Below are 60,948 nucleotides of genomic sequence, written 5' to 3'. Positions count from 1 at the left end.
AAAAACTAATCAGGTGATCAGCAGGTGTGTATCATTCCTGTCACAAGGTTTCGTTACCATGCACCGCTATCAATTTGCGCTGATATTCGCATAAATTATGCAAATTAGCTATGTTAATTTGCATATTTTCACCGAAAACATACAATTACGGAGCAAACTTGGATACCCTTCCTCCCACCAAGTAGCGCCCCGTGAGGTCTTACGGTTCCCCAGATACAGCTCCGGACAAACATTCGGACATCCCACCCCCACACACAGACGGAAATAGTGATTACTAAGTCCCATCCTGAACAAAGTTCAGAAATGAAATTTTATCAATTTGCGCTGATTTTTGCATAAATTAGCTATGTTAATTTGCATTATTTTTCACCGAAAACATACAATTACGGAGCAAACTTAGATACCCTTCCTCCCACCAAGTAGCGTCCACGTACTGCGTAGGTCTTACAGTTTCCCAGATACAGCTCCAGACGGACACACGGACATCCACACCCCCAGACAGACAGAAATACTGAGGCGAGACAAAAATGAAATTTTATAACAAATTTTTGTGACTTGAGATCATTTGCATTTTTTGTAAACACCAAAACTGTTCTGTCCTGACATGTCTGTTGTGTCATGTGTGTTGAACCGGTCCAACCGAACAATCGTAAGTTCTGTTCGGATCTGGATCTGCCTGGTCTGGATGCTGTACTCCGATTAAGCAGGACTAGCCTACATCACATCAGTGTTTATTTCTGATAGATTTCACTTCATGATTTTTTCTTCAATTTCATCACTTACGAAAGTACAAAAGTAGACGATCTAGTAGTCAGTATAACCTCGGAGCAGTTCGTGTGAGACCTACGTACATGGAATAGTAGTACATGGCTTCCGAATTTGGAACTTCACATGTTCAACTTGTCATGCCGGTCGAGTCCCGCGTTTACAACTAAAATCAAACCACTTCTATATTAAGTCCATCGCTGAATTTTACAAATAACTTAAATAAACATCTTTATATTTAATAAAAAAATATTATGGTATGCTCGTAAATGCTTCGGAATGACATTTACCAGAAGCTCATGAGCTCAGAATGGTAAACAAACTAGCGTATTTTCACCTCGATTATGCACCGTAGCTCTCTGTGGTTGAGTTTGCAAGGTCAGTGGGTCAGTGAACTTAGTCTCCTATGCAGCCAGTTTGGTTACGCTCCCTCCACAAAAATGTTTGTGTGGAAGGGGCGGAACCAAACTGGCTGCTGTGGAGACTACTGCAAGAATCGATCAATCACACAAAACTGTTTGCTGATTGGTTCAGAAATGGTGATGTCATCAATCAAGAAAAACTAATCGATTTATTGGTTCAAAATAGCCTCATAGAAAAGTACGAAGTTTGTTGAGCATCGCAGCTTATCGGTAAAAACGTGACCTTTAACAAAAAAATCGGCACAGTGCTTTCGTACTGCACTTGCGCAAGCCAAATAGTCCCTCCAGAAAAGTCATTTGTTCAGATTTATTCGGGGATTTATTCAAGATTCAGACATGTTCTTGACTATTTTTTTACATTCCTTACCTATCTCTTTATTTAAATTATAAAGAAATAGTGAAGAAAAGTTAAGAAGTAGTCAAATAATTTCTGATCTGAACTAAATCTTAAGAAATGTACCTCCATTGGTTTCCGTCTGTATTACGCATCTTAAATTATACAGACCAGAATAATCTCTAGCACACACAGGGAACCAAGATATAACTCGATTATCGTGACTATTTTGGTCTTTTTTACCCAAAAATAATACTTTTATCGCCTGAATTTCAATAAAATCTGGAGTGCAATCGATTCGAAAATAACTTAGCCAAACTTAGAAACGAAACTTAAGTCTTCATATCAGTCATTAAATGATCCTTAGCATAAAAACCAACAGCGTATTGTGGCCTGAAAATGAATGCTAGTTAGTTGCATGACAAAGGCACTGATAAGCTCCGCTCAGAGCCAAAAATTGACATTTTTACCTGAATGTGACCGTAAGAAAGGCTCTCTACCATTGTTTACTATTAAAGCATATCTACACGGATTGTTAATTGTCACTGTACGAATATTTTATCTCGACACGTACGTGACAGTGAGGCACGTTAAAATAGCCCCTGCCTTAAGCCAAACAAATTGTGATTTCAATCATTTCATTATAAAAGGGGGTGCTTTGCATTTATTTCCACAAGTACAAGTTGTGTCAAAATGATGGGTACCCATCAGTTTTCATTGATAATCAAGCAAAATCAGTCGGAACTCGGAAATATTGATTTTGAGATATAGCCAAACAAAGGAAACATTTCCTTTTGTTTCCTGTTGTTTAAGAAACTCTTTAATTGCTCATATCTTTGGAACTGGTTGTTCAATTTCAATGGGGTTTTCTGTAAAATGCAGCTTTGAAATGACAATCTGCTGCCATGTCAAATGATGAATTAACTAATCAAGGGATCACAGACTTTCAGGCCTCTTCTTGGCCGTTCATGTGATTCCTTCACTCTCACTTGTAATATGATTTTATATGTATTCTAGCTTTTTTGCTATTTGATGAGTGAAAATAATAAATGAATGAATGAATGTAAATGCTTTTTACTATCCTATAAGAAACTGAAAATTTAATATTTCTGAGTGCCGACTGATTTTGCTTGATCGCATCACTTATATCAACATCTCATCTTTTGTTTGGTATATCTCTGGTAACCATAGTCATTGTAAAAAATAAAACGGCAACACAAGTAAATCATTTGCTTGTCTCATTTTAATATACAAACACTGGACAAAAAAAGTACAGAACATGGGTGTTCTCATGCATTCTTCAAAAAACAATTTGTTACTATCATTTTTTTAACCATTTTTTTACCATATAAGATTTTTTGTGTAAAATATGTATAAACATGTTAACTAAAACAGTAATGACAGTGGACAGTGCCACTATCATCAACAAATACAAACAGCCACTCTCATCTCAATGTCTCAGTTCTTCCAGTATTATCTTAAAACCTGTATATTATATTAAAGGAGCATTTCATGATCCATAGCCTCATTCCCCATTTTTTACTTTTATATCATCAGAAACCACTGGCTACATGTTTGTATGCAAAAAAGTTCTTGCATATTGCAAAAATATTGTCAAAATTTGTATTTATGTAACTATTAACAGAACAAAATACAACATAGTGTTAATACACATAATCATGCAATGGAATTTTGGAAATAAGCTTTTTTTGTAGATACCTACTGAAACATACCATAAAAAGAGGATGTCAGAATCACAAAATACTCCTTTAATGTGTCTTGTCAGATCTTTGATCTCAAAACATTGCATATGTTCATACAAAATTACAAGTTGAACTGGTTTACATAGCATTCTTATCTGAACAGTGACCTCCAATCGTACACATAATATATTGTAACCTATCTACTTTCTCTTTTTTCAAATTGCAATTTGTATACACAACGTTTTTCATATTATACGATATATAATCTGGATTACTTGTATATATTCAATCTTAACTAAAAATACTACAAATTCTACAGTATCTACATGCTGACCGGAGAAAACAAAGTAAAAACAAAGCATTTCTTGTAGGCAAATGAAATGCATGAAACAAAACAGGCAAGAATTGGAAGTACCAATTTCCGTATAAGTTAACATAAAATGAGCTGAATAATAGTTACTCTTGAATAAACATGGTACACAGATCACAATAAACTAGAAATTCTCAAAGTTTGGAAGGGGTTCTCGCACTTCAAATACATTGATATCATCTGTTTCAACTTTCAACTCCAGTGATGGCTCCTTAATTTCCTTTGACCTTTGGATGTATTTTAAAAGATATTGGCATTTTAGTTTGAAAATCACTTGTGTAGAATATTAATTATCTCACCTCAAGTTATGCCCCTCTGGTGAACATATCCCTGCTTAGGACAATAAGGTGTCACAGAAGCTGGAACAGACAATAATACATGGAAGGCATACAGTGGTATGGGTGACTCCAACAGAGCCATCATGTACAAGCATACAATGTAGTTCACCTCTAATTGTCACTCTCTACTCAATTGTACATGAGCTTAGATGTAAACAGGTCCTGGGACGATTAGATAAGATTTGAGCTGCAGGACCTGTGACGCCTCGTCAAACATAGAAGTTTGGCTGCCAATTGACTTGGTCTAAATAGTATCATACAGAATTCAAACTTATCTTAATACTTGAAATTCCTTGACAATTTGACTATCTTCCTGTTAAACAGATCTTGTATAGTATATTGTGGTTAAGAGCAACTTCCATTGGTTAAGAACACCTACTTAATTCATCTTGTCACAAAGTAAGAGACACAAAGGTGTGGCTAAAGATGGTGCCCAAAAGCCTTAATCTCGTGAAGGGTATGGTTGGAATCCTTGCACTTCGAATACACTTGCTATGGTTTTGTTCATTCAGTATATGCAGGGCTAGAATAAGACTTAATACTTCCTGCTCATTTTCAATTCTGGTATGCACCTGACCTGCTGGGCTTCCGCAGCTTCGTAATATTCCCGAGATGGAAAGTTCAAAACCCAAACTTCCGTTTCAGAAAATATCCACACACCATGTGTTTGCTCTTCTCAACTGACTTATCACTTTTACACAAAATCAATTCAATTGTAAGATAGCCTTCATTGATACTTGGATATCAATTCCCTATTAAATTACCAAACTGAAACTGAAGCGATGAGATTGTGACCTGCTGCAAATGCACTGTATGGTTTAGAACCATTTTATTTGAAAGATTAATAATGGTTTACAAATGTGCCACATTCTTACACAAAATGCCTTCAAAAGGGGTGGCATGAACAAGACTAATTTGGGAAGACACAACTGTATCAAACACAGGTAAAAATAATTGTTGCATCATCTAAGTTAATTAAGATGTCTGGTTTCTTAAAATAACACAAACAGTGAAATACATCTAAAACAACAATATTTGTAACACTAATGTTTCTTATATTAATGATAAAGGCAGGAAATAACTCGCACCAACAGTAACTATCATAATTATGCATTTCTTCACAAGCTTTTACCTTCAAAACTACACACCCAAAAATCTTGTAAAAACAACACACAATAGATTGACTCAAAGAGTGAAAAAACAGTACATGAATAGAAATATTAGACCATTGTGGTCTACTATGAACACTGAACTCTCAACAAGGGGGGTAGAAAATACAAAAACATCAATCTTGTGCGCGACTTTATAAGCTGGGAAGCAAAATAATGGATAATTTTGTTCACCCAGAATGTTGCTCTAAAAAAATACCCTTTCAGTATGTTTAAGGAGTTAGGAGGGTCATGCAAGATCGCTTTTGCATGGAAACTTAACACATATCGTACGCGGGCCACTGTGTGAGTACCATGACACAGTTGCAGTATTTTGTGTTTGGGTGCTGACAACTTGAATGCTGGACCCAATATTGATTGATCAGTGAATGATGTCTGGAAATATAGGGTCACATTCCAAACCCTTGCTGTAAGGAACACAATGAAATCCAACATGTGATTTTGTAAGCCAGTAAGTAACCCAACAGGATATTCTGTAGGAAAACAAGCATATTATCTAGCTGGAAATTGTAATTTACTTGGTCATTTGAATAAACTTGCCCATCCTATATTACAAATATCAAGGCTTCAGCAGCCTAAAAACAAAGGGTACAGGCTCAGATGTGTTGCTATGCCCTACATTTAGGAATCTGATCTATTTCTGAGTTGAATAAAATTTTACAACATCTATAAATACAAATTCACTTACTAAAGGTATTAACCTTGCCTGCCCCAACAGCAAAATCCCAACCCAAAATGACCAAAATGAAGGGCGGACAGGTGGCTACTACAGGAAAATTATTTAATTTGGGTTCATCGTAGAACTTTCCCACCGCGTACATGTGGCGTATACAGCGTAGGATGCAGACATGAACGTGTGTTATTGCACAAACGTGATTAGTCACTTCTAGTATGTTGCAGTTGCGCCATACACTCTCCTGCTGCTACCCGTGAAGTCGCTGGCATACCGAGAGTTCCCATGATGAACACGAAATTACTAATTTTCCTATACATGTAGCTTAGACACTGACACTAAATCAGTTGAACTGCAGTTAAGATTTACATAATATTTGATATAGGTCTTACATCCTACAATGCACATGTATGTCCTTTCATTTGTATGCAACTTACAAGTAAGTTGTCATTACAATTTGGCTTGATAAAATCATATTGCCCATTTAATTGCTGTAATAATGCAATTTGCCCATTTCTTCACAATATGATATCACAGCTGAATCTCAAGTTGCTTGCAACCGAGTAACTGAGAAGTCAAAATATCCTTCGCAGTATAATCAAAGTTCTTAGCAAAATAGTCCAACTTGATCATTATGTGTAACACGATTTGTTGGCCAACATACTACATGTATACTAACAGTTCTCAATCACTCTTAGCTTTTAACTTAAAGAATAAATATTATGACACATAGTTGATCACTTTCTGGGTATAATTTGCATATTACATACCAGTAAGTGTGTGGACTCTATATAGTTGGCCAACGGTGAAAGTTTAACGGTGTGTCACGGGCAAACCGTAACAGGCACACACATTTTTTTTATAAAGACTTCACAAAAATTTTGTAACATTTTCAATAACAAAACATAGGCTATTAAGCCAAGATGTTCACAATATAAAAGAACATAAAACAGTTGGAAAATGTTTTGTTGACACTGAGATGGCAGAGTTCTACATGGTGGTTGATTGGGGTGGTATACAAAACTAGACTTTTGTGACAGGCTTATTTGCCTTGAAACAAGCCTGAAAAAAGTCTGCAACAGAATCCAATACGTTCATTCATCTTTAACAAGCTTACACTGGGTACACCAATCTCCTCAAATTTCCCTCATGTGTCTTTCCATAATTTAAAGTATATCAGCTTGAAGAGAATTTTGAGGTGAAACTGAAGAGATTTTCTCACAAATGAGAAAGTGTTTACTGAGAAAGTGAGATGCATCATATCACATGTCTTAAGGTTCATGACATCATTAACAGATTACAGAAAGATAAACTAAAGTTTGCACCTTTGTGCTTTACAAGATTGTATTTCACACCAAAGTCCAGGATTTACGTCCTTTTGTGACTACACTGCTTGGCATTTGGTAATACTATAATTTTAGCGCAGTGATTTATAGTGCGCTACGCACAGGCACAATGCCTAGACGTTGATCCATAAGCCTCAGCACACTTTACAGTGTAATACATCCTTTCATAGATCTGTTAGGTACATTGACTGATATCATGCATAACCTTTCCTCTTTAACTTGTGAGTTACCGTGTCAAGAAAATGTGGAAACCTGCATAAATCACAATACAAAATCACCATACACATCAGCACCACATGAAAGTAAGAAATTTACAGTTGAATGTTTTCTATTTCAAGTCAAACAGAGCCTACACAAAAATGTTTACAACATTTACATTATTCCTGGATTTACCTCTATTGTAATGTGATTAAAAAGAGTGAGGGATAAACTAATTTTAAATGTACCTTTTTCATTTATAATCAAAATCTTAATATTTGGCATGTCAACATTGCATTACAATAATTGCAACTTGTCATGCACACTACACATGCCTAAAACAAATACTTTCAAAGTACTGCTGTAAATATAGCATTACCTACAAAATAAACATAGAAAAGAAATTTCAGTAATTGTTTTTTGCTTAATTTGATAGATCACTAGGCACAATCTGATAAACTTTGCTGCAGATGTAAAGACAAATGCAAAACAATTTGTGTAGCATGCATTTTTCTACCACAAGTGCCTGTGGGGGATTTCCTTTTCTCATAATAAGATGTTAAAATGGTTAATCTTTCCTCCTGGGTCTTTACTTTTACATCATCCAAAGTTAATCAGATAACAAATTATTGGTGTCAGACGACCTACAATAATTTTGAGATCGCTGTTCTATGCTGTCCAATATCAAGATTTTGATTTTACTAAAGAATTTGGGCTTGGGGTTACTCGCATACAAAATATTGGGGAATATGTCGTTTTTTGAATAGTTGACGAGAGATCTGCTACCCACAAATCATTCTAAATTAACACTCTTCAGTATTGCTACTAATTAAATATACACATCCAATCATCTTGGTTTAAAATTGGATTAAGAGCATAGAACATCACTAACTATGTACATATTGAAGCAATTACAACTGTTCTTTAATGCCATGTTAAGCTCATAGGGTCATTTTACAACACAAATGACTCCAATATTGATGTTTTTGCTCTTAAACTACTCAATTTGACATCAACTGTGCAAGATAACTTAGCCCACACAAACCCAAAACTGTACTATTAAAAGTCCATATGCAGTGCTGATACAAAAGTCAAGATAACTTAGTTACACTAACCCATCTTGTAACATATGGAGTGGATTCATCACTATTTCAGAAAGTGCTATGCTTTACACAGAAGAGATAGTGTAACTAAGTTAAGATCACCATGCTATACGACCTAAGCAAAACTGGTCCACTGAGTTAAGATTGTTCCCTACTTGCCATTCACTTGCTATTACACAACTTACAGAAAATAGTGCCGTGTGAACAGATTCAATCACAAGCTGGTTTAATAAAATGCACTTACTCAATATGGTAAGATCATTAAGTGACTTTATATATATATGAAAATCACAATATGTGACGTGTCATGTCAAAAGGAGACACTTTTGGGCAGGATCGTAAATGGAGAAATAGCCAAAAATCTGCCGGGGTGATTTTTTTCACAATTTGGGTTTGTTGCGAATTTGTGATGTTATTAATATTGTCTGATAGTTTCAGACGAGAATATAACTGGCATCTTGTATATTTTCAGACATTTTTCAAGGTAATTCCTACTCTCAACATTGTCAATATTATTTTTAAAGGCCGATATCTTAATTTCCAATTTTATAATACAATAACTTACGAATTCAATATCTTCGCCTAGGAATGTCCGATTTCATTGGGGAAAATGGTGTTGTGGAACAAAATATCTCTATATTTAAGATATGTAAAAACCTCAAAATTGATATCCTGCCCAAAATTGTCTCCTTTTGACATCATTAATTTTTAAGTAATGCATTGCCAGCTGCAAGGACCTGGATGAAGTAAGACAATTTTACACTCCAAGTACAGTATTCAAACTAATTAGTGCTCCTGTAATGGTTTCTAACTTGGATCCCCTTTCAATGCACTTTGAGCATGAAGAGGTCAAAACGTTGATTGAATTGCAGCAAACAAAATCACCTTGACATGGAGTTGTAACACCAGTGATATGTGTTCTATGGTTATTATTTCAATTTTTATTGAACTAATAAACATTGTTTTGCATGAAAAATGCCCAGTTTGACTTTCAAAATATGGCGATTATCAAGCTCCCATCAGATGATTTACTTGGTTGAATACCGTACTGCTTGTAATTGCTGCTTGTGATCCGGAATAATTATAGCATCATTTATGGACTTTGCATTGCTTGCCACTCAAGTAAGGAACAATCTTTAACTGCATTGTGCATCCCACTGACCACCCCAAACAAAACAATGTAGACATAATAACTCTGCGCTATAATATACCAAACTAACCTCCCACACCCCATACACAATAATCACTGTTTTTGTTTACCTAAAATACATACCTACCTGTAAAAACAAATGTTAATTTAGGCATATGGTAAACTTCTTGGAAGTTATAGCCACATATGTAATGAGCGTACACAACAGCAAAGGACATCAGTGTATACATTCCCTGATTTTGATGATTTGATTTTTTTTCTGGCAAAGTTTTGGGATAGGAGTTAAAAAATGTTCAGACGTAGAGTTAGCCGAATCAATCAAATTGCACATCACAGGAGTATGTAATATATCATTGTAAAGCTTATTTTGAGCAAATTTGCCTGTCCAATATCTCAAAAAGTGAAAATGCTGATGTAACAGCCGATTTATGGTGGGCCATACCAATTTATGTTTGCTGGTAGTGAGTTGGTACTTGTAACTTTCCTTGTCATATTTGAACCCAAAAGCCCTTTAAAGACTAGCAGTCTAACCAAGAGATGCTCTTACTGCACAAGTATTGAAGACCCCATATGATGATGTCTATTCAAGTACTTGTCATTTTCTTACTGAAACAGATCACTAATTGCCCAATTCAGAACTAGTGAGTGGGAAGGGATAATTTATGTGCAATTTGATTAATCACATTTACGTCATCATCACCCATTGGTGCTTGCAACAAATTTGATTTCAACTTTAAAACACTTACGTTTGTTAAAAGTCACATTATGCTGATGATAAAATATGGAACAAAATAGTGTGGCAGTCAATGTATTGACAACACCCCATTATAAGATTAAAAAAATAAAAATAAACAAACTGTTAATTAATTTGGATATTTCGGATAATGATGACAAAATGGGTTCAAAAATACTGATGCATGTGACTTGAAAATCAAGATGAATTTTTTTGCCACAGCAGTGTTTTTCCGTAACCCATGACTGGTCCCTTTTCTTTCAATGAAACACAATGGGTACATTGGGTAACAGCTAAAATCATCAATATCTTTCCAAATTCAGGCTTAAGTTGGTGTGCCTATAATAAAATCATAAGTATTGATATAAATAATTTAAAAAAAACATATAAGCACCAAAGATTAGTTCATAATGGAACTAAATACAATCAAACTTGCTCTTAAAAATGATTTTGGTCTCATTGAACACAATATATGCAAACTGATGAAGTGCTTCCAAATTAACAAAGATTAAAAACAATGAATGTCCTTGACAACCAATGGAAAATGCATTGAAGAAATTCCTAAAATCATTGCACCCAAATGGAAGATATATAGTTTTAGATCCCAGATAGACTTGAAGGTTTGAGTTGAGGTTCCTTTCCTGACAGTTTGGACCTCAAATTTCTTTCATGCAGTGATCGGGTACAAAAATAGGAAAATACTTCTTTACATGAAGAGCACAAACTTGTATCAAATTTTCTTTTCCAAACTATTAAATTTGAGACCGCACTGCTATAATTCATCCCTGTCTAAGATCTATTCCTGCTTCCATAAGGGGCTAGATTTATAGCATTTTGTGTCTTAGAAAAGGTCCCCTGTACCCATCAATTGTCAAGAGAACGAAACAAACAACAGCACAATATTAATATTCCACTGAGTCCCGATACCATGGTGTACACATTACATATGTGGCTACATATCATTAAATACGTCCATTCTGACGATGAGATTGATACTCTCCATAGCCGACGGTTATTTTTTCACTTTGGTACCGGGTCACACGTATAGTTCTACGAAAGTCTGGAGTGATAGGAGCTTTGTAGCCACCCTTGCGTAGAAGAGAATCTATTGTTTGGATTCTATCCCAACCTGGAGAGAAGAGGCAATCAAATGTAAACAAATAATTACAATATTAATATAAAACCTCCCAGCATTGCAAATTTATATGAAGGTGAAATCATTTACTGAATGGAGAATGGCATTGTACTGTGTGGACAAGGACTGGTCAACAAACCAACCACAAATATGCACACAGATATGACAAATAAACAGTTTAATGCATTGAACTCAGTTTAAAATGCAAACCACAGTTATGGACTGACCCTCCATGTTTACAATTGGGCAATTTTCAGTGGATGCATCCTATACCCACATTATCAAGTTGTTTACTCAAATTGAACACATTTTAGGCTATGAAGAGTCTTCTGAGATACGTTTTATGTAGACTGCAGCAATCCAGTCATTGCGGCATGCTCAGGTTTTATGTGCAATTTATCATTATCAGGTGTTATACCAAGGATTGATACATGTTACAATTTGCTGCATTTTATAATGTGTTCACCAGATGCTTCATAATCATTGGTATTGCTACATAAAATGTTCAAAAGCAAATGTGACTAATACTAAGATTTATATTTTTGGTTAGATCATTATCCTCACATGAGATTTGACTTTCAAGGCTCAAATTTACAACTTGACATTCAGACAAGTAATGACAGTGTAACAATTTCCTTGTCTACAACTTGTATGCCAGGCAAGTGCTAAAGCAGTGCTACAAGTGGCCTTATTCATACAAGCATACTGCTGTTTACTTACCCTGTTCAGGAGCTACCTCTGGTAGATAAGTTGCAGTCTTTTTCTGTCCCTTTTCATTGACAAATTCAATACGAATACCATGAACCCCGACCTGTAATAAAATCATCAATAGAAAAAGACATGTTATCACAAGTATGCACATGTGTAACTTTTGTCTAAAGCCATATTGTAACATTTGTGGGACGCCCTCAATATTTTTCAGAATTCTCCTTTTTTTAAAAACACAACTGTACGGTTCTTTATAACTGAAATACCCTGCAAAAATCAAGACTTTAAGTGCTGCAGTTTTGTCAAAATCTAATACTTTGGAACCGTTGTGCAATTATTTAATTTATTTAATTGTCACTCTTCATGGTACATGCATATGTTTATTTAATGGTCATTTTTCATCTGACTAATATAGGTGGCAAATTAGTGTAAACTGACCTCCCTGTGTTAGTTTTGAGTGATGACTGCATACTATGCCATTGTTTGACCTTCGTTAACTTGATGCATAACAAGAAAACAATGTTGAACTTTGTCCCTTTACACCACAATGTGTTTTTGTTAAGCTACAAATGTATGTACCGTACTGACGCGAGTATAGTCCCACCCCGTTTTTGGGTGAACATTTTTCAAAATTGGGGGGTGGGACTATACTCGAATTTAAAAAAAACAAAAACAAACATAGGACATAGACCTAAATGGACATAGACCTAAATGCTAGGGTCATTCATGGTTCTCCTAAAAAAAAAAAAAAAAAAATAATTTCAAGATGTTTTGTATTTTTAATATGAAAATTGATAATTTGTTTTCATGTCATACTCTATTAATGATTTCAAAATGCATTGAATTTGAATGCATTTTGAAATCATTAATAAGTATGACATGAATACAAATTATCAATTTTCATATTAAAAATACAAAACATCTTGATTTGTTTTTTTAGGTCAACCATGAATGATCCTAGCATTTAGGTCTAGGTCCTGGGACACTCGAAAATTTGGGGGTGGGATTTTACTCGAAGGTGGGACTATACTCGCGTCAGTACGGTACTTTTATAATGAGTTGCATTGGCCATTTCTTTTATGATTTCATAATAAGTCAAGTTGGTAGGGTCAATCTATTTTGTAACAAAAGAAGTACATTCAGTATACCAGTTTCTTTGTAAATATATTGCCAATAGGCTGAAGAAAACATTTGATATAGATCTGTCACTGGCTAACATAGGCTCAAGAAAACATCCTACCATGTATACTATGATGAGCTCGTAATAGGCGGGACTCATAACATTGTGGGTTGATATACATGTAGGATGGTCCCACAGCTGAATGCAGCACCTACGCGAACTGCGCTTTACGTGACTAATACACGTTTTTTGGGACTTTATTGACTCGCGCAATAAAAAAACCTGAATAATTCTTGCCTAATACGAGCTGATCATGTTATCAAATTGGCTAACATAAAATCAATGTGGGTGATTAAGTTGGATTGCAAATAGCCAATTTGATTCCACCAATGTATTGTGAAGCCATCATCACCTTTTTATGATCAATGTTCCGGTATTACTGCATCCATGGAAGATTATGGTGACAACTGAGTGTTCAATAATGCACTATTGCAGATATTATTTATGTGTACATTAAATGTACATTTTATACAATACCAGTTATCCAATGTATTATGAATATTAATTACTTGATCAGCAACTTTGTTAAGACAAAAAATATCTGAATTCCCTCACTTACACAACACAAGAGATCCACCTGTCTATAACATAAGATTGCAAATATTGGGTGTTGAAATCATTACTGACACTGGGAATGTCTTTGAAAAGGTTGTGATACAGTGTATGTGCAGATACTAATCCTTCTGAGAAACTCTGTACTACATAGAAAACATCACTCCACTCCACTCCATGATAAAAGATGGTGACTTGATTGACTTGCCACTTCCTTCCATCAAAATTGAGATTTGGGCATCTGGAGGAACTCATATTTTTCTCATAACCCCAATAAAATGTTAGGTCTACTCTTAGATATGTTTCCTTTAGGCTGTGGAAATATAATTCTTTGGTTTAGTGTTCCCTGCCACTCGAAAAGTATGGATGTTTGGTCATAAAATTATTTAATTTTACTGATTTATTTTGCATGGCAACCAATGTATCGCCCACCATCACTGTCTGGGACACGCATAAGTTTGCCATCAAATGATGAAATCACATAATGATTATCTTGCGATGCGATGCGATGCAATGCAATGCGAAATTAAAAAGCGTATAACTCTGCCAAGAAAAAGCTCTAAGCCCTTGTGAAATTAAAAAGCGTATAACTCTGCCTAGAAAAAGCTCTAAGCCCTTCTTCTGAGAAAAGGACGAGCAACATGCGATCCACCAATGATGAATCTATCTATTTCGCTGCAAAAATTGCAATTTTATATGCATCACATGAAAATTTGTATATTTTTGGAATACCTACACTAATAAATTCTACAGACTATATATTTTTTCCAGAGGCCTCAAAATATTTTGGGTGAGGGGTCTGAGCCAAGGTCAGTCTGGGAGCCCTAACCAAACAATCATTTTTCCATGGCCTTCAATATGAATATGATATGAAGCAAAAGGTGGTAGCATCATCCCATAGCCATTGTGATACACAATGTTGTTTCTAAAGTCCAAACCACAAGAGCAATTGAATTTAAATCTCGGAACATTTTTGGTACTGTTTTGGCAATATAAAGCTTGGTCTCAATGTAAGACTGGAGTAAACACCATGCATATGTAGACAAAATGGGATGATGGTCCCAAATAGGTCATTCCAAGATGTGGGTAGTGAACACCACCATTACAATGTACATGAAGGTTCCCATAGGGCAGCTATGACCAAGTTTGGATGCATTTGAACTCCTAATCTGAGATCACTGTTATTTCATTCTCAGCCTATTTTACATCTTGACCTTTGACTTCATTATATGACCTTGAACACCATCATAAATGTCAAACCCATACTCATACTGAGGAGAATGAATTTGTGTAGGGCTATTGTGAGCATTGTCCCCCCCCCCCAAAAAAAAATCCTGATTTTATCATTATTAATATTACACTTCAAAGAATCCTTTGCCAAGCATGCAAATAAGGCTACTGCCCATAGTGAAATAGTTGGACAGCTACAATGCAAATTATGTACAATTGTATAGGATGCAAGATTCTGAAACATTACAATGTTTACAACCACTCTTATGAAACCAAATTTTAACCAAAAGGTTAATTTAAAAATTGGTACTAAATGTTTGACAAATAACCGATACACACAACCCTTAAAAGCAGAAACTCATGCTGCCATAAGGTTTCCTTTCAGGTGACCTAAAAATTGGACCATCCACCTAAGATCTAGATGGTACATTGTATTCTTTTTTCATCATAAATTGTTTGGTGTTTTTTTTGCTTCCTTTTCAAAACTTCATGTCTAGTAGATAGTACTATAAAGTGTTTGTGTTTAGCAGTCTTGAAGGCCTATGTTATGAATGATCCCCATGTTTCACCTTCAAAATTGAAATTTTTTGGTATCAGTGGAAAACCTGTATTTTTCTCATTGCCCTGGATGAATTTGAAAGATGTTTTGTTTGGATTTTGTAAGGCAAAATGTGTCCAAGTTACATTAATCCATATTTATTTTTTCAGTTTTCAACAGTGTGTTCAAATGCAAATTTTTAGTTCCATCAAAAAAATGTTTCAGCATGAAACTTGAGGGTGAAATCAGTATGGTGTGAAAACAGACCATCCTCCTTTAATTGTACATGTCATATTGTAACTAAAGGGTTTTTTCTTGACTTACCTCCCAATCTAGATAGTGTCCAGCATCCTCAAAATGCCTCAGCAAGGACACTGAACAATGCAGCTTACATAATTCATCTTTTGCTACAGGAGAGAATCGACTGTCTTTGAATGCACTGCTCCAGCACATTTAATAACATTAAAAAAATGGAAAAAGAGAAAACAAGAACCACATGTGATCAGTATTAACATTTTTAGTGTATCATACGTACCTCCCATTCCATGCAGTTGGCTATAGGTTCAAAATGGCGTAGTAGCGACACAGAGCATTGAAGCTGGGATAACTCATGCTTTGTAACAGGTTTGAAGCGACTATCTTTGAATGCGCTGGTTTCATGAACAGGCAGGCAGGCAGGCACGCGGGCAGACAGAGCAGTAGTGGTAGTAAGTACAGAGGGTAGGTATGATTTGATGGCAGCACAAGAAAATAAAAATAATAATGGTCATAAATGAGTTAAATGCTTTAGTTGGTTTGCTGTCTTTATTTCTGTACATTGCAACTTAAGGAAATGTAGCACTCTAAATACTACTCTATAGACCTACAGACAGTATTAGCTAAGCTTCTTTTCTTTATTAAAGGCACATTCACAGATTTGTGACTGAAATGTTCACAACATGTTGACTTCACGATGTTGGACATTTATAACCAGGAAATAACAAATGAAAATTGCAACAACATGTTTTGTTTATTTTAAAGCAAGAAATAATTTTGTGAAAATTATATATATAGTATTTGATAATTTGTCACCAGATATTACACATTACTTGCATGTACAAATGTAATAGATATGTTGGATGTTGGTCTGGGATTTGGGGTATTTTATACTTTTGCAAGCTCAATATGATGTTAGATAACTATATAAGTTATTAAACTCAAAACATAGATCTACAAGCTACACAATTGTCATCCCAGTATGGGTATTGGAAGGCACTGAACAGATGTCATAGTGTACGGTGACCATTCAGAACAAATGCAAAATATGAAACTCAAAATCTCTGAATGCCCCTTTAATAAATAATGCATATCAGAATATCATATGTTGAGTTACAAGAAATGAAAAAAAGAAAAGAAATTAAATAGGAAAGGAGATGATGTAAGGTACACCTGTTTTATACGGAACAGTTTTGAATGAACAAAAATATTAAAACAATGAAGTGCATCCACCTGACTAATATAACTTCTAAATATTTTTATCTACCATACATAAAGCATGTGGGTATCTAACTTGCATATATGTATACATGTGCAATGTTCTTGTTGTACAAAAAATCTAATCTAAGCAACAAATTGTTATAAAAAGGAACAATCATTAATGGGTTTCACTGAATAAAGGTGGTATTTGGAATTGGGAAACTGGAAAAGGGATAACTGGAAAAGGGATAACTTTTTAAGACAGAAATTCAAAGCAAAGAAAATAATATTCACAATCACAATACAGGGCTAGGTATAAATGACATTTTTCTTTCCCGTGAAATCTCAATTAGATATTTTGTATTCATTTATTATGTTGTTTAATCTGTATCATTTTATCAGAAATAGGAATCAAACATCTTTCATGCGTTGTAAATGTAAATTTTGGATTTAGCACATTTTACCAGAGGATTCAAAGCACTGTAATTTCGCTGCCACTGGTGAATCATCAGAATCAGATCGCATCAACTAGGCCGGATGCAGCCAAATCCGACGCAAACCTATCTGCACTTAGATTGCAATATCCACCAAATATCTGTGCAGCCCCCAAATTCCATTGGGTGAAGGAGGTTTTTGATAACCAAACAAATCACCAATTTTGCAAGCAAGAGGAAACTGCAGATCTCAGAGAAAAAATGAGAGCAAGCATAGATAGGGTTAAACCAAGTACATAGTCCTTGGGCATGGTCAGGGCTTGAACCTGTGACACAGTAGTGCAAGGCAAGGGAACAACTGCTTCACCAGCTTGCTCTCCCAGATATAAGACAGTCACAGATGCATGTAAAGCACGGCTTGTTTTTGGCTTACCTAGAAATTGCATACTCCCTGAGACCTTCATGTAGATTCATAGCAGTAAACGTGCCTATACAGCCACGTAACCGACGATCTTTGCCTATTTTCCATGTCACAAATAGCGGGCTGAAATGTATGTAAAGGAAGAAAAAAGTGCACATAAAAAAGAGTGAATGGATACAGTTGTACATCCTGAAACAAACTACATACATGATACAAATCTGGTACGGTATGCACACTCTTAAACATACATGTACCTGTGTGTCCGACGCTGGTTTAGGCCTCCACTGACTCTAAAAATTCCTATTATGTTTTAACATACCGTATTGTTTGTAATAAACGCTCCCCCTCTAATAAACGCTCCCCTCCAATTTTTCTGTGAAAAATTGACAAAAATCGAACATTTCCATGACATATCGTGTAGGTAAGCTTAAAACTTGCATCAGTCATGTCAGTCACGATCGCTAAATTGAATCTAGACAAAACCTATTATGACTCAACTCCCATCATTTCATTGCCTAATTATATGGTAGAATTTCACTAATTCCATGCACTTACAGGTGTAATTTTGTTGTATTTCCCACTAAAATATCATTTTCCGTGGGCGCCGCCATCATGTATAGTCGTAAATCCCTCCTTTTAATAGGAGCACCATCGGGAAATTGAACACGATTTGTAAGCTTTTTTCACTGACAATTCACTTCCAATAAAAGCCCCCCTTTTGGAAAAATGCAGCGCCCCCGGGGCGTTTATTACAAACAATACGGTACATGTATACATGTAGGGGTTTCGTATCATTTCCAGAACTATAAATTTATACTGGTAAGTACTGCAAAACTTTAAAGTTGAATGATTTTTGGTTGATATCCAATTTTTGGCCAATTTTGATTAAAAATCAGCGATTTTTGAGGTTTTGGTCAATTATGACATCGATAAGATAAAGGTTGGCATTTATACAGTGCCTTTCATGCATGTATCAAAGTGCTTGCCTTTAGATTTATTCTGCTGTCATTAGGCCAATGGAACTCGATTATTAGTTTCCGATTGGATGTTTGAAAGAAAGGAAGAGGTCACTATTTCATTATTCATTATTCGGTCTCTTTTCATTATTCATTATGTCAACAAAATCAACGATTTTATGAACAGCTTTCTCCAAATTTAGGTACCCCACCAGTACCAAAGTATATTGTTGATGAAAGACCATCTCAAAACAGGTATTAATGCTTAGATCATCTTTACAGACATTTTGCAACAGATTGAGAAAAGATTTGAATTTGTTTTTATTAAAATGAAAAGAAATTGGCAATTTTTGTAATGACTAGAAACATGATGAGGTAATCTTTAAATTTCCATTCAGTGTTCGATTTACCACCTGCATACCTGCACCAGTGCATGTAACATTCCCTCTGTGCATGCAGCTTTTCACTACCTGCCTGCACGCGTGCATGTATGATTTTAGCGCTAGCGATATGACAAGGCAATATACAAAAGTAAACAAGCAGTCAGTCCGATTTGGAAAAACCCAAACTATTTTTAGCGCAATATCCTGACTTCATTAGAAGGGCTGGCGCAAATCGCGCAATTGACAATTCCCGATACCCCTATCACGTGAGAACTGTCACTTTTTTCATTGACTTCCCTAGTCTCCTACACAGCCAGTTTGCGTCGGTCTGATACTTGTCGATCCTAACGAACATTCGAGATAGCCACATACAGTCTGGTCCGAGACTATGACTTCCCTTAGAGGGGCTAGCGTAATGTGACGTCATCCACCAATTCCCGATACCCTCGCACATGTAGAAGCTGTCATTTTCATTTCATTGAAAAAAAAGAACCGGAATTTAAACCGTGGGAAATATTTGTTTACGTACGGAAAATAATCATAATTATGTCCAGCAAAATAGGAAATAGCTCAAAAAACACTCATTCTGGAAATCGTGCACCTTGTCGGTGACTAGTTCTAGAACAGATGAAGCCACAGCATCCAGTGTTTTGGCTAAGAAATCGGCGAGTGATCGGCATAAAAATGGCAATGACAGTGGAATGCCGGGAATATTATTACAAGCTTAACTGACAATGATCGTGATTCAATGTGATTTTATGTTTGCTTTAATTTTGGTGCATGCACACTTTTTGCTGTGCATGTAGAAATTTTGGGCTACATGCACCAGTGCAGGTAGGAAAAAATTTGTAAATCGGACACTGTTTCCATTATTTACTACATCCTCTACCCCTACAACTAAGAAAAACTGCTCATTATCATCAGCAAGGGATGTCAGCCATTTTGAAAGTATCAATTTTGATTATTTCCATCTCAATTTTCAAATAATTGACTTTTTAATGAAAATAATGAAAGTTTTGGTCAAATTTTTCAGATTTTGGCGGCCGATCAGTTCCCAAGACCCCCCTTTTGGCCAGTCAATCAGTTCCCAAGACCCCCCTTTTTGACCGGCCAATCAGTTCCCTAGACCCTCCTTTTTGGCTGGCCGATCAGTTCCTTAGACCTCAAGTTCGAAACTGGCGCTGGCACACCCCTACCAAAAAAAAATTCGAGTGCCCCCCCCGGGATCTGGCCACGGGATCAGGAGAAAATAATAAGAACCCCTTTTTCAATTTCGCGAGACATTTGTGCAATAAAACACCCTATTTTGCCAATTTCACGGACAATTTTGTCCATGGACATGCCCTAAAAATTACCCCTTTTTCCTTGATTTCGTAACGATCAGTATTGCAAGTTGAGTGACCCCACCGGGGCAAGCGACTTGTGGCGAGCCGTTTGGAAATGTTTGGCTCATAATTATTGCACAGCCCCTTATCATACAATGTACCGCTTGTCTTGAGTCATGGAAATTCCTAAACTGGATTCCTTGCCCCTGTACATGTAATAATATACGGTACATAACTTTTGTTACGGTACCAGTGTGTTATTTTTTTTTTGTTGTTGAGAAAAATGCATAAATAGTCAAAAATTTATCAAGGGGTGTAGTACCACCTTACCAACTTCAATTTTCATGTGTGGTCCCTATCATAAATAGGAGGGACTGCACTAACTAACATTTTATATATTTTTATGGAAATGCTACAACTAACAACATAATTTGCTTTAAAAATAAGGCCAAGTAAAAATAAAAACATGTTTCTCGTCCGGGTTTTTAAAAATTAGGAGAATGAGGGGCTTTTTATTTTCTATTTTTTATTGGAAAACGACGCTAAATACCTGTATTTGACACCATATTTCGGGTATTCGACATACAGATTGATATCTGAGAAAAAGGAGGAGGCCCTTTTTATTTTATTGTTTTGAGAGGTAGACCCCTCTAGTGATCACAAAACTCTTCTTAAATGATGTATTATGCATTTACAAAGCCGTAAAATAAGTTTCAACTTCTGAAACATCTTTTTCAACAAGTTATATCTGAAAGTTTACAAAATAAAAAGAAATTTGAAAAATCTTCAAAAAATGAGGAGGGCGCGGACGAGAAACATGTATTTTTTTTAACTCAGCCTAATAAGTTGGTTTTAATATTAGCTAATTAGGAGTTGGTAACATTGAAGTTGAACTTGAGCTTGCTTGACAAAAATTGACCATTTAAATTTTCATGTCAAAACAATATTCCAATTTAATCATGTCATTTCAATAATCATGTCATTTCAATAATTTATATTTAGTACAATTACATCACGATTTATTCAGTGCAATCAGAATATGGAATCACATTTCATTGTCTCCAGCTACATCAGCTGATTTATAACAGCTGATTGAAATGCCGCTGAGCTGATAATGAAGACCGGGCAGATTGGCCGACCACAGCACTGCAGCTGTCATGGCTGTGCAGGGACGGTGAACTACACTCAAGCGAGAAGCAGTTCTCGATTTTGCCTGCCAGGATTTTTCCAACCGGCTTTACAAAACCATGATAAAATGCTACTTCCGTGACTTGATTTGACACGAAACAACATAATTAAGTAAAGCACATATAACCGAATCGACTAATCCGCAGAAATATAGGTGACTCATTGACATTACTCACAAAGCAGCGTCGGTAAATTTGGGCGACTGTGGTGGTTCAATATTGTTCAGATGCCGGTGTAGAATATCGAAACAAAAATAGGACATCTCGGCACACACAACAAGGCTTTTGTCGATGCCATTCATACGTGGTCGAATATGCCCATTGCATTCATTTGAAGAGTGAGAACTAGGACAAGATCTATAATCATGATTGGAAGAATTCGAGTTGCGATAATCAGCCCGATCTTTTTCAGGAGGGGCCGAAACCTTTTGCCTTTTAACTCCACAACATCCAGTCGCCATTTTGACACAAAGGAGAATAGTCGACAAATGCGCAAGCGCGGTGTACCAAAGGTTAATTGAGGTCATTATTCATGATGTCTCGCCCTGCTGTTCTGAATATTCATATTGAAAACTTTTTCTTGAATAATATTATAACAGTGCCGTAGTGTTATTTCGATTCATTTCAATTCAATTCAGATTCAATTCTTATTTTATAAAATCATTTTGATGCAATTTCAATTCAATTTTTCTCTGGTTTAAATCATTTTGATTCAATTCCAATTCAATGCATTGAAATTAACTGCTAACCAATTTCCAAATTGCAATTCATACGGTATAGGGGGGCCTATCATATTCAATTCTTATTATACTGGTCAACACTGCTACATTTTACCGGGCATTTGGCTAGAAGCAGTTCAGGGAGAAAGTTTATTGTAACTGATAAGCATAAGCTGACAATACAGGTGAAACAGCAGAATCAAAATCAGTGGCGTAGCGTGGGTCATCAATAATATACTCATCATATTGGGGGAGACCATGAATGGGGAGGGGCACCGGGTCTGATGGGGGGGCACAAGCCGTTTTCGGCCATTTTCCTATGGGATTTTTTACAATTTCAGATCGATGGGGGGGTCTGCCCTATGACGCTACGCCACTGATCAAAATAGGCCTACATGTTGTATGGTTGTATACATTTCCGATTCAATGAATTGAATTGAAATGAACAAAAAACACATTTCGATTCAATGCATTGAATTGAAATGAAATAAGAAAAATATTTCGATTCAATGCATTGAATTGAAATTTAAAAAAAACACATTTCGATTCAATTCACTGAATTGAAATGAAAAATGGCAAAAATCAAATTCAATTCAATTCCTATTCCAATGCATTGAAATAACTATAGCAGCTGTACTGTACGTCAACTTGCATAAGCTTTAATAGAAGGAAAATGTGTAGCTTATTTCAATGACTAGATATTTATTTGGAAAACAATTTGTTTCTCTTTCATGATAATGATTTTAAGGGCTTTTTTGATGAGTTTTATTGACGCATATCTTGGTATAAGGCCTATATTTTCCAACAATGACATGAATAATGTGCAAATTGTAGAAAACCAGAGACATAGAAGAGAACAATAATTTGAGTATGTCTTTGAGGAGAGCGTGGCCTAGCGGTTAAGGCGGTTAAGGCGTAGGACTGTGAATCCAAGGGTCAAGGGTTCGAATCCCAGGTCCGGCTCTTTGTGTCCTTGAGCAAGGCACTTCACTCTACTTGCTTAGTGCTTCGGAGGGCACTTTAAGCTGTCGGTCCCGTGTACATGCATATTTTCTCACATTAATGTAGTGTGCACGTTAAAGAACGTCACAGGCTATTCGAAAAGAGCAGGGGATCATCCCGGTACTGTTGACTGTACTTCAAAATACACTCAATCTACTCTAGGTTCCAGAGTAAAAATAAGTACAGCTTGTCTGTACGCAGTGCGATAATACTCATACATATGAGGTAGGCACTTACAAGGAAGAAGAAGAAGAATCAGGTTTATTTTATATTCTATTACAAGTGGTTACATAATGTATTATGCATTCATTTTAATTATTTATCTATTCATTTAGGCCTATATATATTTATGATAGTTTAGTATATAAATAAATAAATAAATAACAAATAAATAAATGAATGAATAAATAATCAATCAATCAATAAATCAATAAATCAATAAATCAATAAATCAATAAATCAATCACAACACAGTAGCCTGGGCAATAATGTGGCACTGTAATAAATTTACATGAAATAATCAAATTCTTGTTGTCATATTTCCTGAAATATCCCTTTCTTTCTGCTTATATTTATTTTTAGTATCTATGTTATAACACAGGGTTTTAACTTTATTTATTTATTTTTTATAACATTCGGCCGAAGCCAGGCTAAGCCCATAGGCTACTAAATTTAAGGGATGCCATCCGGATTTGACAAGACAGGGATATGGCAGAGGGGATATGGGAAGAGGTCCGATTTTAGATGCAGCAGAAAAAACATGCGAGGACGAGCATGGATCGTCAACCAAACTCACATGTGGCACCGCAGAGAATTGAACCCTTGCCACAGCGCGGGAAGAAGCGAGTGAGAAGACCACTACACTAACCACTACACTAACTACACAGGACCGTCTGCTCGGCGCGACGACAGACGCGGCTGCACTCGCGCGTACGCACGACTGTGTATCTAAGGCTAAAACAAACTGGAAACGTAGGACATTGTAACCAGCCATCATGATCATACCCGCTGTTTCGTAACAGCGGTCTTCATTTTGCATCTAGACTTGTAAGTATATAACATTTAGTTTATTAATCATTATGGTTTTGAGCTCGTTTTGCTCTCCCTTTGCAGAACGTATGCTTTTCATGCTCTTTCTAAGAAGAGTGAGATGCACTGGCCATTGCGTCTTATGGACCTAATTTTTTTAGACCAAAGTTATTATATCTTTTTTCGTTCAAATGATTTCCCATCAAAATGAGGTCACCTCATATAAACAGGATTTAGAATGCCGCAGGTCTGGGTCATCTTCAAGTCACCATCTTCATCGACATCATACCCATAGGCTTCATCATCAGCAGGAGCATCATCAACAGCAGAAGCAACAGTATCATCATCATCAGTATCATCTACATTATCAACTGCTGCAACAGCAACATCGTCATCACCCGCATCAGCATGAATATTATCAGCTGCATCATCATCTTTTTCTTCTTTATCATCATCATCGCCATCAACACCATCATCATCAGCTACAGCAGCAGCATCATCAGCAGCAGCAGTACCAGAAGCACCATCATCATCATCATCATAGACATCAGCAGCAACATCTACATATCATCATCTCATACTGCAACAGCAGCGTCGTCAGCATTGGCATCATCGATGATCATCACGGGGATCATCAGTAGGCCTATCACCATCATCAGTATCAGCAGCATCTAGCAGCATCAACTTATACATCGATCATCGGCAGTATAATCATCATCATCAGCAGCAGCAGCAGCAGCAATATCATCATCGGTCGCACGTCGATCATCATCATCGGCATCACCAACATCAGCAACATCATCATCATTAGCATTGCCATCGTCAGCATCAGTATCATCATCATCAGCAGCAGCAGAAGCAGTAGCATCATTAACATCGTCATCATCATCATCATCATCATCATCATCATCATCATCATCATCATCATCATAAGCAGCAGTAGCATCATCATTAGCATCGTCAACATCCAACATCAGCATCAGCCCCAGCAGGCTATTATCATCGTCGTCATCATCGTCATCATCATCATCATCATCATCATCATCATCATCATCATCATCATCATCATCATCATCATCGGCATCCTCATCGACATCAGCATCATCAGCAGCAGCAGTAGCATCAGCAACAACAGAAGCAGTATCAACAGCAGCAGCGGCAGCATCTATATCTGCTGCAATACAAGCATCGTCAGCATTCATCATCCGCATCAGCACCATTATCATCATCAGCAGTAACAACAGTGCAGTAGCATCATCATTAGCATCGTCATCATCAGCACTAGTATCATCATCATCTTCTTCTTCATCATCATGAGCAATAAAAAATATCAATTTCTATGAAACGATGCAAAATAAAGTAATTAAAACGTAAAAACATTTTAATGTTTTAAAAAGAATATAGGGTCTAGGTCCGATATTCAGGTGAAATAAATATCTTGGTTACTTGGTTACTTGGTAGGTATAGACTCCTAGTTCCAGACGGAAGAGCCCTCAATTTCTCTCTAAAGGTAGCAATACTTGGTGCAGAAATAATCTCTTGTGGCAGTGAGTTCCAGTCATTAATCACTCGATTACCAAAAAACTGCTTTGCGACTTCTGTCCTTGCCTCCTGCTTAAAAATTTTGTGGGAGTGACCTCTCAAGCCTTCTCTATGGGGGAGTTGGAAGAACTTATCAGCAGGTGTCTTATACCTTCCTGTCATGTATTTGAAGGTCTCAATTAAGTCGCTTTCCTGTCTTCTTAGCTCCAAAGTAGGGAGGTAAATTCCCAGCGGGCAGAGTCGCAGACACCTCTTCTGCACCTTTTGTAATCTGTCAATATCTTGTTTGGTTCTCGGATTCCATACGACCGAGGCGTATTCCAAGATGGGTCTAATGATAGACGTGTATAATGTGAGGACTTTTTCCTCGGTGAAGTTGCTAAAACATCTTTTAATCATTCCAATCCTCTGATTTGCACGCTTACAAATTCCAAGAATATGTTTTGAAGGCTTCATGTCGTTACTAATAAGAACACCCAGGTCTTTCTGCTCAGAGACATCACAGAGATAAGTTCCATTGAGAGAATAAGCATAATTGAATGCAGCACGGAATCTAAGTGAAACACATTTGGTAGCATTAAAACGAAGCAACCACAGACGAGACCAAGCAGAGAGGGCATTCAAATCCTGCTGAAGCACACTACAGTCCTCCACAGTCTTTATGTTTCTATAAATAATTCCCTAATTTCCCTTTTCGGGGTATTAGGGGAACAAGGGGTTTGGGTTGCATTGCATTAAAGGTTAGTTGGGCTTGGGTGAGTTTGTATAGTAAATTCCACCAAGCATTGCTATAAAGCATGAGAACAAAAAGTTAGAACAATTTTCACAAATTCAGTATTATATGTTCCTGTGGGATTTTTGGATCTTTAAAAAAATATATATCGACCTACCGACCCAAAAATTTTTGAGCTGAAAGGGCAAACAGACCTTCTTTTTTTCTGGCCTTATTATTATTTAAGGAAGAAAGGACGAACCAAACGAAGTAAACACACCAGCAGACGATTAGAGGGAAAAGGTGCGGGCTGTAGGGGCTGATGGCGATGTAGGCCCTAGAGGCATTCATGAAACCATCGTAGGGTGAGTTTTAATTCCTTCAACTATCTCAATATTGTTGCCATTATACGACATTTCATTATTTTCATCCCGCCTTTTATTATTTTTCGTGTCGCCTTTCATTTATTTTCACATGTAAACAAAACAGTTACCGGTATATATAGGCATAGAATAGGCAAAAGTAAAAATAAATAATAGGCCAAGATAATACACAAACTGAAACTGCTTTAACTAGTTATACTCCAACAAAATCAGTCGAATTATAGCCAAAGATTATAAAATTATATTGTTTTAACTTTTAATCATTTTATTGATATTTTGTCCTAGACGGTGTAGGGTAGTCGGCTACACATCCAATATGGCAGGCCATCTCAACGCCTTAGGGTTGCCAGCCCATTTAGATGAGCAAGCGGAATTGGAGGAAGAACTTGAAGATATTACATCAAGACTTAAAAGGGTATGTTTTGAAGCATTATAACAAAAAATGGAGAAAGAACTTTAGACAGACAGACATTAAAGCAATAATGTGTGATTTGCATAAAGACTATATTCCTATGTTAGTTTTCACTGATAGCGAGGCCTAACTGATCACATTGTCCCCTTTTAATTTCGAGTCAAACAAATGATGCAAAACGAAGAAAACTGCTATATCATTTCAGCACCCACAATGCGTGTATCAGCTCGCTGATCGTATTACGGTCATGAATATTGGCGTAGTTTCACACAGCTAGGACGATCAAACAAGACGTTTTATACAACTTTGCAGAGTTTGTGCACTGTAAAAAATATTTTACTCAACACTGAGTAAAAAGGTCACAGCTCAACAGTTGAGTACAAAATTAGGCTACTCAACATTGAGCTCATATAGACCACAACTCAATAGATTAGTAAAAAATTACTCAATGTTCTATATGAGCTCAATGTTGAGTAATATTTTACTCAATTGTTGAGCTGTGACCTTTTTACTCAATGTTGAGTAAAAAATATTTTTTACAGTGTATGCATGCGTTTTTGTATTCTAATTACAATTTTTAAACATCCGTTTAACTTGATATCAGTAAACCAGCTGTGTACTTTCATCGAGCTGCAGCTAGAACTAAATTAAAAGGATTGACGTTTTAAATGAAAATCTACCCTTCTAAATAAATCTATTTTACAAAGATTATAATCAAATGTAATTGTATAGGTGCATGTGTGTTTTATGCAATTTTGTAGAGTTTTTATTCGTTTAATACAGTCTGATTAACATTTTTTAAACATAATACCGTTAACGTGACATTAATGAACCAGGTGTGTACTTTCATTGATCTGTAGCTAGGTAAAAATAATGACAAGTCAACTAAATGGATTTATATTTTAAATGAAACCCACCCTTTTAAATAGCTCCAAACAATTTCTTTTCTCATTAACATTTTATAAAACATTTGGCACAAAGTTTCTGAGGAGTGAGAGCTACGGCCCTTACGAAACAGTACTGTAAAACTAATGCAGCAGGGTCATCTAAGTTTTATCATGTAAAACATTTTGTAAAACATTTTATAACATTTTATAAAACATAATAACGTTAATTTGACATGTTCGTGAACCAGGTGTGTACAGGGGCGTATAGCCAGCCCTCTCTGCCAGGGTGAGCAAGGCTCCAAAAAGGTTTCTTCAATTCATTCCCCTTTCTCGCATTCCTTCCCCCTTTCATTAAATTACTTCCCCTTAAATTACGCCACCTTCTCTTCCTTAAGTTCCCCTTCGTTCTCTTTCCGTCTTCTTCATATTATTTAATTTCTTCCCCTTTCTCTCATTCCTTCCCCCCTTCCACTCACATAAATTACTTCCCCCTCAAATCACTCCCCGTTCCCTCCCTTAAATTTACTTCCTTCTTCATATTCTTCAATTTCTTCCCCTTACACTCCTTCCCCGTGTGCATGAATTGCTTCCCCACAATAAACATGGAAGTTGTTTTCTTTACCTCTTTTTCCCCTTTCATTCCCCTTTCCCTATTCCTTCTCCCATCCCTCTTAGGGACCGTTCACCTGATGCAAAAAATGTTTATCGCAAAAATTTTCGGGGCCCCCCTTTACAGACCTTGAACATTTCAGGCCCCCCTTTTTGACATGAAAATTATGGGTCAACCCCATAGAAAAGCATATAAACTCAATTTTTCAGGAAAATTTGTGGTCATTTTTCAGCCCCCCCTTAGGAGGGTCAAAAAATTCAGGGCCCCCCCTTTTGTATCAGGCCCCCCTTACAAGTGTTTGTGAACGGTCCCTTAGGCTTCCCTTTTGTTTTTTCCTTTCCCTATTTTTTAAAATTTATTCTTGTTTCCTCTCTGTTGCTTTTCCTTCCCTCGTGACACTTTCTTTTCCCCATTCCCTCTTCCTTTTCTCTTCTTTAGTTCTCCTTTTTTCTTCATTCCTTTCTTTTTCTCTTTTCTTTTTCTTTTCCCCCTTCCTTCCAGATTTTTCCAGGGTGGGCGATTCGCTCACCCTGCCCACCCCTAGCTACGCCACTGGGTCATACTGTCCGTTTTCCTATACACAGAGCTCTCACAATTGACGCGTGACCTTTACAAGTAGTGTATGTTAGAAGTATAAGCAATTGCCTAGTTAACTGTGTGAAAAATAACCGGCCAATATTTAGGCCTAAAGTATTCTCTGAAATTCTAGAAAATATAGTTTTGTAACATGTCCTAAATTTAAGATTGACATGTAGAGAATAAGCCATACTTGATTGACAGAAAGTACTAAATTTGTACTATGACGGTTGAAGTAAAATGTGCATGGGAATAACACGGCGAGTTTGGATAGATGGTAGGATTTCTTTAAAAAAATGTATGTTCCCCCGTTATTAAAGCTTGTACCGGGTTGAAGATTCAGATATTTGGAAAAGAATAAGTAATTGAAACATAGAGCAAGTACTAAAATCATAGCTTTTATACTTTTTGATTATGATGCTAACTAGTTCATCCCCTATAGCTACAACACAGCGCTACCAGTAGGGTTCAATTGCCTATTGTGAGTGCCCCTGTGTTGTGTGCATACATGTAGTTAACAATTACTGCATGATGGTAATCATGATATAAATGTTACTATCTCAATAATATTTTTATTTTTTCTCCTAGACTTTAAACCGCTTTGACAAAGAAGATGAGGTAAGTACATCAAGAAACTTTTTTCTGTTTCATATTTTCTTCCTTTCTTTCTTTCTTTCTTTCTTTCTTTCTTTCTTTCTTTCTTTCTTTCTTTCTTTCTTTCTTTCTTTCTTTCTTTCTTTCTTTCTTTCTTTCTTTCTTTCTTTCTTTCTTTCTTTCTTTCTTTCTTTCTTTCTTTCTTTCTTTCTTTCTTTCTTTCTTTCTTTCTTTCTTTCTTTCTTCAAACTCCGGCTTTTCAAACTGCCTTCCTTGATCGATATCAGAACTTCAGGCCCGATTCATACTCCATATTCGACATTCGAGTCCTTCATCAAGTATTCGCTTTTCAAACTGTTTCAATCCAACTTTAGCTTCTAATGAATGTTTGTTGAATAACAATATATTTGAAGTCGAATATTTTGTGGAAACATATGATCGATTTTACGTAGAAGTTAAACATTGCTGGAATTAGAATGGATATAAATGTTAGATTAAATAACGTGTAGGCCTACTTGTTGCTTAGAATACCGTAAAAATCGATAATAAGCATACGTGAATATTAACGAGTTGCTCAGACAATGAAGAATTTTTACAGTAGTTTGTTAAACCTTTTCATTTTTTTTATTTAATTTACAAATATCTGGGTTAAAGATATTTGTTAATTAAAAGAAAAAAATTAAAAAAAATGATCAAACTACCCTAAAAATTCGTTCTTGTCCGAGCAACTCGTTGATAGGCACATATGCTTATTATCGAAATTTTACGGTACAAATAAAGATAATGAAACCGGCCTAACATGCCTAACAAACTGTGAGGCTATTTTGTCTTTCCTGTAATTTTTAAATAAAAACCAGAAGAGTAGGCCTATATTTATTATTTATCTATTTTCAGCATGAAGACGATGACAACTTGGAAGTGGATGAACGCGTTGCTTTCCAAGCTCGTTATGAGAGTATGACTGCTCGCATGGAAGCCATGGCGCAAGAACGGAGTGCGGTAAGTGCGACCCACCTTCCACGAAGCCTAATCCTATATTAGCAATTTCTCTTTTTTCATAATTGTTCGAGAGGGGTTGTAACAGTATAATAGATATTCTTGCAATCATACATATTTTTGTTGCAATCATGGCCATGTTAAACCATTATTGACTGTTAGTCTTTAGCGTGGAAATCATGTGACTCATCATCATTCCACAATATCTAGGTCTACATAACAGTTTTTTTTATACATTTCTAAATAACACCAATAACCCGATTCTGTATCCTGTTTTTCTTTTATAGTTATTGTCATCACTTGCAGAGGTGAGTATAAATGAATGTGAAAACATTGTAGGCCTAATCAACCAATGTTAGTCGTAGGTAGATTCATATGTGCTCAGTCGCCTCTGCGGATTTTGTTCATTTTGAACTAACGTTTTAGTGACGTTTCACCACTACACTGAAGTGGTTTCACCAGCTTGTTCAAAGATGCTTAGTCTCCCTCTAAGATGGGGCACAATACACGAAGGAAAATATTTCATGGGGAGACTAAAATGAGCTCCATTTAATCATGTTGAACGTTGCGTTCAGTGCACGCAATGATAAAACATTGTATTTAATAGTTTAAGAATTTGTTACAATTGGACTTTTTGATTTTTATTCTTGTTACAGTGGCTTGACACAACTGACGTAGAATCTGTAAGTTAAAGAAACATATTCAACAAATAAAACTAGAAAACACCCGAATAATAACAATATACCTTGGGACCTAATTTTTATAAAACAAATATCATCATCATTATGCATCATCATCATCATCATGATCATGATGATCATCATCATCATCATCATCATCATCATCATCATCATCATCATCATCATCATCATCATCATCATCAATATCATGCATCATCATCATTATTATCATCGTCATCGCCATCATCATCGTCGTCATTGTCGTCATCGTTGACATCATTATCATTATCTATTACTTGTTTTAGGCGGAAACACCCAGCAGACCGGAGAGTAGATCAACTCCAAGTCCATCGGTGGAATCAGGACACGTGGACAGAGCAATGTAAGTTTTATAATTGATTTTGCAGTCTCTGCTATAATAAAATATCATATATTAGTTATAAAATAAAAACAACCCCTAAATAAAACACAAAAAACCAAAACACAACACAACAACAAACCACAACAACCCTCACAAAAAAACCCAACAAAACAACCCGTAACTAGATGTAGGCCTATAGGTTAGAATTTCATATGGGCCTGTTAATGTTATACAGCCATTTTATTTCGAAGTTGTGATTTAAAAAAAACAACCTGACCCAACTATATTGGATTCGACTATAATTATTGTTTTCTGCATACAGGCCTGGTAATTCACCTGTGATAATTCTGCAAGTAAAGCAGAGCGCCCACGAATAAATGGCACGGATATTGTTTATTTTTGTCCTTCCATTAAAAGATAGACGTTAAAACAGAAATAAAGCACACAATTAACTAACTTCAATTTAATAAAAGGTATATGAAAAATAACTCAAAAGAAATGGAAAGGGAATAATATGGAACATAATTTATATAAAGTATTGAAGATCGTTAAAACATCGTAACTTAAAGCCCCATTCAGTGATCCCAGCGGAAGTGTAAAAAATTAAAATTGTGTAGGCCTATAAATTGCTTAAAAATGAAGGATAAGTCATTAAATTTTTTAAATTGTCATTGAAATGAAACATTAGGCAAAAACGAGGAAAGCAGCAGTATTGACAAAATTGAAGCCCCATTCAAATACATGTAGCTAATTTCGGTTATAACTTCTTCCTACAGTTCGGGTTAACCACCAGAAGGCTATGTTAGCATATGCTATTGACAGAGGTACAAAAAGTTTAACTTGGATGATTTTTTATGAGTTTTCGAATGAGCAAATCACTGAACAGTACAATTTACCGTTGCAGGTTTGATAGTGTGGTAACTACACGAATGGGCGTTAAAAAATTGAAGAAACTAAACGAAAACATGGTGAATCAAGCAGTCAAAGGAAAGGACATGGAGCATATGGCTAAGTACTGCATATCAACACTCTTGTTTTTATTCGTTTATTAAAAAAGGAATATATGATCGTAACAGGCTATTAACTGGTTTATGGATGATTTTCCTTTACCAGTTATACTAAAGGCATAAAGATAAAGAATATATTCTTTCATTCTTTCTTTCTTTTTTTTTTTCTTTCTTTCTAAACCCCGGCCTTAAACCTAACCTAATCTAACCTTTTTTCATTTTCTTTATCAGACAAGAGTCAAAACTACAGAAGAAAGTGGTAAATAAATTCAAGTTAATGATGGACGGTGAGTGCGAAATTAAGCAAACATTATAGCTTGAGTCTGGCCTAGATGATTTAATTCTAGGTTTTTTTGGATGTTCGACTGATATCCTTGGAACATTTTTATTTCGCCTTCATGATGGTGCGGTACATTCCTAATGTAACATGAATTTAAGTTGCAGCAATGTGTTTATTTTGACTAAATAGCAAATTCTAAGGACATTCTCAGATCTGATATTTTTTCACCAGCATATACTCAAACTTGAACGTACATGTTATGTATCTGTGATGAAGTGTTTTTTCTATTATATATAGCGAGAAAAAGGAGCGTCATTGGCAAAACATTTGGAGCTCATTGGAAGCACGCGTCAGAAGAGATATGTGCCTTAATCACCAGAATAAGAAAAGAGGGTGTATCAGGTATGGATTATATATAATTGATTGAACAAGATTATGTCATAATTTATGTGTCTTAACTTGTGTTTTCGAATCCTTAGCCATTGAACATATTTTGGTGGTTTTAAAAGTTTTCTATTGTTAAAGACAATGTTACCAAAAAACTTACTAAGACACCATTTGTACAATGATTTATACGATGAGTAAAAACGATCAACTTTCAGAGCCATCTTCATTGTAACGAGATATTGTATGAAGTAAAGATTATGGTATACAGTGGGTGGGGTGTGTGGAGTGCATGGCGTGTGTAGGGGTGGTTGTATATGTGTTTGCAAGTGGAGTGTATTTGCGCGAAAAACAGCAGAAATACTAAAGTTAGTTGAAAGTTCCTACTGGTGTATTGTTGTACTTGCAGGTATTGACGAGTTAGAAGCCCAACTTGATAGAGCATCACGGGGAATTCAGAGACAGGCCGAGGAAATGCAAAGGTGATACAGAGGGAGTGTGTTTTTCAATTGGGGTTACCTGAATGGATGACTTCATTTGAAATCTACGCTCCCTGTGTGATAGCCTAGATTAAGAGCATGTTAAGATAAAAACACTAATTTCACACCATAAACGATAACCATTATCACAAATCAATTATCAAAATTTCATCCCGATATTCTATCAACTGAACTAAAAATTAAGTTAATTAATTTGATGGGATGAAGAGTGTGTGAGATGGGGAGGGGGGATGACAGGGAGTGTGTATTTCAATCGGGGGTACCTCATGAAATCTGCACCCCTATGAGATTAAGGTAGTGTCTTCCATATGGGGTGTATGTGTTTCAACGGGAATAACCTATTACGGCAACATCTCCGTACGGTTTGCAGTTTTTAACTGTAGGCCTATATATGTAAATTATTGAGGTGATTCAGCCTCATCCCCCCATAGCCCAATACGTACGTGACTTAAGTATCTATCACATTCGCTTCAAGAGGCACATGCAATGAAATGATTTGTCCGACGTTTTTTATGGAAATGCTTAAACGTTGACAACTGGATAGCATGGATTTGCAAGTTATCAAACGGTGTGACAAAAAACTGAATGAGCCTTCCTTCTTTTTTTTAAAAAACAAGTTGGTCATTTTAGATGTGTTTTATTGTTATTTGACAGACTGGAACATAAAGTACATGAAAAGGACATGGTAAGCTTTGGTTTGTTCATATGTTAATACTATAGTGTTCATAAAGATTGCAATGAAATTAAGTGAAAAAAATGGATTGTTATTGAATGTTGAACATTTTGAAAGATAGATGACGAAGAGAATGGAGTAAAAATTGAAAACGAAGAGCAAGAATTATTCAACCATTTCGTTCGTAAAACTGATTTGAAGCAAAATATCAAGTCAAAATGTCTGCTTCTCTTGTAGGAAATTGGTAGGCTTACGAATGAAAACGAGAAAATGAGTGGCGAAGTAGAGCTGTTAACATCTGAAAAGGAGAGGTATAGAAATCAATTTATAAAAAAAAAAAAGGTATGTTAATATTGTTGATATTTCTGCTTTAATATCTAAAAAAGCAGTTTTAGATACCAACGCTGCCCTAGGCAATAAACAGTTTAATCAAACTAAATGAGTGATTTGTCACTAATATTGATTTTGAGATATTTTATAGACTATGCCATAGTCGATTTTTGATAAATAAAAATATGTTTTTAATCACGATGAACGCATTCCGTTGAACTCAAAATTATACTGATGTTTATTATAATTAAAGTATTCAATAATGGTCATAAAAAGTTTTTATAATTAGTGACAGTAAAAGTTTAGAACACATATGCCTATGTTATTGAATGCAACATATCTTGGCATAATTATACTGGCTCACTTCAATACTGAACAACTCTGATTTTGGAATTTACCAGTTTATTGATTGCGAAAGCCCGAGTAAATATTCACTTGGGAAGCTAACAAACAGGAGTAGGGCCCTATACGGTGATTGAAAAAATCACAACTGAAAATCTGTCAATTGTACACAAATTAAGGGGATACTACACCCCTGTAGTAAATTTGTGACTATTTTTGCATTTTCTCAAAAATAATAACACACTGGTAACAAAAGTTATGTTTATTATTGGGGCAAGGAATCCAATTACTACACTGAAATTTCAGTGACTCAAGACAAGCGGTTCAGTATATATGATCAGAAATGAGGTACATTCTAGCGGTACCTCTTTTCTTATCATAAATAACGAACGGCTTGTCTTGGGTCACTGAAATTCCAGTGTAGTAATTGGATTCCTTGCCCCTATAATATACATAACTTTTGTTACCACTGTGTTATTAGCTTTTGAGAAAAATGCAAAAATAGACACAAACTTATCGAGGGAGTAGTACAACATTAAAACAATTCAGAGTTTTATGCTTAAATGTAATACTAATAGCAAGAGTATGCACAATGAGCAAGTGGACTACGGAGAAGTCTAGATATTTTACTGTTCTGATTAATACTTAAATGACCATAACTTTAGAACCGTAGGCCTAAGTCATATTATCATAATTATTGTGATGGGGTTTTCATTGAAATATTAAAAGATCTGAAAATATTACATCACATGCAGCGAAAGTTAAAACTGAATTTTGATTTTGCTCGACAAACGACTCATTTAACTTGATCACATCACTGTAAAAGTGACCCCTGTTTTTTTCGTGATTGTTTAATTTTTCTCCGTCATTTTGGTATCTTTGTATAGCCCAAATAATTATCATGGAATCTGTGAAATATTAGAGCTGAAATATATTTTGATTGTAGGAGAAAAGTTTTTAACACAAGTTATATTGTTTGTCCTTTGTAAACCAATGTGGCCTTGAAATGCATATTTTGGCCCTACATGTAGGCGGAAGTAGGGGTCAATGTTATTCAATGAAAGTGGAAATAGCTTGTGATGAAATCGCATCGTGCACTTTAATATTTTAAATCAAATTAGGCAAATTGAATTCATGCATGTACTATAAATGAATATAATAGACTAAATACTCACTTAAAGTTTATTTTAAAACTCTAGAAATGAATAATTACACTAAATTGAACATGAAAAAGGGTATAAATAGTTGCAACGTAAGACCCGTTGTATTTCTAAAAAAATCTTTCACAAGACTTTTTGCTAGAATATTAGTAGATTCCTACAAAAAAAAACGCCATCAAAATATCGGCGTATTCAAAAAAAGGAAACAAAATGGTCACAAAAATGTTGTCTTTTGAGCAGTTTCCTCTTATTGCAATTTAACAGAAATTGAATCAACGCCAGGAAGAAGTCCTGACACCACAGGCAGAGCAGGGAGCATTCAGTGATGGCGAAGAAGAAGAACTGAAACGTCTAATAACTCCAACGGTATGCTAATCTTTAACGACCTAAGAATGAAAAGATACAGATTTAGCAACATTGTGGCCTGAGAACTTGTTAATAATAATTAGCTCTACTTTTAAACAACTACCTCTTATTACTGTTGCACTACATGGGCTTGCAGTTGCTGTTGAACTTTCTGATCACAGCACATATTACTACCGGCTACCTCTAATCACAACTACTGTTGAACTATCTCTGATCACAGTTACTGTTGAACTACCTCTGATCACAGTTACTGTTGAACTACCTCTGATCACAGTTACTGTTGAACTACCTCTGATCACAGTTACTGTTGAACTACCTCTGATCACAGTTACTGTTGAACTACCTCTGATCACAGTTACTGTTGAACTACCTCTAATCACAGTAACTGTTGAACTACCTCTGATTACAGTTGCTGTAGAACTACCTCTGATCACAGTTACTTTTGATCTGCCTCTGACCATAGTTATTGTTGAACTGCCTCTAATCACAGTTACTGTTGAACTACCTCTGACCACAGTTACTGTTGAACGACATCTGATTAAAATTACTTTTGAACTACCTCTGACTGATCACAGTAACTGTTGAACTACCTCTGATCACAGTTACTGTTGAACTACCTCTGTCCCCAGTTACTGTTGAACTACCTCTGATCACAGAACCACCTACCTCTGACCACAGGCACTATTATAGAACTACCTCTCAACAAAGTTACTGTTGAACTACCTTTGATCACAGAACTACCTACCTCGATCTGACCACAGTTCCTATTATAGAACTACCTCTGATCAAAGTTACTGTAGAACTACCTCTGATCACAGTTGCTGATTAACTAGCTCTGAACATTATTACTGTTGAACTACTTCTGATCACAATCACAGTTACTGATAAACTACATCTAATCACAGTTACTGTTGGACTACCTCTGATCGCAGAACTACCTACCTGACAACAGTTACTATAGAACTACCTCTGATCAGTTACTGATGAACTACCTCTGATCATAGTTACTGTTGAACTACTTCTGATGACAATTACAGTTACTGTAGAACAACCTCTGATAACAGTTACTGTTGAACTACTTCGGATCATAGTTACTGTTGAACTACCCCTGATCACAATTACTGTTGAACTACCTCTAATTACAGTTACTGTTGAACATCCTGTTTGCAGTTACTGTTGAACTACCTCTGTTTGCAGTTACTTTTGAACTGCGTCTGATCACAGTGAACTACCTCTGATCATAGAATTACCTCTGACCACAGTTACTGTAGAACTACCTCTGATCATTGTTACTGTTGAACTACCTCTAATTACAGTTACTGTTGAACATCCTCTGTTTGCAGTTACTGTTGAACTGCGTCTGATCACAGTGAACTACCTCTGATCACAGAATTACCTCTGACCACAGTTAATGTAGAACTACTTCTGATCATAGTTACTGTTGAACTACCTCTGATTACAGTTAATGTATAACTACCCCTGATCACAGTTTCTGTTGAACTACCCCTGATCACAGTTTCTGTTGAACTACCTCTAATCATAGTTACTGTTGAACTACCTCGGATCACAGTTAGTGTTGAACTACCTGGAGTATAGTTACTATTAAACTATCCTGAGATCTGTTGAGCTATATCGGACCAAAATAAGAGTTTTCTAACTTACCGTATCTTATTTGTAGTGTATGAATGTGCCATGGCCTTGTAGTTGCTTTGATAATGATTGTTACGCAAATTAGATGCAGTGATAGACAACGGTTTTGCTTTTTTATTCTTTGCTCTCAAAGACCCCCATCACAACTCCATACCAACCCACGCAGAAAAGAGTATACCCGAAGAAACAAAAAAGGATCTCATCTAAAGCGAAGAAGACGAGCAGCGCTACCCCAGGTTCTTCAAGTGAGCCGCCCGCGTCTGAACAAGAGCGACCTCCATCTCCTGACAGAGCGGGTGGCAGCCAGTTCGATGAAATGTGGCACATTGAGGAAGACAACTTCAAATTAAAAGAAAAAGTTCTGCAGCTTGAAAAGAAAGTTATTGAAAAGGTACGTGTATAGCACGCTCTGTGACAAACCCTAAAGCCTATACTAATATGATAACGTTCATGAAATTGTAATGTTCTTCGTCTTTCATTTTGTGAATGTATATTAGGAACATAAGATGCTATCGCTTGAACATCAAATTCATGAGCTTATTGAATCAATAAAGGACTCTAGCCCAGGTTTGCTTGGTCAACTATATGATAACATGGATCAACGTGGTCAGAGTGTGCAAGACATCGCTACAGCGATAAGGAATGAAGTACAGGCTATGGAAGAAACCGCCACAAAAGTTACTGCAAAGAAAGGTCGGAAGAAGTAAGTTAACATCGTGGTTTCAATTCTACTTTAGCATGGAAAAACAATTTGATGACAGGCGTGTGAATATATCAGTATTATCACAATTATTATTTTATCAGTAGATAAAATTGGGTTATTTCACGTGTTCGTTTTCATAAAAATACTTCCAGTTTCTGAATCTCCTATTCTGAAATCCTTTTTTGAGTACTTTTGTCGTGGTCGGGTTACAACCTGTTTTTTAAACAAAATATGTAATTAGACACACAATTTAGGGTTAGGGTAAGGGTTGTGATTAGGATTAGGGTTAGGATATGCTTTCTTCTAGAAAAATTACATAAAAAATCGACCAAAAACACACTGTTCAATTTAATAATGTTTATAGGAAACCCACTAAAGGTTCTACAAAGCAAACAACGAAGAAGACTGATATGCGTCCTAATAAAGTTGAATCAACGTCACCTACGCCTGATACATCACCTGCTTCATCGCCCTCTTCAGGTACGTCACACATAATTATATACATGTTATATTATTAACACTGGTGTGGTGTGCCCTGAGTAGTTTAATTACTCAGGGCAGATTATTTATATTTGTTTAAAAAATTATAGAGTTACTTCATGAGTGATGACATTTTGAGGAATTCTCCCTCATTCACCAAGTTGATCAAAAACAAATTGAATCATTTCTAATTTTGGATAGTTGGGAATCCCCTTTTCTAGAATGTTCATTGTGTTGCACAAGTGAGAAAATCCACAAAATGAAGTGATATAATGTGAAAGGTTAACGTTGAGATTCAGATTCAGATTACATATATTGTGAAAATAGTAATTGGCTATTAATATAAGGGGATCTTTCTGATGTTTGGTATATAAGCAAATGTAAAGACAATTCTACACAGTACAGTGTTGTTGTGGGCTAGTAATAGTGTGCTTACAGTCCATTTCCTTCAAAGAAAGGAAACTGCGAACCAGAAATATTTTATGTAGTCAATGTACTGCTAATTCCAGTAATATCGAAGAAGATATAGAATACGTCAAAGTGCGTTCCTCTTCCAAGAAAGGAATTTATATTATATTTTTCTGTCGACTTGCTGAAGTCTGGTTTATGAAACAACACATCTGCCAATATAAGTGGAAACTGGGGGACAACTGCAATGGAGGCCTGTTTTCCATTAGAAATTGTGTGGAAGGTGAAAAGAGCACAATTTTGGAAATAGCCAAATGTGCGAGGATTGTATGCAAATGATATAAAAGTCTTTAGTTGACTTCGCTGAACAGTGATCTTCGCAGGACAAGTGAATCAGGATATACCGGTGCGGTGCCGCTCCGCCTCATCATGGACCGTCGGTACATCTTAGGCCGTTGGTAGTTGACGGCCCTTGGTGAAAAAAATGGGGTCAACAATTCACAACTTCCGTCGGCAAAAATATTTCTGTCAGTACATAACAAATTTGTGTCCCCCTCCTCCCCGTTCCGAAAACCTGGTTGCGGTACTGGACTGGGATAGATCGGGTTGACGGGTGTGGAGATGGGTCTTGTTAGACTTGTTAGGGCCTGCATAGGCTATTAAGATTGAATAAAACAGACATCGATAGTTGGTCAACTACACTGACCGCCTCACTTTAACAATTAACATTTAAGAAAAAAAGTTAATTTCCAAACGTAATATCAGGTAATATCATTATTACCAATTTTTTATATCAATTCCAAACAGCTCCGCAAGAAGTTGAGACAGAATTTAATTCCGAATTAGTTCAACAACTACGCAAAGATAAAGAAATATTGACGCAAGAACTACAGAATTCCAAGTCAGAATTAAGACGAGCACAGTGGGAACTTTTATCACTGCGGTAAGTGCGTTGTGAGAAACAAAAACGCGGTTATAGCAAATGTTGAACGTTTTTACTACAATCGATAAAGTTTGTCTTAACCCAGGAATTATGGAAACCTTTGGGCCTCATTACTGATAAAGAAATATAAAAGTATATATTTTTCGAATGGAAACACTTTGACGAATCCAACTATGATGAATGACAAATTTATGTAAAAATGCTCAGCTTTGGATGAAACAGTATTACAAAATCTTCATAAAAAGGTTTTTCTGATGTTTTGTTGATTTTCTACAAAATATTTGGTTCTAGAAGTCGGTCAAAATTCAACAATAAAAAATAAGGTTTTAGATCTTAAAATCTATTTTCGTTGCCGTCCCCATTTTATCCCCTCCCCCTGGCTACGCCACTAGAACAATGTATCAATACAGCCGCAAAAGGGTCAAAACACAGTCTTTGTATAACCTTTCTTTGTTATGAAGTTTATAACATTTAGTTAAATATTTAACATGTCAGACAAGATAGTTCTCATCGAGGAGTGGTGCCATCATTTCTTACCACCACACACGAAATCCAGGCATCGAAGATGGCAGAAACTTCAAAACCCAAAACAGGAACAGTAGCCAGTGGCCATGTTGGTCAAGACACTCCTAAATCAAGTATGATGGGGATGTTGCTAGAATCTCATGGTCGCGAAACTCATGATCCAAATGATGAAGAAAGTGACAGAACAGCGAAAGCTCTTGCCAATATTCGCATGCAGGTAAGGGTCAAGTTATTTTGTTTTGCTCAGACTGTGGTCAATTCCAAGAACTTTCTAAATGCATTGTCACCTCCTGCCCGGACCTATATCACAGTGTCATCGCCCCGATATCTTCATGGCAGAAATCGCCATGGTAGGTTGAATAGTTCGACCTGTTTAATAGTTTTGAGACGCATAATATGGGCCGAGGGACATCCGACTAAGGCCATTGACAACAGCCTGATGACTGACCTCAGTACGGTCAGTGAGCATGGTATACGCCATGAGGTCATCTGCTTTTAGACTGCCTCCACGAGTGGCGTACGCTGCGCTATAGTTCGGCACATATAAAATCAGAATTTTTGTCAGTTTTTGAGCTCAATACGCACGGTTCTTTCTCAATACGCAAGCTAACGACTATCATATCCTTTCAACACATATATTCCAGTGCAAGCATAAAAAGATGGCTTCTTTAGAATAAAACAATTACGGGAGATATTCATCATTTTCTACCCCGGTATCCAAAGATTTATCGCCTGAATATCAAATCATGCATAGCACAATTCATGTGTATCGATCCCGGGTATTCATTTTAGTGTCTCTGCTGTACAATGTAATTATTAACCAGGCGATGTCGGTGTGTATGGGGCCCGAAAATACAGATTTGACAAATTAATATTACATATGGTTTTTTCGGGTTTTTTTCGTGCAATCATTTATTGGCCCTGGGAAAGTACGTATTTCATATCAATCATAATCAGGGTCTTTTTTCCCTTGAAAAGCACTCGCACATGTACTTGTCTTTTTTTTACTTGAGAATTTTCTTGAGAATCTCCTTTATCAAATATCAATAGAGTTTAATCAGACTTCCATGAAAAAAAAATTGTCTTTACGATGTCATAAAAGTAATTATATTATAAAATGTAATACAGAATTGAACTTTAAAAGTATTCAACTGGACTCACGTTTGTGAGAAGCTACGCACCTTATCCTAGGTGCTTCTTCAGGCTAACTGTTGATCTGGCTGCAATTGGTCATTGACCTGTGACAATATGGTGTTGCTAGAGGTCGTAGATTTTGAGTTCAACTTTATAGGAATTATTTTGATCAGCTATTCAGCTGATCTCGCGTGTTTTAGAGGCTAAGGTATTGCACCATATCCTAGGTGCATTTTCTGTTGATCTGGCGGCAATTAGTTATTGACCTGTGACAAGATGGTATAGCCAGAGGTCATTGATTTGGAGTCAAACTTCTCAGGCACGTTTTTGTTGACAAAATTGCAGGCCCCTGCCAAATTGTGGCAAATGCCGCCCTCCCTGTTTAGTGGGGCCGTTCTTTCTTGAAATATATCGCTTTCTTGATTCTCTTTCTTACCAAGTTGCGCTCCCTGTCTTAATTCACAAGATGTGATTCGTGCTGTCACTTTTGACAACAAAGATGTTGTGATTTTAGATAGGGAACGCACGTGATACGACAGGGAGTCAATGAAGCGATATAAGAACACTCTCACTCAATAGGTGAGGCTGCCTTCGTCACAATTCGGCAGGTACGTACAATTTTTGTTATTATTAACATACCTGAGAAGTTTGACTCAAAATCAACGACCTGTAGCAACACCATCTTGTCACAGGTGAATGACCAATCGCCGCCAAATCAACAGACGGCCTGAAGATGCACCTAGGATAAGGTGCAATACCTTAGCCTCTAAACGTGAGTCCTCCAGCAACTGAATAGTTATATAAGTTCAGTTTTATCTTTTATTATACGTGGATATATGACAACCTTCACATCACAAATGTATATAAATGATAATCATATGTTGCGTTCTCAAGGATTATCTACCTCCAGTACCTGGAACATCAAAAGAGCCTTCTAGAGTGGAGTACGATGATGAATTTCAGGCTTACGCAGATATGATTCGTGAAGAACGCGGTAAATTCAAACAGCGGCTTTATACACGTGCTAAGATGACAGGAGTCGTACGAACTGACGGGAGAACCAGTGTGGCATCATCCTCATCAACACCTGCCGAATATGAAGAGTATAGTGTGGAAGATCAGGTAAGATGCCTCTGTCATGAAATAGTAGTAAATTCTCTCATTAGTAATATTTAATTTCATATTGATCTGGTGTTGTAGAAATGTCACCGGAACTGGGTTTGCGGTTGTGCAGGCAGAGTATTTTAAGTATTTTGCCATTTTATAAAATGAGAAAGCTGTTATCAGTCAGCAAAAACAAATAATTCAAATTTAAGGTTAGCAACTATTTTAAACTGTTGCGATTTGGTAGTTCACAGTATCTTGTGAATGGTAGTGAGCTTTGGCAAAAATTGCATTGATCATTTCAAAGCGAGTGTGTAGAAGAATTCAAATATCATAAATATACTTTTGTAGATCCTATGGTTCTTGAGTTAGTAATGTAAAGAGGGCTGAAACAACCAAACTTTTGTAAAACGTACATAACTCATTAACAACAATAAATCAAGCAAGTTTTCAAAGTATATGATTTGTAGAATGAACTTTTGCAAAACATCAAAGTATTATTTTTCAATATTGATTTAGATAATGAAAATCAATTTTGTTGGGCTGCTTCGACCAATAATACATAGTCTACCCTGAAATGTTTACCCTTCCTCTTTTTATTCTTTTGATGATTTAATATGTGGCACAGGGAATGCAAACCGACCCAACAATGGATCCTTTAGGGGCTTGGTCGAATGTTCCAACGGTAAGATTTAAGATTAAGAATTAAATTTTCCATTTTTTCCTTGGTTGAAAATGAAAAACGAAAAACGATTGGCCGGTCATATACACGGACCTTGGTGGCATGCATTGGTCCGATGTCTACATTACTCCTCTCAAGAAAGATAATGAAACGAAGATCAGTAGGCCCTACTTTAATTTGATACACCGACATCAACATACTATATAACGCCCCATTGGTAGGCCTACCTGGAATGAAGCTTACCAAAAACAAAATCATGTACCTTGTGTATTTTGTGTAAAAAAGTGACAAAAGTTATATCAAAGATTCAAATCAAGTATAGCCATTGGGCTTATTTGACTTTTCCATTATAGCCATAAGTGATATGTACATTTTGAATCATAAACTTGGAAAGCTAATAGTGTAGCATAAAGCAACTCATGGAGTTGAGCTCATTTTGTCAAAACAATCAGGCGGCATAGGACACGCAACACGTGACGTTCGAGGCTGGCGAAAATACAAGGCCGACAGCCCCATTCAAAATACACGGTTAGCAGTTACATTGAAAAACAACATACTTACAGTGGGGTACTTTGTCGAACCCCAATGGTTTTAGAGTAAAATAATTTTGCTTTGACACCACATAACAAATTTAGAATTGTTTGTGAAGATTTCATGATTATGTGTTAATCCAATGCGACGTCAAAAATAGCGATATCGCATCCACCATCATCTGAAAACAATCTTCAATTGTAAGTGTGCATTTAGTTACTACCCTCTGTAGGTCTGCTAAATAATTCCTCTATGTTACAGTTTGCAGGTTTGCAGAAGAGACTGTATTTATTACCCTAAGGCCTAATATATGTTCAGATGAGACAATAAAAGTAACCCATTAAATAAAAATGAATATTTTGTTATTAATTAAGATTCAAATGGAGAAACGAATACAGGGTTCCAAAAAATCAGTCGACAAAGTAATCCAAGCTAAAACTGGTCCACTTCCACCAAAAGAATGGGCGTTGTTTGATCCGACGGCTCTTCAGGATATTTTTGAAAAGAAAACTGGACCGAAGCAAATAGACAGCGCCGCAGATCTTATTGGATTTGTCGATTCAGAGGTATGTATTAAAATCGTAGAATGGGTTCAAGAGTATTTATTTGTCATTGTTAGACACGTATTTTGTGTTGTTGCTGCTGCTGTATCCATGTCTCTCCCTGACTGTCTGTCTCTCTCTTCGGCAACCGTACTGATAATTTGACCAACTTGGACAACACCTTCGAGGATGCTGTCAGTAATAAAGCGAAAAACCTTTCCAGCTTGAAGATTAATTACTGCTGCACGCTGTTATGTTATCGTGTAATTCGGCTGTTCTATATAATCTGTCATTAATGACCATCTATCAATTTGATTAGAAAATATCCTTCTTTTAATTATAGCAACTTAAATATAATCCCAATATATCATCTACTTTACACGAAACGTTTCACTAATTAAATTATTTGTCATTGTTCTTTTAGCTTCGTCGACTGACACAAGGCATCAGTGGTTACACAAGTTACCTTAATAATTTGATTGAGCAGGAGGTCTCATCTATGGCAAACACCAATGCAGGTTTAAGAAAAAAAATCTCTCAAGCAACTCTGAAAAGAATAGATAAGGTGATTATGGTAATTGTTGAGATGTTGGTCGTGTTGAATTATGAGACCCCCTCCCCACACACATACATATAAGTAGAATTGCTTCTGCATTGATAACAATTTTGCAAGATTGAAGTTACTCCGTTTCATATATACTTCATATATCTCATTTCTGTATAGTCAATTGTTCAATGTTAAGACCACTCAAACTTTGGGGATTTTCTTATTTTGATTTGCTTATAAATGATCTCTTATAAACTACACATAATTGATTGTTGGTTTGCTAGATGCGAGATTTGGTGTCGCAGGGTAAAGATGGGGGTCAGAAGGGTGACGAGAATAAGATCCAAGAACCTCAGATAAGAAGAGGACGATTTGAAATAGCAAAGCCTGGAAAACAGTCTCGATACAACACCAAAAGAGCATTTGGTAGCTACTTGGCTGGTCGAAGGTATTTTTCTCATGGATGACTTAATGTTATGTTATTGTTTAGTCAAACACAATTAAAGAGTTGCGATTTCTTGCAGCTACCAAATATACATACGCACGTCTAATATTACGCCTTGATGAAATACGCCCGACTATAACTATTCAAGAGTACGTCACAGGAGGGGAGTGATTTTGAATAGTTAGACGGCGTAAGCACCAAGGCGTATATCTGATTATGAAATCGCAACCTCGCAAATGACCTGTAAAACTGTACGTAAGAAAACAATGAATGAGCAAGGAAAGAAGTGCTCGACTATATCTAGCATGTCTAGCATTAGATTTTTTACTTAATGCTTGGACAGTGTTTAACTATATTATTACCCAGACCTGAATAAATGAAGTTCATTTAGATTATTTTTGCGAATTAATACTGAATTGTTTTTTTCCAACCGATGTTGTTAGTTGGATCATAAAAGTCATATTAAGCTATTGATATGTTCAAAATCTAAAGCATTCTAGTTTGACCAAAACATCAATATCTGTACCTTTCTTTTTCTGTTGCGCCTTTATTGGTTTCAAAAATCAAATAAATGTGAACCACGGTTGTTTGATGGCAAATAGTAATTTTAAGTAAAGTTGAACAATGATGGATTATCTTAAATCTTGTTTGCATCTTTAAAAGGGGTATAGTAGACACTTGTATAATGGTATTAGAGCATCAGAAAAAAGACTAACAAAGGGCAAGAAAGTTTTCAATCAAACTTTTTATCATGAAATGTAAGGAATAACTCATATTATTTGGCTAATTTGAATTCAAACAATATGTAAAGAGCGCCCTCAGTTTTCACACAAATGTACATTTTATAGAATAAAAATGAATAACTTAATATAGAAACAAATATCTATGTTAAAGATAGCTAAAAATATATGTTGGTATTGTCCAGGTGCAGAATTGAACATTATATAATGTTTTGTTAGAATAATTAATTAATGATCAAATCAAACAACACACAGCAAATGCCAAATTGTTTTTTCAATATTTATCCTTCTTTGAACAGATTTATGATACAACAAGGTGGTATTCCAGAGCAGTTACAGACTCAGCAGATAAAAACTCCTGGTGGGTATAAAACCAGTGGAACACAAAAATCGTAATGCAAAATAGCCGTTATACTTCATGAGAAACCATTATTTTGAATTCGAGTATATTTTTGCACGCTATCACTGAATTTTCGGTAATGCAACTTTGACATATTTGGTTACAAATTACTTAGCAACTCAAAGTTGTTAGTTTCAAGACTGTGTTTAATCTACAGCCTGTCTCAAAAAAAGAATTGTGCAAGTGAAAAGCGCCCTCTATGGCAATTAGAAAATACCGTTCTGACATGATGCTTACATCAACGTCAAGGGCATAGTCTTAGCTCTTAAATGCCGTTTGTTTTGTTCAATTTGCTTGTTTTAATCTCGAGATATGTTTAGTTAACAACGAAAGGGTAAAATGACAAATGAGACAGGCTGTAATATAGTAGAATATTGTCAAAGATAATTCGCATTGAAATTAAGTGATCTCTTGTGTTTTAAGGCCAAGCATATCCATGGGAAACATACGCCAAAGATCATATTTACAAAGCTGAGATAGAAGCAGCAGAACGTAAAGAGCAAGAAAAACGAGACGCTCCAAAGAGGCCAAACGAAATGCTAAAACGCCAGGTAGACCAAATAGCACAACATGCGATCAATGTCTTACAAGGAACTACAACATTCTTTAAGGAAACATTAGCCAATCAGGTAAGAGGATTAGTCAGAACTAAATCGGGACCTGTTAGTTCTCAGTAGCCATAATAACTGAAGTTTTTTTTACAGTGAATACATGTGGCCCACATGTCATGCTTATTTTTTTATGCCTCCACCGCTAGGCATACTGCTCCCGTCTCTCCGGATGCTGTATCATGCAAATTTGGTCTCATATGAACAGTTTAAATCGTATTGCAACCAAACTTGGGTCATATCTGCACTATTGAGTACAATTTTACAACTTTAAGTACAATTTTACCATAGCAAGTATGTAAATTTGAAACATTTGGACAAACATACAACTGCTTAATATCGACTGAACCTTATTACTTTTATAAACAGTTGGAAGAATTCGACGCTCTTCAAGGAGCTGTGCAATTAAAAGAGGAAACCAGATGCATATCACGAAATACAGGCGAACATACAAAGGTAAGATGTAGAGGCCATTGCTTACCGAAGATGTATGCCAAAGGAAGCACGTATCGCGCACCATAGGAGCGCCATTTGACGATTTCGTCAAGCACTTGGCTCAAAGATTGGACCCCATGCGTATTCATTCAAACAGTGTCCCATTTTGAATATTATTGATACATCGTTGTTCTTCTGTGACAATACTCAAGTTTGTCGGAAAAGACTTAATCTATCTCTCCAAGCTTTACTGCGCTAGTGCTGGGCTTTAAATATAGATATACTAGCGGATAGATATACGTCGATTCGTTACACCTTCATAATCAAACCACAAACTCACGGTGATATCTGGATTATATAAATCTAATTGGCCTACTTAAAATAAAAGAAACAAAAGAAAAATGACGAATTTGAAAATGATATCATTTCAATTGCAGGATGATAAACAACTGGAAGCTTCATTGTCAGGTACTAAATTGTCAAGGTCAACATCACTCGGTAGTTTTCTTGAGGTAATATACTGTAATGTCATTATGTTATGTATATAAAATAATGAATAGGGAGCTATGGGGCAAAGCTCAGAGGCAATTAAATTTTTGCTGGATTTGTCTTAAAGGAATTTTAACTGTTCGACAGCAGTCTTTTCAGGAACCATTCTGTGTCATCAATAATGTTAGCTACCAATTTCAGACGTGTTACAAATAGTTGGTAATTGTTTGTTTTCAAAAAGTTTACGTTTGCCGAGTTCGTCTTCATTTTGCTTCATTTACATAAAGTTGTGTTATTTGTTGAATGTATTACGAGTTTTCAAGAGTTAACAATATTTCGTAGCATGAAAAGCATACTCTATTTTCTTTGATTAAAAGCAAAAACCAGAAGGTTCAGACTACCGTGATAAGCACAGAGGGCCTGTTAGTGTAGTTGGCCACAGAACAGGTACACCAACGGATGAGTTATTTATACCAGCACAGTCGCAGTCACTTAGCTCCATACAGGTTTGAATTGTTCTAAATCGTGTACATTGATTAAAGTAAAATGTGTTCCCCATGATCATTTGATAAAATTAATAGCATAATGCAATTGCACATATTCTAATACTAGTAGACTACATGTTTTTGTTCTAAATTTCACAGAATAAAACAACGGTTTTCCTTCTCCTTATGTTTGATCGATTCCGAGCTTTCTTGATATGGCTCATATTTGTATATCTTCACTACTTAAAAGCAAAATTATAACATTTGCTGTGTACTTTAATAAACTACAGGTAAGATACCCAGCAAAATCGAAGCCTTAGGGGCTGTATTTGTGTCCAAATTTTAGATGTTAAATAAAAAAATGACACACGAGTATTCGTGAAATGTCTCGTTTGCGCACGTGAATTTACGAGATGTTCATAAAACATTAAGCCGGTGATTGGTGATTGGCGGCGTGATTGGTTGCTAACCTGCGCAATATGGCATTTTTTGGTCTGGTAGACAGGACGTCATACGCAAAATAGTCTTTTTAATTTGGTCTTCAATATTTGATTGTTAAAAATAAAATAAAAATCTTTTTTCTAAATGGAAATATTACAATAATGCTTTAATTAGGACGTGATTGCCCAAACTTGTGAATGAATTTTGGAAGCCACCTGCCTGTTAGTGTAATGTAGGATTTGTAACTGGTCACCTAGCCTATAGTTACACATTTCATTTATTGTTTGTCGTCAGAGTTCTCATCGGTGTTTGCCACCATTATTACTATATAAAGAAGCTGAACCACGTAATCGGCATCAGTATAAGCTACCAAAGGCCACTCTGCCCAAGAAAGGAATGGTCACACTGGCTGTGACAAATTTATCAAAGAAGTCAACGCAAAACGAACAGGACAAGGGTAAGGGTTGTAGTGTAATATAAACTTAGGGAGGACAACATGAATAAGATAAATACAGTAAATTGGAAAAAAATGATTTTTTAAAGAAAATCGTTAAAAATTGGACTTTATGACAACTTTTGGGCCTTATTACTGCTAAATTAAAAATAAAACCGTTCCGAGATATTTATAATCAAGTTTTTGAAATTTAAGGAGCGATTACCGAATATGGTGTAAAACTACAAGTTTCATTACAAGACTGCCCTACCTCAACCATAAACCCTATAAACCGTAAACTTGAAAGTTAAGGAGCGATTACCGAATATGGTGTAAAACTACAAGTTTCATTACAAGACTGCCCTACCTCAACCATAAACCCTATAAACCGTAAACTTGAAATTTAAGGAGCGATTACCGAATATGGTGTAAAACTACAGGTTTCATTACAAGACTGCCCTACCTCAACCATAAACCCTATAAACCGTAAACTCCGTAAACGAAGACTGAACTCAAGTTTCAAATCAAATTGTACCCAGTTCGGTAATTGTACCAATAACAAAAATTTTGAAGACTTTTTTGTTATGTTGCCCAATTTTCTTTTTTGTTTTGTATTTTCTCCGCAACTGAGCATTGTTACCAAAATTTTACGTCACAGATAGATTCGTCAAGTGTTTGCCATTATGTATACTTAAATATACTTTAAGGGGGTACTACACCGCTGCCCAATTTTGTGCCTATTTTTGTATTTTTCTCAAAATTATAGCACATTGGTGACAAGTAAGATATGTATATTATAGGGGCAAGGACTACAACTACTGCACTGGAAATTTTATTTCAGCACAGACAACAGTTGTGGAGTTACAGTCAAAAATGAGGAAAACCAATATTTGATCAATAAATCAATAACTACTTGCCTTGAGTTGCTGAATTTTCAGTGCAGTAGTTGTAGTCCTTGCCCCTATAATATAAATATCTTACTTGTGCCCTATGCGCTATAATTTTTGAGAAAAATGCAAAAATAGGCACAAAATTGGCCAGGGGTGTAGTACCCCCTTAATATAATCAGACCAACAATTTCTTTTTTAGCCTTTATGAGGTCCAAATGATCATAATTCGAGGTGAAGACAACCTTAAATGTGTGGTCTACAGCATTGAATTTAAGATCACCAGTAAGACCAGTAAGCTCATGAGTTTGAGCCCCAGTCCGTGTTACTATGCCATGGGCACATCGATTGATTGATCCTCTCCAACTGGGGTACCGAGAAGGTAAACAGATTCGCCACATATGATTGACACATCCGTAGCAAATCACATGGACAGGAAAGTGTAGCCAATGAATTAAAACCTTCAAAAATAATTATACAGTGTTATTCCTTGTATTCTATTAAGCTTATGATGCGAAGAGACGTTACCGTCCAGCGCCTCAAACCCACACAAAGCTGCAATCCAAACAAAAAGACATACTTCACAAAGTTGTGAAAGAGCCTGAAGCAGACGACGTAATGGAGGACACAAATCTTATGGATCTCAGGAATCAGGCTCTAGGTCTTCCTGTAAGTACCTACAATGATTTATGCAAGGATATCAAATTGAATATCTTGCATCTCGTATTTTAGACAACGGGCAGCGAATATCAAAATCAATGTAGAATGCAGATCCTTTATTCTCGCAATACCGCCTAGGTCGTGTTCGATTGATATGTGCGTTGTGTTGTTCGTGTTTGGATGAGGTTGAGGTGCGGCTAGGGATGTGTGTTTGTTATCATTTTGTAATGTTTGTGTTATTTTCTATTGAATTAAATAAAATGTGCGCAGATATTGTAAAATGATACAAAAAGAATCGCCTTTCGGTCCTCAAAGACATACTGAGCATACGTCGTACAAGTGACCATCTCTCACAAACTATTTCTGCGTGTTCTTGATTCTCTACCTGTAGCATGTATTTTTAAACTTCCCAGACCATTTTGCTCTTGCAGATACGGTCGATCGCCCTAATTATCAAATGCTTGATGTTTCATGGCCTGAAACAAATCGGACAATTAGGACATGATTTCCGTGTGTAAACACCACTGGCTATCTCCAGAAAAAGTTTAAAGAAATGTCACGTGATTAGGGTAAATATGATAGGAAATAATTGTCACGGCAACAGGATGTTTGATATTGAAGATATTGATACCATCATTGTGAGTGGCTATAGTGAACAAGACGCGGTTCATCACCAGGTAACCTTTGAACTCGAACTGAAATATTTTGTTATTGTCTTTGTGAAATCTTTGTCTCTGTGAAATCTATAGGTTGGATTCTTTGGCACTTTAACGCAGGAAACAGACTCAATGAAGACGTATGAAATGCCATCACAAGCACAGAAGCAGGTTACGCTAAATGCAACAGAACAATTGAAGGACGGAACGGCTAACGTAGACAAATACGCTGCTGTTTTTTCGCAGACTTACTAAAACAAAGGTTATAACGGAAAGATAAATAAATAACAATTTCTTTAAGGTTTCATTGCAAAGAAAACACAAGATATCTAACATGTCTAAAAATCTATTCAGATTAAATTTGACACGTTCACAAAAAACAACAAAATCACAATAGCTTCACGCAATGTTTATACTGTTAAATAAATTCTACACAGTTCACTTGCTAATTACCATTAATTGATAATGTTACCATTAACCACCGTCGTTTGATAATCTACAGAATTTTGTTCGTTATGAACAATTCCAAATAAAAACTATGGTGATTTTCTCACGTTTAAGTGACGTTTCACCACTACACTAGTGGTTTCATCAGATTGGCAATTCACTACATCTGATTACTTCCTTTTATAGGCAACAGGATGCACCGTAGAGTGCGTGATGAGTTGGTCAAAGATGTTATTGAGTGCGTAGCCCCCACCACCCCCATGACACTCTAAACAAGGATGAAGGGGCCTACGCACTCAACAACATCTTTGACCAACTCATCACATGCATCCTGTTGCCTATAAAAGGAAGTAGTCAGTTGTGATGACTTGCCAGTCTGATGAAACCACTAGTGTAGTGGTAAAACGTCACTAAAACGTGAGTAACTTCACCATCGTTTTTAGTTGGAATTTTTCATTACGAACAAAATTCAGAAGTTCGAAATGTTTAAACAGCAAGAGTTTTGGTGGTGTATATAAAAGTAATATCGCATGCGATGTATTAAAAAAAAACCCCATTTTCTTTAAACACGCTCAGTGTAAATGATAAAAAGAATCGCGTTTTGGTTGTCAAAGACATATTGCGTATTATCGTACAAGTAACCGTATCTTACAACTCAAAGCTATTTCTCCGTATCCTTGGTGTTTCATGTAGTTATTTATTGAAACTAGTTTTTCACAGACCATTTGAACTTACAGATACGGTCGATCGCCCTAATTATCGCGTAAAAAGAGACCACGATGAAATGTTGCTATTACACCAGCAAATGAGCGGTTTTACTATCCCAATAAATGAATAAATGTCCGAAGCTGGATGTCTACAAAAGCCATTATAAGAACGAGCAGTCAGAATTGGATTACAAATTAGCTTAGATTGACTAATGGCTATATATATCGGGATATATATTCATTAAGGAAGTACATGCGCCTCGTTAAGAACGGGTAACTAATTACGTCTTTAATACATCACGTTGCACACGTAATCACTGTTCTTTGAATAAAATATCCAAACGACAAGAAGTAGAAAAAGAGTTAATCATTTGCGCGAAAAATTCCACTGGAAAACAAAAAATCAGAGCGGAAAATAGAAAACACGGGGTATATGGCAACAGAAAACCCATCTACAAACTCGGTTAAACGGACTATATAACGACTGCTCAGAGTGTCAGAAATGGGTAAGTGCAATAATTGCCATAATGTAGATGCCATGCGTAAATGAGAACAATATACTGTGTTAATTTCCAAAAGTTCACAGGGCAGCTATTGCACTTACCCACTTCTGGCACTGAGCAGTCGATGTACGCTCTTATATAGCTGTCATGTGTAGATAAGTACATTATACTGTGTAAATTTCCAAATGTTCACAGGGCAGCTATTGCACCTACCCACTTCTTGCACTGAGCAGTCGATATTAAAGCTACCCTGAATATCATGCACACTTTAACGTGACTTGATGGATGTACACGCCGATTACTATGAAATGTCCAGAGATTTTTTAATCACAGAGTTAATGCATCATGATAGCATATTCAGGTTCATGATCAGTCATTTCATGTTGATGATGATATTAGACGTACGATAAATGAGGTTTATTTGTCTTCTGTCTTCTACACATATTATCACAAATATCACATGTATGTTATGCTGTAGCGGTGTCATCGTTAACTCAAACCTTATCAGACTCTTATTATCTACTTTCTGGTTTGGTGTTATGATCTACAAATTATAGCTGAAATACAATTACGTTTATAACCGTGGTAACATTAACGGAGAAGTAGCGACACACATTTCTTAGAAATACAGTAATATGCTTTTGATCGATGTACGAGATGATTAATATGAAAAGTGCAGCGGTTTTATTAGCGCTAATGTATCATAAGATCATCATGTTCTACTGGCAACCTCAAAGGTTGATGTAAAAATGAGACACTTAGCAGTTTTTGTCATATTGTCTAATGATGATAAAAATTTGATTGAGAGCGGACGTTAGCTTTATGCAATACATGCAGAGTATCATAAACATCTGTATCTGTAAGCAACGGTGCAATGGCTTCGGAAGAAATTGAACAATTTTGTAAGCCATTTAATACCCTCAATCTAACCAATCGGCCACAAGTAGCGAGCAGTCTACTTAACAGCGCAACAACTACTTTTGTGTATATATATGTTATGCCTCTGATTAGCGTTTTTGGAACTTTCGGAAATTTAGCTTTTATATTTTCTCTTGTACGCTTTCGCCAGCATCACAGTCCTCTAAATATTCAACTGGTTAATCTGGCCATATGTGACATATGTTTTTTGCTAAGTGCTGCATGTTGGATGGTGTTGTTTCGACTTAACTCGCCAGTAGTTATATCTTGGCCTATTAACACATCTTTAGAATGTGCTTCTTATGTTTTGAGTGTACGACCGTGGTATTATGCATCTTTGGGCTTCATGACACTGGTGACAACAGAGAGATACATTGCTATTTGCAGACCTTTACAACACATTGCATTGAAAAAGAGAAGTCGAGCAATCCGATTTATTCTTGCTATTTGGTTTGCATCATTTGTATTAACTGCAATCAAAATGATATCATATGTGAGTTTAAAAATAACTTGCATTCTTTGGCCAGAAACCCCAGAGTTTGACAAATTAACGACCGTTGCTTACACTTGTGTGGCTATAAACAAAGCGGCAAAACTGTATGGAGAACTGCTCACTAACACAGCTACATACTTCATAACGTTAATCGCAAATGTGGTTATGTATTACAAGATATTATGGACTTTAAGCAATCGTCCTGTATCAAATTCTCAATCGAGCAAACTTCGTAACCAAGTAGCGCGAGTTCTTATCGCCAATGGCGTTGTATTTTTCCTCTGCCAGCTGCCACATCGCATTGCTATAATAGACGGCATACTTGATCAATTTGAACTCAATGGATTTGATTTGCTGACGAAAGCACAATACATGACATTTCTAAACATTGGGCAAGGAACATTGGTCCTGAATTCAATCATCAATCCATACATTTATGTATTGGGTAGCGCGTATTTCAAAAGGTGCATGCAGGCGGCATTTTGTAAGCGTTCTGTGAAATACCAAGTACCCAGAGGATTGGAATCTACCGAGCCAGCGCCCTCACATTCCCGTGGTCACATCGGTATGAATTCGACACGGGTCACAGGGAATGGGCCACAAAGTCTAGAGTAGAAGCATATGATCATGTGTCACAAGTTGGGCCTTCTTTTGTGACATATTATTTTCATAGCTGAAAACATCAATTTTGAGATTAATGGTATACCATTTTCTCTTTGAATAAGTTCATCAGGATTGTTAGATATCAATTATTGGTAAAATATGCTTTACAAATCCACTTGATTACTCACGTTTTTAGACGTTTCGAAGATGAAACGTCTAAAAACGTGAGTAATCAAGTGGATTTGTAAAGCATATTTTACCAATAATTGGTATACCATTTTGTATGTAAAGTATACACTGCTGGAAAGCATAGAGAACAGAGATTACATTGACTCAAACATAAAGTCAATATTCAGGGTGTACTAGAGGATACACAGGGTGTAACAAACAATGCATACAGAGTATCATAATCAACAGGTAGGCAACGGTGCAATGGTTTCGGAAAAAATTGAACAATTTTCTAAGCCATTTAATACCCTCAATCTATAAACCAATCGGGCTCAAGTAGCGAGCAGTTTACTTAGCAGTACTTAGCAGCACAACTACTTTAATATGCGTATATATGCTATGTCTCTGGTTTGCGTTTTTGGAACTTTTGGAAATATAATTATCTCTTATATTTTCTCTTGTACGCTTTCGCCAGCATCACAGTCCTCTAAATATTCAACTGGTTAATTTGGCCATATGTGACATATGTTTTGTGCTTAGTGCGGCATGTTGGATGGTGTTGTTTCGACTTAACTCACCAGTAGTTTTATCTTGGCCTATTAACACATCTTTAGAATGTGCTTCTTATGTTTTGAGTGTCCATGGTATTATGCATGTTTGGGCTTCATGACACTGGTGACAACGGAGAGATACATTGCTATTTGCAGACCTTTACAACACATTGCATTGAAAAAGAGAAGTCGAGCAATCCGATTTATACTTGCTATTTGGTTTGCATCATTTGTATTAACTGCAATCAAAATGATGTCATATGTGAGTTTAAAAATAACTTGCATCCTTTGGCCAGAAACCCCAGAGTTTGACAAATTAACGACCGTTGTTTACACTTGTGTGGCTATAAACAAAGCGGCAAAACTGTATGGAGAACTGCTCACTAACACAGCTACATACTTCATACCGTTAATCGCAAATGTGGTTATGTACTACAAGATATTATGGACTTAAGCAATCGTCCTGTATCAAATTCTCAATCGAGCAAACTTCGTAACCAAGTAGCGCGAGTTCTTATCGCCAATGGCGTTGTATTCTTCCTCTGCCAGCTGCCACATCGCATTGCTATAATAGACGGCATACTTGATGAATTTGAACTCAATGGATTTGATTTGCTGACGAAAGCACAACACATGACATTTCTAAACATTGGGCAAGGAACATTGGTCCTGAATTCAATCATCAATCCATACATTTATGTACTGGGTAGCGCGTATTTCAAAAGGTGCATGCAGGCGGCATTTAGTAGGCGTTCTGTGAAATATCAAGTACCCAGAGGATTGGAATCTACTGAGCCAGCGCCCTCACATTCCCGTGGTCACATCGTTATGAATTCGACACGGGTCACAGGGAATGGGCCACAAAGTCTTGAGTAGAAGCATATGACCATGTGTCACAAGTTGGGGCCTTCTTTCGTGACACATTATTTTTATAGCTGAAAACATCAGTTTTGAGATTAATGGTAGGCTATTTATGTATCTGTTACAGGTATGTAAAAGTAAACATTGCTGGAAAGCATAAAGAACAGAGATAGGCTACATTGACCCAAACTTGAAGTCAATATTCAAGGTGATGTACTAGAAGATATACAGGCTATAACAAATAACAGGAGTTTTTTCTCAATCTGAGGACCACAAAATCAAGCAGAACTTGAAAAGGCCGACCAGTTTATGTATACTTTTTATTGCTTCTGCGTATACAGGGTGATAAAAATTTGTTTCATTATTAGAACTAATTAATTATTCAAAAGGTTTAATAGTGCTAATTAGCTGATTAAATACTTTTCAGTAACTGCTTTCAGTCATAAATAATAATCATTTTAATTCAGAAAGACAAATTGCAATTCTGAAAGTTGACTGTTTTACATAGAAGCACATGGGAAAAGGCATGGGCGAGCCTGTAAACGTTCTCGTTAGTTTAGTTAATTAGATAAAATTACACACAGTATATAATTATTTAGTTCCTACAATTACTGACATCAAACTGGTTCTAAAATGATTATGGATGTTAGTTTTCAACCCCACATAAATGGAGAAAAAGTATGTTATCAAATTGGTTATAAACTTTTTCCATAGACTTTCTATGGTACCGTGTCCGCACCGTTCTGATCATGAAATTAAATTTTTTAAAGAAAAATGTCACGACTCCACCCTGTTAAGGGTCCCAAAATAAGACACACGGCCATATATTCTCGATGTATTTGGACAGTCAATGATATCTTAAATGACATTTGACATCTTCTGACATATATATAAACCTTTTACTAATTCAAAAAAAAAATGACACGTAGTGAAGCTTGATTCCTGAGACTAAGTTTGATTTTAAAAAGAGGGAACCGGCATGATGTCAGTAAAGTAGAAGCATAAAGTATCTAATTTTCGTAATCTTTCTTGTCACATAAATCTTCTAAAACATATCATACTATGTTATATATGAATAAAATGTTATTGACAATTCACAGGGTTGCACATCACAATCATCATAAACTGAGGGCGTGATATATAACTTATAAATACAATTATGATGGTAAACGTCGCACAATGTCATCGCCCCGATATCTTCATGGCAGAAATCGTCATGGTAGGTTGAATCCACAGCCACGTATGGCCATTTCGTTCCGACCTTTGAGACGCATAATGAGCCGAGGGACATTCAACTAAGGCTACTGACAATAGCCTGGTAATTGACCTCTCTGTGTATGAGTGAGCATGTATACGCCATTATGAGGTCAATGGTCATATGCTTTTAGACTGCTTGCACGAGTGAGTGCAGCTAGCCTACGCTGCACTATAGTTCGGCACATATAAAATCAGAATATTTTTGTCAGTTTTTGAGTTCTAGACGCAATGGTTCTTTCTCAAGACGCAAGCTAACGACTATCATATACGTTGAACACATATATTCAAGTGCAAGGAACAAAATCTGGCTTCTTTAGACTAAATCAATTACGGGAGATATTCATCATTTTCTACCCCGGTATCCAAAAATTTATCGTCTGAATATCAAATCGTGCATAGCACATTCACGTGTATCGATCCCGGGTATTCATTTCAGTGTCTCTGCTGTATAATGTAATTATTAACCGGGCGATGTAGGTGTGCGTCGCGCGTATCTTAATAGTAAGTTTGTTTATTTTCTCTCCTTTGTATACAATTATAGATATAAGCTATTTCACGGTTCAAAGTCCATTCTGCCGAGTCAATCGCTGGACTTTGACGCATCAAGTTATAAACAAAATGGACACCAAGTTCGAATCAACAAAATTGTTAATAATTTGAAGGCCAATCATGTCGTGGAATATACACGTTACCTGTTTTGTCCTGAGTGTGTTCTTTGCATTGACTATCGCTACTCTTAAACGGAACCAAGATCTAGCTCCATTTGGTGCAGGATCAACAGACAATTTACGAGAAATATTTTTGGGCAGATGCTATGAGCACCAACAGTGTCTAGAAAATGACCGGTGTATACCGAATGAGTAAGATTGTTACGACTATGAGGAATATTTTAGGCGAATGCTTAATTGTATGTTACGCATACGCGAGTTATATCAATTGAAACCCACTCATAGGGAATTTTGAAGTAAGCTTTGGCGTAGAAAATCATTATTTCTCATTATTGTATTATGCATGTTTTAAGTATTAAATACCCATGATATTTATTGTACTCTGTGGTACCACCAATATATAATTATTGTCTTGTTCTGTTCAAACGAACGACTTAAGTCTCCTATGTTGTGACGAATCCCTCAAAAATCTGTAGCTGTCACAGAACAGG

General features: G+C 36.2%; 2 protein-coding genes across 3 annotated transcripts; one reads left to right on the top strand and one right to left on the bottom strand.

The window, feature by feature from the left end:
- Window positions 1-2,746: 2,746 nt before the first annotated feature.
- Window positions 2,747-22,304, bottom strand: LOC140155093 (AMMECR1-like protein). 2 transcript variants are annotated; one of them, XM_072177791.1, is made up of 5 exons: window positions 21,986-22,304; window positions 17,970-18,080; window positions 16,183-16,297; window positions 12,160-12,250; window positions 2,747-11,433 (listed from the first exon to the last, which is right to left on the bottom strand). In XM_072177791.1, the coding sequence occupies exons 1-5, from the start codon at window positions 22,267-22,269 to the stop codon at window positions 11,267-11,269; spliced, it is 768 nt and encodes a 255-aa protein (XP_072033892.1). In that variant the 5' UTR covers window positions 22,270-22,304; the 3' UTR covers window positions 2,747-11,266. The 2 variants fall into 2 exon arrangements, with proteins under 2 accessions (XP_072033892.1, XP_072033893.1); XM_072177792.1 differs by lacking the exon at window positions 16,183-16,297 and adding an exon at window positions 15,972-16,086.
- A 2,136-nt stretch (window positions 22,305-24,440) lies between these two features.
- LOC140154385 (uncharacterized) lies at window positions 24,441-53,552 on the top strand. The gene is made up of 33 exons (XM_072176951.1): window positions 24,441-24,576; window positions 27,060-27,177; window positions 27,481-27,610; window positions 30,269-30,298; window positions 31,169-31,273; window positions 31,558-31,578; window positions 31,927-31,953; window positions 32,256-32,332; window positions 33,216-33,323; window positions 33,550-33,605; window positions 33,896-34,000; window positions 34,392-34,464; window positions 35,137-35,167; window positions 35,393-35,497; window positions 37,252-37,353; window positions 39,137-39,394; window positions 39,501-39,706; window positions 40,071-40,186; window positions 41,402-41,537; window positions 42,033-42,279; window positions 44,091-44,318; window positions 44,929-44,985; window positions 45,888-46,079; window positions 46,480-46,620; window positions 46,887-47,050; window positions 48,087-48,148; window positions 48,611-48,816; window positions 49,165-49,251; window positions 49,668-49,742; window positions 50,097-50,225; window positions 50,940-51,102; window positions 52,471-52,634; window positions 53,375-53,552. The coding sequence occupies exons 3-33, from the start codon at window positions 27,512-27,514 to the stop codon at window positions 53,534-53,536; spliced, it is 3,732 nt and encodes a 1,243-aa protein (XP_072033052.1). The 5' UTR covers window positions 24,441-24,576; window positions 27,060-27,177; window positions 27,481-27,511; the 3' UTR covers window positions 53,537-53,552.
- The last annotated feature ends 7,396 nt before the right edge of the window (window positions 53,553-60,948 follow it).

The sequence above is a fragment of the Amphiura filiformis genome, chromosome 6, assembly GCF_039555335.1.
Source record: "Amphiura filiformis chromosome 6, Afil_fr2py, whole genome shotgun sequence".
Classification (NCBI taxonomy): Eukaryota; Metazoa; Echinodermata; class Ophiuroidea; order Amphilepidida; family Amphiuridae; genus Amphiura; species Amphiura filiformis.
The sequence above is the reverse complement of the archived record's forward strand: the minus strand, read 5'-3'. Positions and strand labels throughout refer to the sequence as shown.

Excerpts from the sequence above, each read along its gene's own strand:
- LOC140155093 (XM_072177791.1), bottom strand. The coding sequence starts at position 22,269 with ATGGCGACTGGATGTTGTGGAGTTAAAAGGCAAAAGGTTTCGGCCCCT. Across the intron at positions 18,081-21,985 it reads AAATTTACCGACGCTGCTTT|CCCGCTATTTGTGACATGGA; the intron begins GTGAGTAATGTC and ends CATACATTTCAG. Across the intron at positions 12,251-16,182 it reads CCAACTGCATGGAATGGGAG|GTCGGGGTTCATGGTATTCG; the intron begins GTACGTATGATA and ends ATTTTATTACAG.
- LOC140154385 (XM_072176951.1), top strand. The coding sequence starts at position 27,512 with ATGGCAGGCCATCTCAACGCCTTAGGGTTGCCAGCCCATTTAGATGAG. Across the intron at positions 47,051-48,086 it reads AGCTACTTGGCTGGTCGAAG|ATTTATGATACAACAAGGTG; the intron begins GTATTTTTCTCA and ends TTCTTTGAACAG. Across the intron at positions 50,226-50,939 it reads AGTCACTTAGCTCCATACAG|AGTTCTCATCGGTGTTTGCC; the intron begins GTTTGAATTGTT and ends GTTTGTCGTCAG.